The sequence below is a fragment of the Arachis ipaensis genome, chromosome B8, assembly GCF_059453495.1.
Source record: "Arachis ipaensis isolate K30076 ecotype BB chromosome B8, ASM5945349v1, whole genome shotgun sequence".
NCBI classification, from domain to species: domain Eukaryota; kingdom Viridiplantae; phylum Streptophyta; class Magnoliopsida; order Fabales; family Fabaceae; genus Arachis; species Arachis ipaensis.
The window spans coordinates 130679403-130751491 of record NC_142443.1 but is presented as its reverse complement, the minus strand read 5'-3'; the positions used below and the strand labels follow the sequence as shown (position 1 = coordinate 130751491).

Genomic DNA, 72089 nt, shown 5'->3' with positions numbered 1-72089 from the left:
AATAATTCAGTAAACTTCTTAGGCATTCAAAGTTTAAAATATTTAATTTAATAAAATATCCCCTACCTTAGATAGTCGAAAACCACAAAATTAAGTGTGACTTCAACTTCGTTCCAACCCGCAGCAGCAGCAATAGCCTTAAATCAGATCAGCAATAGCAGCGGCATCTTCTTCCGATAGTGGCTCCTCTTCCACTTAGCACACAGTAGCAAGGCTCCCTTCATTGATGGCTTGGATGGTAGAAACAACTCAGGGCGATGACAATGGACCTTCGGTGGTGGCGACAGCCCAGCAACACGGTGACAGATCTACGGCGCGACATGGAAGTTCCTGCTTCGGGTTCCTCTTTGCGGGCTCCCTCTCTCTCTTCGGGTTCTTCTCAGGCGACGATTGTGGCTTCTATCGACGGCACTAGGGCACGTCGGTGATGGCGACACCTCTCACGACGATCCCTAACAACAACGACAAGGCAGTTCGGCAATGATGAAGGCACGGTGGTGACCCAGCAGAGGCTCCCTCTTCCACTGGCTCTCGCGTAATTCTCCCTTCCTCCCTGAATAGCGTCGACGGCGTCCCTCTTCCTTGGCGATAAGGACAGCGGCGGGGGCGAGGCGTGGGTCGACGGCAGGGCACGGTTCCATCCCTCTCTGTTTCGCGAGCTCTCTCTTCTCCCTTTCGATTTCTCTATGTGTGCGTGTAGGAAGCAAGAGTGAGGAACTTGAGTGTGAGTGCGTTAGTGAGGCTGAGAGTGAGTGAAGTGAGTCTGTGTGTGGGTGTATATCTGGAAAGAGGAGGACGGTGGTGAGTGAGTTATGAGGGAGGGTGAATGTGGCTCAGTAGAGAATGAACAGGTGCTAGGGGGAGGGTGTTACATGCGTGTATTTTAGAAATTGGGGTTAGGATTAGTAAATTAGAAATTAGGGTTTAGAATTTGAAATTTGGGGTTTGTGTAGAGTTTTAATTTAAAAATCAAATTCAATCAATATAATTAATTTTAAGAATATTATTTATTTCTCAAATTACAAATTATTTTTTATTAAACATTTCTAATTTAAAATTATAGATAAATAAATAAATTATTCAGATTATTGATATAATTTTTTATTATTTTTTATTACTAAAATTTTAATTTCAATTTATATAAAACAACTAATTATAATAAAAATTATACCTAAACATTAATTAACTTAAAATTAAAGAATTTATAAAAATCAATTTAACCATTCTAAATAAATCTTTTAGAGCTCAATTTAATAAAATAAACTATAATTTATTCATAATAAAAATTATTTAGATTAAATTATATAATACTTTCATTACTAAATTTTAATTTTAAATCATATGAAATAATCAATTATAAAAAAATACACAAAAATCTTAATTACTTAAATTATATTTGTGTATCTTAGTTTTTTTTCTTTTATATTTATAGTTTAATTAAATTTTTTAAACTTTCACAAATTAATTTTTAGTTAACATTAAAATTTTGATTATTAATAAAAATTATATATTAATTTTTTAAAAGAATATAAAATTAATATTTACAATTCTTAAAAATTAATAAATATAAACAATATGTAAAATATTTTAATTTTTGAAACAAAATAAAATTATTCTAAAAAGAATTATATAAACAATTTTTTTACTCTCAAAGTGTTTAACATTTTGAAATAATTTTTTTGTTATAAAATATACTTATATTTTGTGACAAATTAAGTAACTTGTTACAAACAATGTTGAATTTTGTGACAAATTAATTTTTTGTTACAAAATAATTAAAGGTTTTGAAATAAAAAATATTTTGTTACAAAATATTTTAAATTTTTGCAATGACTTTTTTTTGTTACAAAATATTACAATATTTTGTAACAAAACACCATCTCGTTACAAAAACTAACATAATTTGTAACAAAATAAAACAGGTTGTTACAAAATATTATCATGTTTTGTAACAACTTGTAATGTTGTTACAAAACATTATTCTTTTGTAACAATCACAAATTATTATTATAAAATACTATTTTTTGTAACAATTTTAAATTTGATACAAATTTTTTGTTACAAATGTTCCATTTTCTTGTAATGAAAAAGCCTATATACAAATTAGACCAATCCTCACACACATATAACTCATAAAAGTTTTATTAAAATAAGCTTCCATTTGTAGTTATCATCCTCCACGTACACTTTTTACTAGTTTTGAAAAAATAAAGACAAATCCCAACCAAAAAAATAACACCTCACACATCCAAAGAAAATGAGCCACAACACCTATAGTGGAATGGAACCCTCATATGGAAAAGATACTTCAACAAATAAAATAAAAAATTACCCAAGATTCTTAGTTGCTAAAATGGAACGATGATCCTCTCCGCCACTAAAACAAAAAAAATTTTTCAACATTAGAATGTAAACCCACTGCAAATAGGGTAGTCAATATTGTTGTCAAACTCGCGAGATAACTCGTAAACTTGTCTTTAGGTAGTGGAATCGAGTTAACTTGGATACAAACTCGTTTCTGGGTAGACTCGGATAAACTCGATCAAACTCGCGAGTCTATTCATGAGTCAGTAAGTTTGCTTTAATTGGCCTTTTTCGCCAAAACGGCGCCGTTTCGGGATAAAAAAAAGGAAGGCAGCATTGAAACCCAAACCGGCTAAACCCATCACTTTGCTCGCACTCACTCTCTTCTCCAAGCTCTCTTTGGTCTTCGCGTTTCGTCGTCCATCCCTCGCCGCCGTCCGTCCCTCACTGCCATTTGCCATTCGCCGTTCCCTAAATAGCTCGACACTGTCTCCCTCTCCACCATTCTCTCACTCTCACTCTCTCTTTCTACTCTGTGTTAACCCTATTCTGCATCGAAGAACGTGAACTTGTGGAGCCTCTGCCATCCGCCACACTGCCGTCGCTCGTCATATCCTCTGCCAGTCATCGCGCTTCCACCGTTCGTTCTGTCAGGTGTCAGCCCGTCGCTTGTCTGCACAGCACAGCACAGCAATGCATGTGTCAGCTGAGCCTACTTCATTCAGCCATTCAGATTTAGCTTCAGGTATGTTTTAAAAAAATTAGTTACTGAATTGATGCATTTGGTAGTTGTTACTTGTTAGTAAGTTTAGTCTGTTCTAAATTGATGCATTTTGTAATTTGCAGTTGTTACTTCTTACTTGTTAGTGTTAATTAGTTGTTATTGAATCTAAATGTGTGAAACTCTGAAATATGAATTTGTTGTTATTGAATCTGAGTTTCTTCTATAGCTTTCTTTCCCGTATTCAAGAGCAGATCTTGTTTACTTATTTGTATTTCTTTGTTCTTCTATTTGATGCCAAATAATTAAGCTTTACCTTCTCCAGCCATGGGAAAAAATTGTTAGGTGCTAGTATTTACTGCTTTAATTTTTTAGGAATGCATTATGCATTATGGTATTTTGTGGTTTTTAGTCTTGGTGTTTAGGTGTTGTCTCCATTCCGTCCTTTTTTTTGCTCAGCATAATGCTATGCAATTAAAGTTTTTATTTTCTTTATATTGTGTAGTCTGTCAACTTTAACTTATAAGTCCATAACTACAACTCACTTGTAAAGTAGTTTTTATATCCTAAATCTGAATTTGTAGTTGTTATTTCTTACTTGTTAGTGTTAATTAGTTGTTGTTGAATCTGAAACTCTGAAATCTTAATTTATTAACTTTGTTAACAAGGATAAGTGGGTACTTTTGCTTAATTATTTAGTTTGTATTTTGTTGATTTGTTGATTTAGGGACAAAAATACAACATGGGTGAGGGATGTGAGAATGAGTTCATTGGGAATCCACAACAAAATTCAATGGAGGAAGATCATGAACATGTGAATGATGATGATTATGTTGGCTGAGTCGAACCTGAACTTGAAAGAAATGATGTTTCTAATGAAGATGGTGAAGATGATGATGTTGATGCCATGGATGATGAAGATATTGGAGGATTTCAGTTTTAGACTTTTAGTTTATTAGAACAATTAATTGTCGCTTTGTTGTTTTTTTTTTTTCGATTGTGTTATATAAAGTTTTGATTGTGTGACTGTGTTTTATGTTGAACTAGATGCATACTTGTGAAGAATTTGAATATGTGTTCTAGAGTACTTGTTATAATTGTAGTATTATGTTAATTTATTATGTATTTTGATGTTGAAATTATTAAGTTTGAATGCCTATATTTGATTAAATATATATATTATACACGATATATATATTTTATAAAAAAATTTATAACAGGTAAACTCGTACGAGTCTAGGTCAGCTCCACGAGTTTACCTAGACTCGCGAGTTTGACAACCTTGGTAGTCAAGCTTATCATGCCACATTTATAGTAAACAAACATAGGTAAAGATAATGCCAAAACACAATTCTACACTTAAAATAAAAGAAAGACAACGAAAAAGAAAGAGAAAGACTTAAAACACAAATGACATGAAGGCAATGATATCCATCACACCACTATTTGTAAATAACAGAGGATAAAATATGAGCCAATATAGTAACAACACCCCCAAATGATTGCAACAAAAGCAAACAAATTGCAAGAAATATAAAAACTCATAAATGACAAAAATTACTCGAAATTAGAAATGAGCAAAAATGAAGATTGAAGAATACTATGCCTTTTCCTTCAAGACAATTGAAGCTTTCAAAAATGATGAAAATATATGACAACAGAAGAATATTGAAAATGGTCACTTATAACTTCCGCAAAATGTTTCATAAGATGGAGCAAACGAATGAACCTACCACATTAGCAAAACCATTGCACTCAAAAAAACGTTCATGTTCTCCACTAACACTTTATATCCCAAACAAAAGCATAATCATGTCAGCATCACCATTCGCAAAATGCCATGTGGACAAAGTGCATGAGGTGGAAAACCTCCCGTAACGCTTATGTGCAGCCATGAACCTTAGCAAACCACTCTATCGTGGAAAACCATACATAAAATTCTTAACAGTATCAACTTCAAGTGGACACAATTTACGACAAATCTACCATTTTAGGTTTAAGAAAATAGCTAGTCCAAGAATTCCACTTCTAGACCATGCCGACCCATAAATGCTTAATCTGATCCACACAAAAATCCTATTTAGAACAAACCTACTCGGATTTCTCTTTGGATTTTTCTCCAAATGCCATAAATAAAATGCATGATCCACCTAAAAGTATATTATTTAACAATAATCATTATACCTCTTTAACTTTTATTGTCTTAAGTATCGGAATTTTTTATGATATCCCACCATCACTTGATTGGATCATCATTGATTGAAAGTCCGTCATTTTTTTCCGGTTTAATTACTTTGCAGGTCCTTATAATTTCACTGAATTTTCAATTAAGTTCCTATACTTTTTTTCAATTTAGTCCCTGTTAACATTAAACGTAAAAAAACGTTAGTAAATTGTGAAATTACTTGTATACCCCTATTTTTCATCTATAATAAGTTCATATTTCTCTGAGATTTCTCTTTTTTACCTGTTTTCTCTTCTTTCCAATTTTCCTCTTCCAACACACATTCTAACCTACCCAACTTTCCTCACAGCTCGGTTTCTTTTGATTGATGGCACGAAGTTCATTCTCAACCAACCCAACAGTTTTGATAGTTAAATAAAAGAGAGTACTAATAAAAGCAGTTTTTCTACACCTAATGGAGCTTTACCTACAACATAAGGAAAATATATTAAAACATCAGACATAAAGAGAAATCCCCATATACAAAATGGCATGAAAAGAGAAAAACAATAGCAGTGTTATTCAGTATATATCTTCATATACAGCAACTTACAAACTTGCTTACACATTTCCACTTGCGAACTAAGCAAAAATCATAGGAAAAAACATATGGTAATAAATGCATTTTCTTAACATCATAATTTATAAAATTATAGCCTGGGTTAAAAGGAAAACATTTATAAAATAAATGGCAACACAAAATAGCTAACCTCAGCTAAATAAAGTACAAAATTACACGAAAAAACACCACCAAGCGAACACAATTCCTGTTGTAAGGCACAAACAAAATAACCCACGACATCTTGATTCAGCTTGACTCCAGCTTAGCAGAAAATTCAAACTCAAATCTCAGACCTATAAATGTTAAAGTATGGCTTCAATTTAAATAAAAAAGACTACTATGCGCAACAAAAAACTAAGAAGCAAGAACCATAATTGAGAAAGATTCATAAACTCTACATATTAAATAAAATCATAAAAATAAAGCAGCTGAAACCCCTTCAGAACCACTCATAACCCAATCTAAAGCTCAAACCCCATCATCTAAAAAAGTCATACCAAAATGTACTAAATTGTATTGTTGCAGCCAGCTACACAACAAGGCTCCAAACGTTGTAATAAAACATAAAATAGTACCAAATCAATTTTACAAAGAAATTCCTAGCAATCAATAGCCTAAGCCAAGCAGGTTATTTTTTCTAAAACTTTTTACCATGATGTAGATCTATGAAGAAATCCAAATCTCCTATCACTACATAAAAAAAAAGGAAAAAGAACCCTAATAAACCAGCATCATCACAGCAATAATAATCAACAATCAACAAAATTCATAATCAGCAAAACCAATTCAACAATTAACAAAACTCCTACATATATATCCATATTCTAAATCCTAAACCATTATATAAAAAAAATAAAAAATAAATTTAAGAAATAGATATTCAACCAGTACCATATTCTTTTCCAATCAGCTCATAAACTATTATATAAAAAAAATTGACATATGATTAAACCTAAAGAATTAACCTTAAAAAACTGGAAAAAAAAAACATTAACTGTTGTTGCAGAGCCAGTTTAAGTAGCAAGGGCGAGACGGAGGCGCGGCGCGGTGAAGGGAGGCAATGGATCCACTGATGGTGGACGAGCAGAGCATAGCAAAGCACCCGTCGACAACGTAAAGGGACGACGACCACCAAGCGACGAACGACGACCACGCCACAGACGACGGCACCACAACAATGCGACGGAAGAGAAACTTGGCTAGACGGGAACTTCGGAGAAGAACTTAGGGTTGGCTAGGGTTTTCTAACTTTGAGACAAAATGCTAAGGGTTTTTTTGGTATTTTGAAAATATGGAAGTGTTCTCAATTAGGTATTCTAACCTAATTATGAGAATATTTTTTTTAACAAAATATTCTGTTATTTCAAATATTTTTGTCATGATAGAGAATAAATTAAAAAAAATTTAACGTATAAAGACTCAATTAAAAATAATATATAAAGACCTAATTAAAAATTCGATGAAACAATAGAAATATATATAATAATTAAACCTTTTTCTCATTTAGGCTAACCCACGTTGTTGTTCTCTTTATAAAAATAAAACAAAGATAGTAAAGACACGTAAACGGCATTCTAAACGCATGATGTAAATTCAAAGTATTCAAATGAAATGTATGAAATTTAACAACTAAATTCTGTGCTCAACTACAATACTACCTGTTCATACCTTGGCCCACCGCTAAGGTCCAGGTCCAAACGAAAGACCCAATCCAAGGGATTAGGCCTCACCCTACACCGACCTCTGACCTACGAAGTCGGTTCTTGCCACGACTTGCTCTAAAGAAGTCGGAAACGAAGATTAGCTGGCAGATAAGCACTCACTTAAATGAGTAACTGCCCCTAAAATCTCTCCACCCACTTCCAGGAGCCATATCCCAACCTCCCTAAGATAAAGGGACAGTTATTTCCCCTTAAATGGTGGAACTACTCCAACGGTGGTTATGGGTTCATCACTATAAATACACTGACACTCCTCAGGTATCGCTAAGTCCCAATACTCTCTAGACCTGCTTGTTCCCTTGCTAACTTAGGCATCAGAGTGTCTTTGCAGGTACTACCCCCCGCTCATTCATACTCACAAGTCGGACGGAGGCCCAGGAACGTGATTCCCTTCGAAGGCTTCCCCCTTTAGACGATTGGGCCAACCTAACGAGTCCAGCCCATTAATCTCTGGTTACCCATCGTAACATTGGCGCCGTTGCCGGGGACCTGAGAGATCAACCAGTGATGGCGGACAATTCACCCGAAGATGGTCATACAGCGTCTGATTCTGAACAAGAAAACCTAGATACCAGAAACAACGACGCGGACCTAACTCTCCACCAGGGAGCCAGCGACCAACAAAGAGAAGGCACCTCCGAGTTAAAAAATTCGAAGGTAAACTCCTCAGAGGGACGCGAATCAGAGAAGGAAGGACCACCCCATGCAGCCGAGCTAATGGGGTTGGTCCATGGCCACTAAGGTCGTTTGCAACAGCTGGAACAGGAGTTAGAGCGACAACGAGAGGCAGACCGAAATCTCAGGGAAGAAATAGAGCGACGAAAAGAGTTAGAGGAAAAACTCTTGAGGCTAGAATCTTTCCTTAGAAGTCGGAACTCCCGTAGCAACCGAGAGGAATCACCCCTGGGGGAGAAGATCCATTCACTGAGGACATAATGAGGGCAAAATTTCCAAGAAACTTCAAAAGCCCTGATATGAACCTATATGACGGAACCACAGATCCGAAGCATCATCTAAGCAATTTCAAAAGTCGGATGTATCTGGCTGATGCTTCTGATGCAACTCGCTGCAAAGCTTTCCCGACCACCCTATCGAAAGCGGCGATGAAGTGGTTTGATAGCCTCCCTCCAAGGTCGGTCACCATCTTTGAGGACCTCTCGAGAAAGTTCTTGATGAGGTTCTCCATCCAGAAGGATAAAGTAAAGCATGCATCGAGCGTCCTAGGAATAAAGCAGGAGGTCGGAGAACCTCTACGGGACTATATGGAAAGGTTCAACAAAGCATGCCTGGATATTCAAGACCTGCCCACTGAGACAGTCATTATGGGGCTAGTAAATGGGCTTAGAGAAGGCCCCTTTTCGCCGTCCATATCAAAAAGGCACCCCACCTCCTTAAGCGATGTACAAGAGAGAGCTGAAAAATACATCAATATGGAGGAGAATGCCAGATTACGAGAGCTGAGCTGGCGACCTGGGCACCCTTCCCCAATTAAAGAGAGGGAGAGGGAGCCCAAGAAAAAAGAGGAGGTCGGTCTCGACAGACCAAGGAAATATCACTCTTATACTCCTCTAAAGGTTTTCATGGTGGATGTATACAGAGAAATCTGCAACACTGAAAGACTGCCACCTCCCAGGCCCATTAAAAATAAAAAGGGAGGAAGTCGCAGCGAGTACTGTGAGTACCATAAGATCTATGGTCATTCAACAAATGATTGCTACGACCTCAAAAATGTGATAGAAAAGCTGGCCAGAGAAGGTCGGCTTGATAGATATCTCATGGAAAGGTCGGACAATCATGGGAAGAGAAAGCGAGAGGATAGGGACAGAAGAGACCTACCACCTCAAACTCCCGAGAGACACATACATATGATCTCGGGAGGATTTGCGGGAGGAGGACTTACCAAGTCATCTCGCAAGAGACACCTCAAGCGAGTCTACAAGGTCGGGAGCGAATCACCCGACCTCCCCACCATCTCATTTACAAAGGAGGATGGGCAAGGAGTAATCCCTGGACATGATGATCCAGTAATGATAACCATGATCCTAGCAAATGTCCATCTCCACAGAACTCTAGTAGACCAAGGGAGTTCAGCAGATATCCTTTTCAAACCCGCGTTTGACAAACTAGAGTTGGATGAAAAGGAGTTAAGAGCCTACCCCGATACCTTATACGGATTAGGCGATACGCCGATAAAACCACTAGGATTTCTACCCCTCCACACGACCTTCGAAAAGGGGGAAAAATCCAAAACTCTGAGCATAGACTTTATAGTCATCGACGCAGGGTCAGCATATAATGCCTTGATTAGCAGAGTTACCCTAAATCGACTCGGAGCAGTGGTGTCTATCCCTCATCTTTGCATGAAATTTCCGACATTTGCGGGGATAGCAACAATACGGGGAGACCAAAAGTTGGCGAGGAAATGCTACAATGAAAGCCTGAACCTGAGAGAGAAAGGCAAGGAAGTCCACACCATAGAGCTCGGCGGCACAAGAACCAAAGAAGAGCTGCGTCCACAACCAGGAGGAAAAACTGAAGAAGTACAGGTCGGCGAAGAAGAAGGAAAAAATACCAACATAGGAGCTAATTTAGAAGAAAAACTAAAGCAAAGGTTGATAAAGCTCTTAAAAGACAATTCCGACTTCTTTGCCTGGAAAGCTTCCGACATGCCAGGAATAGACCCCGAGCTTATGTCCCACAGGCTCTCAGTATATCCGGGGTCCCGACCTGTACAATAGCAAAGGCGTAAGCTCGGCCCAGAACGAGCCCAAGCGGTGGAGGAACAGGTACAAGTACTCCTGGAAGCCGGCTTCATCATAGAAGTTAAATACCCGACATGGTTAGCAAACGTAGTGCTAGTCAAGAAGCAAAACGGCAAGTGGAGGATGTGCGTCAACTATACCGATCTGAATAAGGCATGTCCTAAGGACCCATATCCACTCCCAAGCATTGATATTCTAGTGGACTCTAGCTTGGGGTATCAATACTTGTCGTTTATGGATGCCTACTCGGGATACAACCAAATCCCGATGTACAAGTCAGACCAGGAAAAGACATCATTCATCACGCCTAGAGCAAATTATTGCTACGTGGTCATGCCATTTGGATTAAAAAACGCAGGTGCCACGTACCAAAGGCTGATGAACAAAGTGTTCGCTCCCCACCTCGGAAACTTAATGGAAGCCTACGTAGACGACATGCTGGTGAAAACCCAGGAAGAAACCGACCTCTTAACAGACCTTTCGCAAGTTTTCAACACTATAAGGTCGCATGGGATGAGGCTAAATCCCGCAAAATGCGCCTTCGCAGTGGAGGCGAAAAAATTTCTAGGATTTATGCTAACCCAAAGAGGGATCGAAGCAAATCCCGACAAGTGCCAAGCCATCCTAGAAATGAAAAGCCCGACTTGCTTAAGAGAGGTTCAACAACTGAATGGTCGACTTGCAGCCCTCTCCAGGTTCTTGGCAGGGTCAGCATTAAAATCCCTTCCATTATTCTCTCTACTAAGAAAGGGACGCCAGTTCAAATGGACTCCAGAATGCGAAGAAGCATTCCAGGAGTTCAAAAGGTTCTTGAGCCAACCGCCAATCCTAACCCGACCTCTAGTTGGGTAAGACCTTGTCCTATATTTGTCTATAGCAGACAAAGCTATCGCATTAGCCCTGATAAGAGAGGACGAGGTCGGACAACATCTAGTATACTTCACCAGCAAAGTTCTACAGGGCCCCGAACTAAGGTACCACAAACTAGAGAAATTTGCTTATTCCTTAGTAATAGCCTCACGGAGGTTACGGCCTTACTTCCAAGCCCACATGGTAAGAGTCCGAACAAACCAACCTATGAAGCAAATCCTCCAAAAGACGGATGTTGCAGGGAGAATGGTTCTGTGGGCGATAGAGCTCTCCGAGTTCGACTTAAAGTATGAAACTCGGACAGCGATCAAGGCCCAATGCCTCACCGACTTCATAGCGGAGTACGCGGGAGACCAAGAGGAAAAGCCAACTATGTGGGAACTATACGTAGATGGATCCTCAAACAAGACAGGAAGCGGTGCAGGCATAATACTAGCCAATGGAGGGGGAACACAGATAGAGGTTTCCCTCAAATTTGAATCTCCATCTTCTAACAATCAGGCAGAATATGAAGCCCTGATTGCAGGATTTAAGCTAGCAGAAGAGGTCGGTGCAACCAAAGTGCTGATATTCAGTGACTCCCAAGTGGTGACCTCCCAAATAAATGGAGAGTATCAGGCCGAAGACCCAAATATGAAAAGATACTTGGAAAAAACTTTGGAACACCTTGGGCGCTTAGCAGAAACCGAGATCAGGCATATAACTCGGGATCTTAATAGCAGAGCAGACGCCCTCTCCAAGTTAGCAAGTACTAAACCAGGGGGGAATAATAGAAGCCTGATCCAGGAAACTCTCCAAGAACCCTCTGTGGTGAAAGCAGAGGACAAACAAGATATCCTTGAAATAATCGATCTAAACCTCGGATGGATGAATCCCTTGGTCGAATACCTAAAATTCGACATCCTCCCCAAAGAGGAAAAAGAGGCCAAGAAAATTCGGAGGGAAGCACAATACTACACTCTGGTGAAAAATATCCTCTATAAAAGAGGAATATCAACGCTATTGCTGAAGTGCGTACCGACCTCAAGGACCACTGAAGTATTAGAGGAGGTTCATAATGGGATCTGTGGAAACCATCTCAGAGCCAGGTCACTGGCCAGAAAAGTAATCCGAGCTGGGTTCTATTGGCCGACCTTGCAGAAAGATGCCACAGAATTTGTGAAAAAGTGCCAACCATGCCAGATGCATGCAAATTTCCACGTGGCTCCCCCCGAGGAGCTCATCAGTATAACTTCTCCATGGCCCTTCGCAAAATGAGGAATGGATCTGTTAGGTCCTTTTTCCCAGGCCCCAGGACAAGTCAAATAATTAATTATGGGAATGGACTACTTCACAAAGTGGATAGAAGCAGAACCATTAGCCACCATCACAGCCCAGAGAAGTCGGAGGTTCCTCTACAAAAATATCATCACAAGGTATGGGATACCCTATTCCATTACTACAGATAATGGAACCCAGTTCACCGACTCTACCTTCAGAAGCCTAGTGGCCAGTATGAATATCAAACACCAGTTCACCTCAGTAGAACATCCACAAGCAAATGGACAAGCCAAGGCAGCTAACAAAGTCATACTAGCAGGACTAAAGAAAAAGACTACAAGATGCAAAAGGAGCTTGGGCTGAGGAGCTCCCACAAGTGTTATGGGCTTTCCGGACGACGCCACAATCTGCCACAGAAGAAATACCCTTCCGACTTGTCTATGGCGTAGAAGCCATGATACCAGTTGAAATCAGCGAACAAAGTCCAAGGGTGATCCTCCATGATGAGGTCGGAAACATATAGGGGCACAAAGAGGAGCTTGAATTGCTCCCCGAAGTCCGAGAGCAAGCCCAGATAAGAAAAGCAGCATTGAAACAAAGGATGACTACCAGGTACAACAAAAAAGTCATTCGAAGGAGTTTCACCCCAAACGATTTGGTCTTGATCAGAAACGACATTGGAGTCAACAAATCGGGGGAAGGAAAGCTCGCTGCCAATTGGAAGGGACCATACAAAATTAGTGAGGTCTTAAGAAAAGGTTATTATAAGGTGACCGACCTAAACGGCACCGAGTTACCAAGGTTGTGGCATGCTTGTAACATGAAAAGGTACTATAGTTAAAAGCGAACTCTACTCCCTGATGTACTCTTTTCCCGACTTCATGATTTTTTCCCAAAAGAAAAGGGTTTTTTCTGAAGGGGGTTTTTAACAAGGCATCACAGTAGAGACTAAGGGATCATAGATAGCAAAAAACCCTTAGTAGCAGTAAAAGTACCTTCGCAAATAAATAAAGATCTTTTATCTCTTATAAATTCCTTCTCGTTTTTCTTTCTTTCTACGAAACGCCCCGACTTAAGCTCGACAAAGTGTGAAAATCCCATGAACCGACCTAGATGGTCGTCAGGATGAAACGATGAGGTACAAGTCGGTGTAAAGAGGTTATAAAAGTTGATCGTGAGAAACTCGGATAATCCGACTCATAAGTCGGAAAAACCGAGAAACAAAAAAAATGCATCACAAGAATAACCTAAGTCATAAGAGCTCAATAAATAAAAAAGTTGAGTATAAGAAATACCAAAAAAAAAAAGAGATCAGGAAACCTAGTAAAAGCACTAAGGCAAAAGGTTGTCCCGAGTTACTAAGGAAAACTTAAAGAAAGGGACAGTCAGCCAAGAAAAAGGTTTTTCAAAACAAAGACCCCAAAAGGTTTCTCTTCGAAAACCCAAACAGAAAAGCATGTGCACAACAAACAGAGAAAGGTAACTTAAACCCTTATCCAAAAAAAGGTATTTTTTGTTAACGGCCATAAAAGGCCAAAGAGAATGTCAGCAAAGTACCACCACAAATATAAAAATAAATAGTTTAAAAAAGAGGGGACCCACAGGCCGGGCCCCCATATAGCCACAATCAATTTTTTCAAAGAACATCACCACCAGAGCCGAGAGGAGTAGTCGGAGCACCACTAGAGTCAGGAAGAGTAGTCAGAGTGCCATCAGGACCAGGGAGAAAAGTGTCCATAGGAGAAGGAGTGGAGGTTCCCGGAGCCTTCGAGAAACTCGGAGCATCCTTTGGTCGGGGAGGAGACTCCATTATCCTCTGCCCCCGAGTCTTTAAATCTGACTCGGTGACATATTGGGGAGAGGGAGGAGAGACTATAGCCCCGTCAATGACGACCTTGTCCGGATCCAAGGGAGAGAGATCCAGGTCGGGAGCGAGAACTCCGACCTGTTCCTTAAAGATCCTCCATGCTTCCTCGGCCCCGTCAGCAATGGAGTCTTCCAACTCGGTATAGGCATTACGAGCATTCAACATATCCTTCTTCACCACCACGAGGTCCTCGAATAACTCTCTTGTGCCTTCTCCCTCAGACCCTCCGCCATGGAACACTGGGCCTGTAGCTTCCTCTCCCTCTCCTGGAGACCATCCCTCTCTTCCTTCAACTTGGCGACCTCCTCCCTCAGCGACTTCTCCTGCCCTTGATATAAGAGAAGCCTCCTCTCTAGTTCTTTAACCCTCGAGGATGAACCTAGAGAGCTAAGAGGAGTCTTCTCAAAAAGATCAAGGAACTTTGTGCACATCCCTGCCGCCTTGATACTCTCCTGAGCCAGAATGGTAAGGTGGTTTCGTACAGAAGCATCATCCATACCGATACGGGTATGAGGATATATATACTTCCGAACGAATTGAGGTGCATCCACCTTGACCTCACCTACAAAAGAAGAGCTAGACTCCAAGGTCTTGCGCTTCTTCTTTTCTGGCTCAGGGGAAGATCGGGGAGGAGGAGACGGTAGAGAAGAAGCTGAGGAAGAAATGACAATGGGCTGAGCAGGGGTCCAAAAATTGCGAGAAGAGGGGGGAGGGGAAGGAAGGGAAGAACCAGCCGCCCTAGCGCTGCCGACCCTGGCGCGGGACCTCGCCTTGGCCTCCTAAACTCGCTGGTAAGACTCCCGGGAATTTTTCTTCGCCATCTCTGTAAAAAAAATAATGAGGTAGTTAAAATCAGAAAAACAAGTCAGTAAAGAACAAGTCGGAGACAAGGATAAATAAAAGGCTACCTAGTTGTGTCTGGACAAAGGTCGGCGACCCCTGAAGAAATTTTTTGGTATCCAGATAGGGGGCCCTCCCCTATACTTCTCGGAGGAACCCCACAATGGCCGCTTCCACCTCATCCAAATCTTCCAAACTATATTTCTTACAGGGGGAGGCCTCTAACCAATACAGAGGGAAGCAAGGAGAAAGATTCTCATCCAGGAAAAAGGGGTGGTGACCCTCTACGGCTTGAACTTTGAAAAAGTAATTTTTGAAGTCATGGAAGGATTCATCGAAAAGGGTGAAGACTCTCCGACCTTGTATAGCTCGGAAAGACACCCACTGTTGCTTGTTATTTTGCCCACTAAAGGGCTTGGTCATGTGAAAAAGGAAAAAGAAAACCATCAAAGAAGTCGGAAAATATAAAGCGTGGCTGACAAACTGGTAAATTTTCAGAAAACCCCAGGAATTAGGGTGAAGTTGGGTAGGAGCAACACGGAAATGACATAAAACAGCAATCTCAAAATCAGAAAAAGGCAGAAAAATGCTTAGGCGAGTGATCATACTCTCATACATATAGAAAAAATGAGGGACCGCCTCAGAAGCCCTCCCGAAACAAATCCGGTCTTCCGGACCCGGGGCAAGCAGTTCATACTTTGGCTCATCCTCATCAGAGGTACAGAGCCTATGATGAGTGCAAAGGTTGATGATAAAATCGGTATCAACAAAAGGTTCTTCCCCCAGAACCGTGACATCCACCCACTAAGCCAGAATTTCTATGGAAGACATTTTTTCCTAAAAAGGATTAGTGAAACCTACAAAGGAAAAAAGGAAAAGAATAAAAAACATGGTCTCTAAGGGGCCTGGAATCAAACAGAAGCCTACAAACCAACCCTCCTCTCTAAAATAAAAGACATGCAAGCGAAAGCATTTCGTAAAAAGAGAGTAGAGGAAAACTAACCTTTACTTGAAGAAGGATAGGGGCAGAGAAAGGAGAATTCCTTTGAGCAAAAGCTTCTTCCGAACAGAGGAGAGGAAGTGTGAAAGTTTTCAGAAACGAAACAAGGAAAGAGAGGAAAAAGTATTTATAAAAACGTTGGGGGCATAATGGTAAAAACGGAAGCCGTCATTTAAAGATAGGCACCGTTTCCAATGTAACTGATTCCCGCGTATGAATACACAAATCCCTAACGGACGCGATGTTTGATTAGACGCGACTGTTGAGAATTTTTAAAACACGTCGGTTCTGAAACATCACGTCGGTTCCTTATCAGGTCGGCTATGGCCCTGAGTTAAATACTCGACCCCAATTCTTAAAAGAAATTGGGCTCGAGTAGGGGCATTGTTCATACCCTGGCCCAACGCTAAGGCCCAGGTCCAAACGAAAGACCCAATCCAAGGGATTGGGCCTCACCCTACACCGACCTCTGACCTACGAAGTCGGTTCTTGCCACGACTTGCTCTAAAGAAGTCGGGAACGAAGATTAGCTGGCAGATAAGCACTCACTTAAATGAGTAACTGCCCCTAAAATCTCTCCACCCACTTCCAGGAGCCATATCCCAACTTCCCTAAGATAAAGGGATGGTTATTTCCCCTTAAATGGTGGAACTACTCCAACGGTGGTTATGAGTTCATCACTATAAATACAATGACACTCCTCAGGTATCGCTAAGTCCCAATACTCTCTAGACCTGCTTGTTCCCTTGCTAACTTAGGCATCGGAGTGTCTTTGCAGGTACCACTCCCCGCTCATTCATACTCACAAATCGGACGGAGGCCCAGGAACGTGATTCCCTTCGAAGGCTTCCCTCTTTAGACGATTGGGTCAACCTAACGAGTCCAGCCCATTAATCTCCGGTTACCCATCGTAACACTACCCATGTTTTGTTCATATTAAACTTGAAAAAAAGTTATTTTTTATTTTTATCAAGTTTGCTAACAAGGATTGAAAATTAGAAATTTTATATAAAAGGTAAGTTTTTAAGTTTTTAATATGAATGCTGCATGTATTTTTGTAAATTTTTACTTTTGAATTATCAACTAATGTCCTTAGCAAAACGTAATATTAACCAAACTTCTCAATCGTTAAGACATCTTTTCTGTTGTTGCTTTTATTAGTACTACATAATTTTTCGATTAAAATTTTTACATATAGATAATTTCATAATGCAATATAAGAATATTCGATTATTTTAGTATTTTATACTATTATAATGATTTGTAAAAAAATATTTTTTAATTATCAAAAGATAAAATATTATTGATATTTTATTAAAAAAATATCATTTTAGTTATTAAAAGACAAAATGTCACTTATGTTTTATAAAAAAATATTATTTTAATTATAAAAAATCAAAATATTTTGTAAGAAAATATTATTTTACTTATAAAAAGATAAAATATCACTCACATTTTATAAAAAACCACAACAACGTATAACACATAATTTAAGTCACCTTTAAAGAATTCATTACTTATAATCTAATTAAAAAAAAATTCTAACTTTTTATCATTTTTATTTTTTTTGTGTAGTCTTTTTGTTTTTGGTTCGCATATTTTGTTGTTATTTTTTTTTTGTACATATATTTTGTTATTTTTATTATTACTATATCATAATATTGTCTTTTTGGGCTTTTGGTCTTCATCATAATGTTTTTTTCTTCAGTTATCAGTTATTCGTATAATTGTGCTGGAGGACTCCTTTTATTTATTTATTTATTGGTAAGAACTTCTTTTATTTTTTGCCATTGCTAGAGGTCCCTTGAACGTTGATATTTGTGTTTTTATTGTTGATGGATTATTCCCATTTGTTTAGCCCATTATAGTAGGTTACATTTTACTATTTTAGTTTTCTGGTCTGGATGAAGACTTAAAAATAAAATAGGGATCGTGTGAAGAGAATCTAGGACAGTAAAAAAATGAGTAAAAAATTACCAAAAAAAAAAAAAAGTAACAAATTGAAAAGCGAAAGTTGAGGCTGAAAAAGTAAAACAGACGACTCCACTGGGGATCGAACCCAGAATCTCTGGTTCCGTAGACCAGCGCCTTATCCGTTGGGCCATGGAGTCCTCTTATGAAGACGACAAAATACATCAGTTAATTGTAAAAGTTTGAAGTAATTAACAAAACCTTAAAGAAATTACACCACCCTAGTGCGAAACCAACATCACCTTTGCAAAACAATTTTACATTCATTTTGTAATAGGTTGCAACAAAATGTTCCCTTGTACATGCATGTTAAGTATTTCACTAATGAATCATACAGAAACTTATTAGCTTACATTTTTCAGGTTTTTTAAATTAAATTCTGAGATACTTAGTTTTGGAATAACTATTTTCTGAGAGATAAATAGATTAGATAATTTTAAAAAAGCTTTCTGAAATGTTTTAGATAAAATTAGATATATGAAAAGCAAATTTCTAAATGTAATAAAATAATAAACTTCAAACTGGTGACTAATTTTTGTAGTTATCGGTTTAAACAGTTTAAAATATTATATTTAGTATATTTAGTTAGTAAATTAGAATGTTCTTCAACACAGTCTCAATTAACACTAAATTCGTGTAAAATGGTCGGCGATCTAGAGTAATAATTGTATTGTTTGGATGAGTTTTTAAGAAAATATTTTTTTTGAGTTATTTTTTTTAAAAAAATTTTATAAAAAAATAAAAATAATTTTATATTTAGATATTTTATGTAGAAAAATCTTTTTATTTGTCAATTGTATTTAGGTATAACAATATAAAAGTACTTTTTTATTTATTTATTACATAAAAAATATTTTTTTAAGAAAGAAAATCTTTTAAAAAAATATAAATTACAACTTATAAAAAAAGATGATTTTTTTTATTTTTTAGTACTTTTATTTTTACTACTAAAAATTTATTAAATACACTAAAAAATAAAAAAAACTCTTTTTTATTAAAAAAATATTTTTTTTATCAAAATAATAGCGCCCAAACAAGTACAATATCTTGTGTCTTGTTTTTATTCTTACGTCCCTCCAAAACTTTTTTTTCCCCAAAGAACACAACTATAAAACTTGATTTACAATTATAAAACTCAAAAACCAATTTGAAATACGTTTAAAACTTGGGAATAAAACTGATTATGGTCAACATTCATGGAACAATTAAATTAAATTATCTCAATAACATTATTCTGTATTCATGGAGCAATTAAATTTAATATAACTTAAATTCATAAAATATTTCATTTTATATTTTATATTGTCATGGTAGTAAGTTTCATTTAATCTATTATATTTATTATACATTACTAATTTTATAACTAATGCCATATGTTATCTTTTTATTATAATTGAAATCAAATCTTTTCTTTTAAAATTAAAAAATTCTTCTCTCCTTCTCACTAATTTTATAACAAAAATGTATCACATGTCACTCCCTTATTACAATTGAAATCAAATCTTTCCTTCTAAAATTAAAGAGTTTTTCCTTATTCCTTTTTCTATCCCTCTCATTCCTTCAATCACTCTATTATATATCATTATCATTATCAATGACTAATTACGAATTTGACAATTAAAAAGTGCAACATAGTATTCTTTAATTGTATTAAAATTAAAATTAAAATATTAAAATTAAAATTGAAATTAAAATTTACCTATATTATGTATCATATATTACTATCTAATTTAATAATTAAATGTGTCACATGACACTCTCTTATTAAAATTGAGAGAAAATATTTTCCTCTAAAATTAATAAACTCACTTCCTAAAATCTCTCATCTACCTCTCTTTTTGTTTCTATTTCTCTCTACCATTTTTACTCTATATATAATTTATAATTTATATTAGTAATTTGACAAATCAAAATATATCATCTGATATTTTTTTTTATTAGAATTAAAATAAAACTTTTTCTTTTAAAATTAACAAACTCTCACTCTCATTCTACATCTTTATCTTTCTCTCTCTTTTCTCTCATTCTCTATTGTTTCTACTTTTCTGTTCTATAGAAAATAAAATTAACAAAATAATATAATTCAAATAAAAATTATTATTATTATTATTATTATTATTATTATTATTATTATTATTATTATTATATACATATTTTTTTAGTTTTTTATTTAATTTTAAATTTTTACCACTTATCTTTTTAATCTATATTTTTATTTCTCTTCTTTCAAATATTTATTATATATAATTTGGAGAAAATAATAATGTTATAATTAAAAGTTAGAATCAATATTCAATTGTTTAAAATAAAATTAATTTTGAGTTAATTTTATAACTATTAATATAATTTTTTTAATGCTAATATCTAATTATATTTTTATATACATAGAGAGAAAAATATTATTTTTAAATAACAAGTATAAAAATTAATTATTTTTATTTGTGTAAAAGACTTAATACCTAATTAAATGTAAAAATATACACGTTAAATTGTTTCAAATTTTAGATAATGAATGTTAGAATTAATTACTAATAAAAAATTAATTTTTTCATATAAAAATAATAACTAAAAATCTTATTATTTGACTTTTTATCTACAGATATCTTGGTCTTTTTAGCCGAAGACTTTTGTCAATCTATAACTTTTTTTGTAATGATATTAATAGTTATAAAAAATCATATTTTTGTAATATTATTACGGATAAAAATACTAATTGTCTACTATTATTAAAAATCTAATTAACAAGTAACTAAACATTAAACTAAAATTAAAAATAATATTTGCGGTTTCAAAAATGACTTTCTTAATGGTAAGAAAACTTGCATGAAAAGTAACCTTCAAACACAATGCATCACAAAAGCATGTATTGATAATTAAGATATAATATACGTGTATTTAATTTTAGGGTCATACTAATTAATGAATGTTTTAAGAATACTAGTTAAAAACACGCCAAAAAAAGGGGGGGGGGTTACTAAAAATTATTAAAAAGATAATGTTTTTAATATCAAAAGCTTAAAATATTCTATTATTATTATTCTAAAATGTGTTTGCTAAATCTTCATTTTGATACTCAAATAGTCAAACATATTGCCTACCATATGACCGATCTATTTTATTTTATAAAATGATAGGCTCGTGGTGTGGACGTGTGGTGTTTCTTGTCCTGTCCTTTTAATTTCTTTCATGATGCTTACATATATGTTACCAAGAAAAAAAAAAACCAAGAAAAAAAAAAGTGCGTTATAAACTTTTGTAAAGAATCAATTGAGCTGGTGTATAGCGTCTTTAAGCCCATCAGATTTGATTCGCCTAATGTATTTTATAATTCTTTAAAAAACACTAAATAGACATGTTTGATTCCATTTTATTTTTTAAAAAATGCTTTATTTCATGTTAAATAATTGGGTTAACCACAAAAAATGTTCTCGAATTATTTAAATGCCAACAAAAATACACTCGAATTTTACTGTCGACAAAAATGCCTTCAAATAATTTAAAAACACAATAAAAATACCTAACAGTAAATATATATTTTCAAAAAATGTCTTAGAGATTTAATTTTGATATAATTTTTTTTTGTTAATAACCAATAATACTTTTAAAAAATCACAAAACAATATATACTTAACAAAAAACCACCAAATTTTAAGAATAATAATATCTCATTTTCTAATCATTCTTGCAAAAAATCGCATCAAATTCAATCTTTAATGTATTTTTTGAGAAATACATATTTAATGTTGGTTCTTTTGCAAGATTATCTAACATTAAATATATATTTCTCAAAAAATACATTAGAGATTGAATTTTGATACAAGTTTTTTTCATGCATGATAAAAAAAATGAGATATTATTATCCTTAAAATTTGGTGATTTTTTATTAAGTATATATTTTTTTTGTAATTTTTTATTAACAATTAATAATACTTTCAAAAAATCACAAAAAATATATACTTAAAAAAAATTACCAAATTTTAAGAATAATAATATCTTATTTTTTTAATTATGCTTGCAAAAAATCACAGTAAAAATTTAGTCTCTAAGATATTTTTTAAAAATATATATTTACTATTGGACATTTTTATCGTATTTTAAAATTATTTAAAGACATTTTTATCGATATTAAAATTCGAATGCATTTTTGTCAGTGTTTGAATAGTTAACCATAAATAATTTTTAAAAGTTATTTTAATATCTACAAATATAATTAATTTGTGCGAAAAAAAATTACTAAGGTAATAACTAATTAACTACATCTCAGGGGGATAAAACGGAGCAGCATTGGCTGATGATCTTAAAAAATTGATTAGAGAAAAAACTAACATTATTTATATAATTTTTTCTTTCATTATATATAATTGCAAAAATAGTATTTGGATACTAAAATTAGCTATTAAAATTAATTATTATATATTTGTAAATAAATATATATATATTTTAATTTATTTTTAATATATATTTTGTATTTTAAAATTTATTTTACTTTGATAATTGATTTTAGTATACATCTAGTATAATTGATTAATTGTCATGTTATCACTTTTTTTAAAAATTAAATTAATAAAAGGATGTATATAAATTGTTATATCCTTAATAATAACCGATAAAAAAGCTATTATTTATATTTATTTAAGGTTTAGAGAAGAGAGTGAATGGTTGAGCGTAGGGGGTGGGAATACACAGGGTGGGATAGAGTTATGCAACTTTTTCACGTAAAAGATCTACGAATTTGGAATCGGGAATAGTACCGATGTTTGGAGAGTGAATCCTTCACTATTTTTGTGGATAATTTATCAAAAGATGTCTCGAAGAAAGAATTGTTTAATCTATTTAAGTGGACAGGGCGAATAAACGACATATATCTGTCTCTCGCAAGGAGAGATATGAGAAGATTCATTTGTTTGCTTTCATACCGTATACTACGAAAGGAAGTGCATTGAAAGCAATAAATGAAATGAACCGAATGCGGCTGCGGGCTAAAGAGATTTTTGTGGGAAAGGCTAAGTATAGGAGGAATGTCGATCTCAAGGTGAAGCAGGATAATAAGGATGCTGATAACAATAGTTCTTTTGCGGAAGGGCTCTTTGATCCTGGGAAAAATCATGTACCCAGGTAGGATTGCTTGAAAAGCGTGCAGACAATAGGACCAATAACAAAAGGGATCTCTATTGTTGAACGTGACTACACCAAGGAAGTTGAAGCACGTAATAAACCGATGAAGCTGCTTTAGGACATGGTGGAGGAGATGATGACCCAGGGTTCACGGTAGGAGGATCAAGATGAGGGCAGAATGGTCATCACCGTTGCGAATTTAGATGAATGGCAGCACTGGTTTGTGCAGATTCTATGGGATCTCATTCAGGTAGCTTTGAAGGAGTAAGCTTACCTAGACGACACTAAGAGGATCTTAACACGGGTAAGGGAGGATCACCGGTTTTTGTGAAAGAGGGGCATGATTTTAGATGCAATGACAATGCTATTGCAGTGACGGCAAGTACTTAGTCATGTGTCTCCATAAGGCTGTGTTGGTAGTTGGGGGCTTGTGACAGAGATACTGCTCCATCGAGGGGAAGGAGGGTCGAAGGGTCTGGCCTTTGTGTAGGGGATGTGGAGTGCGCGACTCAATGTAGGGCCAATGGGACTGGTGAGGGAGAGGTAGTGAAGGGGGTGAGAAGACCGACAGGCAGTGACGGTGACTGTATAGAGTGCTAGACAGAGTACGCTGGTGTGGTAGTAGTGAAGAGCGAGAACCTCATGGAGTCACCGCTGAACCAATCTTCACCAGGTTGGGGTCTGTTGGAGGTGCGAAGAACAATATAGCAACAAAAGAAACTGCGTTAGGGATGCGGACACATTCTAATGAGAAAATGACCATGACTCCCATTGAGGCTAGTACAGATGCTCACACAAATAGTGACTTGGAGGACTTTGGAGGTTCTGAAAAGGATGTAGGCAGTTTGCCGAATCTAGAAAAGCAAGGAGAAAGTTGGGAAGATGATTTGGTTGAAAATAGAGTGGCTTGGGATTTGGCAGTGGAATCAGGAGCTATTTTTTTTTTACGAGGAATAAGACATTATAGCTATTTTTCAAGCTCAGAGTGAAGCAAATGCATAGAAAAGGAGGCAATCAAAACAAAAGGAGAAAGTAAGAAGAAGTCGTCCTAAAACTCGAAATAAGTTGTGTAATACAATGCTTAAATGATTTACATTTGTTGGAATGTGAGGAGTTTAGGGGGTGTCGAAAAGTTGGGAATGGTGAAAAATTTTAAGAGAAAAAATAAGGTAAACATGTTATGATTGATAGAAACAAAGAAACATGTGGTGACTAAGTTTGATGTAGTGCAAATTTGGAGGAATGATGCGGTAGATTGGGAATTTGTGGGATCGGATGGTGCTTCTGGGGGTTTATTATTGATGTGGGACGACATGATGTTTAAACGAGTAATTGTTATAAAGAGGTGAGATGGTTGTGTGTGGAAGGGGTATTGACAAATAATAGATTCACTTGTGCATTTTACTTGGTGTACAGTGCGTATGCCAGAGAGGATAAACTAACTGTGTGGGAATAGTTGAGTTTTATCTCTGGGTTATGTCAAGTCCCAATTTGCTACATGGGTGACTTTAATGAGGTTGTGACAGTGGATGAGAGGAAAGGAGCCGGTACATTAACAGTAGCAGCGGAAGATTTTAGAAGTTGGATACAAGATATGGAGTTGATGGATTTAGAGCTGAATGACTGTTTACCTGGTTCAGGAGTCAATCGTGCAGTCACATTGATTAGGTGTTGGTTAGCGTAGAATGGGTTGAAGAGTTTCTTGAGACACAGCTTAAAGGTGGGTAGATAGGTTTATCGGATTATTGTCTGTTGATAGTGAAGGATAGTAGAGTGCAATGGGGCTAAGGTTGTTCCGAAGTTTAGATTCTTGGTTCACGCATGATGGTTTTCTCATAATGGTAAAGGAGGAATGGAGAGGGCTAGAAAAGGTTCATTTTACTGAAAAGTTGAAGGCTTTAACGATACCTTTAAGGATATGGTATAAGGAGAAGTTTGGTGATATTAAGCTGAGGATAAACAAGCTGAAGGATGAAATCCAGAAGGTAGATGAGTTGGCCAGTGATGGATGATATGATGCAACTATGGAGGCAAGAAGGAAGGCCCTTGTTAGCGTTTGTAAGAAATGGTATGTCAGGAATGAGATTCATTGGAAGCAGATGTCAAGGTCTCGACATGCTAAGCACATGGATAAGAACTCTAGATATTTTCATAATTTAGCCTTAGCCAGAAGACGGAGCAATCGAATCGATGCCTTAGTGATAAATGGAAGGCTGAGGAATCAAGCCAGGATCAAGCTTGCCATAAGAGATTTCTACAAGAACTTGTATCATCAGGAAGCGTCACCTTGATAGACTTCCGTGATGGGCTAGTTAATAAGATACAGAAAAAGGAGTCTGCAGAGTAAGAGAGGATGCCTTCGGTTGAAGAAATAAAACATGCAGTGTAGGATTGTGAGTCGTCTAAGGCGCCTAGGTGTGATGGCTACAATATGAACTTCATTAAGAAGTGTTGGGGAGAAATTGGGTCTGACTTCACTAAGGTTGTCATGGATTTCTTTCAGTCAACAGAACTACTAAGAGATTCTAATGTTATTTGGGTGGCGCTAGCTCCAAAGTTTGTTGGAGCTAGGGAGATCAAAGATCTTTGGCCGATTAGCATGATAGGATGTGTGTATAAGGTCATATCGAAGGTGCTAGTTTGGAGAATGCGAAGGGTAATGCTAGGATTAGTAGGAGAGACTCAGAGTACTTTTGTGATGGGTAGGAAGATACATAATGGGGATTTGATTACGTGTGAGACGGTGTAGTGGTTGAAGATGAATAAGAAAAGGTCGGCGATAATCAAGCTAGATTTTCAAAAAGCTTATGATAGAGTGAAGTGGGATTTTGTGGATATTGTACTTTAGAAGATGGGGTTTGGGCAAAGATGGAGAGGGTGGATTAAGGAATGTGTTTGCACGGCGTCAATGTCGGTTCTGATAAGTGAGTTGCCTTCTAAATCCTTTAAGATGGAACGGGGCTTAAGACAAGGTAATCTTCTTTCTCCATTCCTGTTTGTTCTTGTTGTTGATGTCCTTCATAGGATGGTAAGAGAACGAGTAAGAAATGGACTGATTACTCATCTGTTGGTTGGTAAGAACAATATTGAGTAGCCCCACCTGCAATTTGCGGACGACACCATACAGTTTTGCCCACAGGAAGAGGAGACTGTCAGGAACTACAAGTGGCTTCTGCGGTGTTTTGAGATGATGACTAATCTGAGTATTAATTTTGATAAATCTAGCTTGATTCCAGTTAATTGTGAGCAGGAGTGGGTACAAAGAACGTGTAGAGTACTGGTAAGCTAATAATTGACAAAGTGGAAGAGAAAAAATAAATATACACAAAATATATAATTGTTTGGTAATTATAATGGCTAAGATATAGAGACAAAAACATAAATATACATAAAAATATAATAAAAAATAATTATTTGGTAATTATAATGGATATAAGATAATTTTTAAAAAAATTAAATCTATTTTATTCTCAATAGCATAAAAGATAGTGTCATCATTTTTATTAATAACTTTTTTTTCGAAAAAATTAAAATTAATTAAAGAACTAGAACAAATTAACAATTTCATTTACATTATCCCATAACAAATTTAGATAACAAGATTTAGTATATAGTGAAAAAATATAAAAAGTTAAAAATACGATTAAAGTAGAAATGAACTTAAAAAAAAAAAAGCAAATATGCATATAAGATGAATCAAAGGTAAGTATTATCGCATCAAAACTTTCTTCAAGTGATAGTAGACAGCAAACAATCATCTTCATGGGTATTATTTCTCATCAACTTGGGTGTCTTATCTTCAGTCACCATCGCTTTAGTTCTCATCATTGGAGACAAAAATAAAAACAAAGACAACACATAGACAAAAAGAACGAAAATAAGAACTCCCAAAAAAAGAGAGTTGTCTTTCTTGGAGATCTGAGAAGGCTAGTAGTAAAGAAGAGTTTCACGTCAATAGAAAGCGATTATGCATCAAACTTGGGGCAGGAAGAGGCTGGGGTAATGAGGCAGAAAAATAAGAGAATGAAAAGACAAAAGGATTTAAGAGGTTTAAAATTTGCAAAAAATTATTTTAAAAAATTGTCTAAAAAATAGTTCAATGTAAGTTTGTGTCTCATCATTATGGCATTATGCATATTTTATATGTCTTTGTGTAGCCATGTCTTTCTCTTCATTTTTGTCTCAAAAAGCAAACACTAAATATATGTTAGGGTCCATGTTTCTAATTGGTATGTCTACATATTTTTTCGTCAATTAATACTTAAATTGGCCTCTAAAATATTGCATCGAGTTTTAAATTGGCTCTAAAATTTACAATTGTTTCAATTTGGACCCTGAATATTCACTTCTTAACTCATATTAGTTCCTTAAATGATTTTTGTTAATGTCGTGCTAATGTAGATAGTTAGTACTGGTACCGCATATAAAACATCATTTGACTATGTGGAAGGAATAATGAAGTGCCTATTATTATCACATAGCTTGCTGACGTAAACGGTAATGCCATATGTCAAGGACTAATTTGATTTATGTTTTTTAATTTTCAGGGACTAAAATAAATTATGAGTAAATATTTGGAGGTTAATTTGAATAACTTACAGTCACCAAAAAAAAAAAATTGAATAACTTACAATGATAATATACTAGTGGTATGGACAAATTGTGTTATGACACGTGATATTATTGTCTTATCAGCAAGACACGTGTCACTAACAGACACTTTATTATTCTATTATTCCACCTGGTTAAATATTATTTAAACATATGACACTACTTATCTATGTCAGCGTAAGACATCAGTACAACGTTAATAGAAATCATTTGAGAAGCTAATGTAAACTATGAATCGAAAAATTTGGATTCAAATAGAGACAATTAAATATTAAAAAACTAATTTAAGACTCAATACAATTTTCAGGGGCTAATTTGAATATTAACTCTATAATACCTTATCACACAAAATTTTACACTATCGTCGTAAATCAATGGTGGTGAGACACTACGACACTTAAAAGAGATATACTTACATAAATACAGAAGAAAAATATCATAACTAAGAATCCGTGAAGAAAATAAACAACGAAAAATCGTAAACCCACACGAACTTGTTGAAGTGATAAACGTCGTATACAAAAAATGGAATATACATATTTATAAGTTCAAATGAAAATAGAGAATAGCGTATATACATAATGGTTACTAGTCTCGACCCACAAAAAAAGACCGACTAGAATATTACAATACTAGAGAATATACAAAATAGAAAGTCTACCGAATAAAATCCTCTAAGAGTAATAATAACAGGTGAGAACCCAAAGATTCCTATTAGGATAACAGTTCTAAATAAAAATTACATAAGGAAATATGAATTCTCTAGGCAATCTTGATTTTCAACTTCATAGAAATCCAAGTCCAGGGTCTTAACTAATCGATACAGGGTTAAATTTGCTAAGGTAAAGATACTTTAATCTACTATTAGTCTCATCCATTCCCAACAGTCATCTTCAATATTCTCAGTCTCTACACTTTCAATGGAATGCTAACACAAACAAGCAGTCATACCAAATAATCACAAATAAGAATATTTAGAACAAGTAATACAATTAGCAGTTAAACAAGATTATCAAAATAGGCAAATCAAAGTAATTATGCACACCCAAATAATGGCAAATAAATGCACATGATGTATGCTTATCCTACTAGCTATGAGCTCACGTGTCGGTTAAACTGCCAGACCCGACACATTCGGTAGCTAACCTAGATATCGTCTGTCTGTCGTGCATCTCCAGGAGGAACATCCCAAGCTTATCACAAGCTGGTATCAGAGAAAGAGTACCATGTCACCTTCTCACTAGAGGCAGTGCTATCCGGGATATAATGTTCGGCCACCCTTAACGACCAGAGAGAATGTGGACGGGACAAAACTACCATCCCCACATCCACACCGCAGCACTGAATAAGCAAGATGAACCACCATCCTTGTCAGGCGCAAGTGCCTCATCAATAATGTAAGCAGGACAAAACCAACATCCTTGCCAATTCAGTTATCATATCACATTTATAATCGTTTTCAATTCACGAGCGGGACTATGCCACCATTCTCGCCGTGGGCAGGATGAACTACCATCTCCACAATATTTAAAAGATTTTATTTTGCAAGTTTTATAAGTAAGTACCCAATTTAAATTCATTAATTCTCATTAATTTCATTCTCAATAGAATCAAGGTCCAAATATAATTTTCAGAGTTCATACGGAGGTTACAGGCAGTTTAAAAACAACATGTTTAAAAATCAGCACAATCGTACGCACACGGGAATCTATCTCGGTCCCTTAAGGGTGCGTCAATGGTGCATACGCAAGGAACCTGATTCGGCCACTAACTCTACAAAATCTGCATAATTCAGTTTTAACCACCAATTTTCAAACGCCTATAACTTTTTCTACAAAAATTGTTTTTCCTCAGTTCTTCGACGATCTTAAAGTAGACATTCTCAATTTTAATTCAAGATGAATTTCATCTATTTTCAAGTTTCGAGAGCCAATTTATGACCCTCAAAAGTTTACCAAAATTACAAAATTATACATTTTCTACAACATTCAAAATTCATACTACTCAAAATCCTTTTCTTTTTAAAAACATTACCCAGTAGCCTCATCCAAGTTCAAGCCTAACAAATCCATCTTTCACCTTCAACAACTCATCCATTCAATTTTCACCTAAATTATCATTTTACCTTTCATTAAACAAATTTACACACAATTTTTTCAAAATCAACAATTAATCATCCCAAATCTAATTTCACATACTATCTACAAGAATTTCAACATCAACAAATACACAACACATCAATACATATCAATATATAACTCAATCAATCATGGCCTCCAGCCCAAAATTCATTCAACATTCAAACCGTCATTTAATTTCACACATTCATGCTAAACCATTAACATCAACGACATCAATCCAACAATATCTTAAAGTCAACTAGCCTAGGATTTCACATGGCATTACATAGTGATTACTTGAAACCAAAATCCGTACCTTAATTAACAGTAGTTTCAATCATCTTGAACCACCTTCTCCGACCAATTCAAACCAAGCACTCAATTTAAGCCTTAATCCACACCAACCAAGCCAAGCATTCAAGTAACTCTATTCAATCTAATAACATCCAAAATTTATATAGTTCATACTAGGTTTTTCACGCAAATTAAATAAAGTGAAGGAAAAGAGTTTTCTTGCCTTATTCCATATAAATAATGGTCAAAACCCCACTAGAAATTGAGTTTGAGCTTTTCCTAAAGCATCAAAATCATCAATTTCAATAACCACATACCCCAAAATGCGAAATTAGTAAGAAATAGAGAAATAGGGTAACACTCTCGTGATTACTCACCGCAAAAGTAGTATAAAAACATAGAGGGAATTGAGAGCGATGCGTGGGTACAAACAGGTCGTCGATCAGAGTTCCAGTTTGTGAAAAAACGGATTTGAATGAGAAGGTAAATAGTATTTTAGCGTTGGGTTCTTTCTCTTCTCCTTTCAATCTCGTGCTCACTCTTTTTTTTTGGCCAAGTGTGTGTGAAAGTAGGGGAAGAAGTCAGGTTTTGACTCTTTTAAGCGAAAGGCATTTTTGTTCTTTTGTCCATTGGTGCTACTTTGGGCAAAATTTTTAAAGATAAATGTTCTGGTTTGTATTCTAAATGTTTTTCTAGTTATTTATAGGGGTGCACATGACCCGGCCCGGCCCGAAGGCACGGCCCGGTCCCGAACACTTTAGAGGCTAATTTGGTGTGATTTCATCGGGTTTAGGGCCGGGTAAGGGTCTCAAAAATAGACCCGGTCATTATTTCGAGTCGGGTCTGGGCCATAGCTCGGGTCACTCGAAGTCGGTCCGGTGGCCCGGTCATCATACACAATTAATATTTTGTGTTATTAATGATGGATCATGACTATTCTTATGTGGAATTTAAGTATTGTAAACCTTAATATTTTGTGTTATTAGTCATTATAAGACTATAAGTTAATGTTTTATGTTTAGAATGCATAAGACTTTAGACTAATGCATAATATTATATTATTTGTATTGATTTAAATATTTGGTATTATTAGACAATATTAGTATTGATTGTGATTATGCTTTAGTATTGATTGTGGTTGGTTCTTGTTATATTTTTCTAAGTGAATTTTTACCATATTAAATAATGGTTGGAGTCTTGGAAATTTGGATATTTTTACATGCTAACTTACAAGAAGGTATCAACGTAATGTAATGTTAACGACTCGATTTTCACCCGGTTTTCACCCGGTATAATTGTGGCCCGAAAGTGTATTGTTTCATCCGATTTAGGGCCGGGTTCGGGTCTAATAAATAGACCCGGTGTATATTTCGGGCCGAGTCTGTGTCACATCAAACCCGACTTCACCCAACCCATGTGCACCCCTAGTTATTTCTACATTTTTATTTTTCTCATACGCAGTGGCGAACAATTCTAAGCGTGTACTGTTAATTATCACGCCGATACGCGTTTTTCCATAAATAATTATATTTTTGCGCTCCAAATAATTTTCTGAGTTCAAATTTTATCTGTAAATTTTCAAATTATGAAATTTAAATTTATAATGCAGATCAGACAATTTAAACCCTCTTAACTCAATTTTAATTATATAATTAACTTGTTAATATTTTTTCGGATCTTACAAACTCTATTTTCCTAATACATGTCTACATGTCTCTTTTACACATGGATACTTAGTGTATGTTTGGCATTCAGAAACATGAATGTACGTTCAAAAGTCTTGAACACTGGACCAAACTTATTTGAATGATTTTTTTAATATAATTTTTATTCTCAAAAGTATGTTTACTTAAAGCAATATTTTGTAATTTTTGCTTTCAATTCTTACAATTGAAAATTAATTACAAAATTTATTCTCTCAATTACTTTTTTTTATCTCCTTCTTTTTTTTTTTGAACTACTCATTTTTATTTTATTTTATTTATCAAAGGGTGAGAGATCATATTTTACATTCTAAAATAAAAATTTAAAATTTAAAAGATCCAAATTTTATATTTATATTTATATGTTGTAATGTACTTTTGTATTTTATGTACCTTATTATTATTTTTGTTTAATTTTATAAACTTATTTGTCTTTTATTATTATAATTTATAATTATTAAATATTATCAAATATATATATATATATATATATATATATATATATCTCTAATATTATATGTAATTTATTATAATATGTATATAATATTTAAGATAATATTTTATATAATAATATACTATAATTTAAAATTCTATAATATAAAAATTTTTAAAATAATAATATTAAAAAGTTAATTTAATTTTTATTCCTTTTAGTAATTTTATAATCATTATTATTCAAACAATATTTTATTAATTATAATTATTTTTGAATCAAAATATTCAAACAAAAATAACGTAAAAACAAATTTAATTTTAATAAAAAATTAATTCTAATATGATCAAATTTAACTCATCATGCAAATCAAACACACTTACAAATGGCATTAAATCCACTTCTCAATTGTGATGCTACTTTAGTGCTATTTCATCTGTCACCGTCGATCACCAATTTTCTTCCTCATATGTGCTCTCCATCTACTGGGTTGTTCCACAACTTGGTAACCGCACTGTAGCTTTAACAAAACCCCTCTTAGTTAGTGAGGCATCTCTTCCTTTCGTTAGAATTGAAAAATGAATCTGAGAGAGTAGCCTCCGGATCTGAAATGGGTTTCATAGATTACATCTTGTTGACGATGGCCACAATCTTTCTCTTCAAAGCTTTCGATTTCACCTTCTGGCTCTCCTTCTTATGCTTCGTTTGATCTCCAATTTCGAAACCCTAATTCTCTGCACCCCGTAAAAAACATAAAACTTGTTACCATGAGGAAGAAGCTCGATACCCGATTCCCTGCGGTGAGTAGTGATCTCTGCCTTCTGTATTTAAAGTTTTGATCTTTCCAAAGGTTTGTGCTGTTTGGATTTCTGGAAGCCCCTGAAAAAGTGGTTTTTTTTTTTTTTTTTTTTTTCCAGCTGATTTTGATTGAACACTTAAATTTCAGTTTTTTATTTTTTTTAAAAATTATTTTTTGTGTTAATTACAGGTGGCTATATGTTAGTTCTAAGTTAGATGGGTTTCAGTGATCTTTGGCTACTGTGAATTTTTCTTTTTTCTTTTTATGTTTGGGTTTTTGGGTGGTGTAAATTTTGTTTGGTATTAAAAGTATTTGACTTTGGAGTGGACGCTGGACCAGCATAATAAATTCTCCACCCCATTTATATCTTCTTTGTAATCCATTTCTTCTCTCTGTGCTGCTTGAATTTAAATGAAATGTAACTATAGAGATGAGTAATTTGGTTTAGGATTTAGGGTTACTGAATGTTTTAAGTTTTTTCTTTTAATAAATGCAAAACAAATGCATTGAAATAATCTCAACATGTGTCGATACTCGTAAGGACACAAGATAGCTAAATCTTTTAGTTTAATATCTTTTTTAATAGTTTTATCCTTACCGTGCATATAAATTAGGCTCTAAATAGTTGCTCTTTTCTACTATTTTATTCTTATTTTGTTCCCTTCCTAATTTATAAAAAGCCAAAAGTACAAGATATCCTTGGAAAAGAGACATTCAAAGGTGTAATAATTCAAACACTTATAGTAATTCTGTTTATAAAATAATGTTCTTGTCTTATATCAAGATGTTGATAGGAACAGAGTCTGCTCGTATGAAATTTTTACTCAGTTTTAAGTTTTGATTGTGTAATTTTTAGGCTTTGTTGGATGTTCTACTTGTTTGTTAAGTATTTTGAGGAATCAAGAACATTGTAAAAACACATGGTATTTGATAGAAACATTAAATTGCAGGCTCGGATAAAGAAGATAATGCAAGCAGATGAAGATGTTGGAAAGATAGCACTTGCAGTTCCTGTTTTAGTCTGTGAGTTCCTTTCACTCACTGTCTTGTTAACTTTTTAAGCTATTGGTTTTTCTCACTCTATGTTGATGACATGAATGCATTGCAGCTAAAGCTTTGGAGCTATTTTTGCAAGATCTATGTGACCGCACGTATGAAATAACTCTTCAGAGAGGAGCAAAGACCATGAACTCGTTGCATTTGTAAGTCAATGACTATTAAGCTATCTCCCCTTCTGTTGAGCTAGAGCTATCTCTGAATTGATGATTTTTTTTCTCAATGTTTTGACTGACTTTTATTTCGGTTCATATCTCCCTATTGATAGGCTCCACTAATGTGACTTAAAAGTGAACCAAAAAAAATTCAGTCAAGAGAAAAAACTCCCATGATACTTGGCTATGGATTAGATTGTTAATTCGGTATGCCTTATTGATCTGTCTCTAACTTAAAAATGCTAAAACTAAGACCAAATAGACATATCTTCGTTGAAATCCAATATAAAAATTGTTTTGTGAAGCTACATTTTAGCAAATGGTTCTTTTATTGAATAAACAAGTGCATGCTCAATTCTGAAATAATAATATTGAAATGATGAGTTTTAGAAAAGGCAATAAAACAAACTCAGGTGCGTTTGGATTCTGTCTTTGAGACAGACATATAGAGATTGAGAGATGGAGATGGATATTTTGTGCCTGGCTTTCTCCTACTTTTTGGGAATACACAGAATATACATTTTGTCTCTGAAATAGAAAAATTGTGTCTCTGTCTCCACAATCCAACGAGTTTCTGCCTTGGAGAAAGTATCCAAATATAGCCTTAGAATAATGTCACTTTATATGCATTAAAGTGCTGATAATGTCATACAAAACTACCTTATTGAAGCAATGACAAATTGACAATGACCAAATGTGCTCAGCTTGTGTTTTTGGTGCTATGATTTAGAGGGTTCATTTTTTTTAACCAAAAACTCTTAAGGAATTGATGGCAATAGAAAATACCTAGCATTTGTAATTTGTGTTATCTGTTTCAGATATCTTCTCTAATTTGATTGATTTATTCATGTATTGTTAATTTTTTTTTTCATTATGCTATTCTACTGTTTGCTTGCTTCCTTCCGAATCGAAGTCTAACAAACGGTAAATGTAAATTGCAGAAAACATTGCGTACAAAGCTACAATGTCTTTGATTTTCTGAGGGATGTTGTCAGTAGGGTTCCTGACTACGGCCATGGCCATGGCCATGGCCATACAGAAGCTGGATCCGATGATCGGGTCATTTACAAAAGAAGGTTTGAAGACCAGTGTCTTTGTTCTGTTTAGTTTTCTTTTCCCTTCTGATTGATGCATACAAATAGTTACCGATTTATTTATATAAATGATCTGTACAGGAAGGCTGCTACTGATGATTGTAACGACAGTGATGAAGAGGCTAAGAGGAGCAAAATGGTAATTGCACTTCTGCTAACATTTGTATCTCTGTTTTGTTTTCCATCCTGCTCAAGATTTCCTGAGATCTAGTTTCTTAAAAAATTAAAGCGCTGTTATATATTTTAGTTCTCAAGTGGGAAACCAAGATTATGTTAATGCTTCATTTTGAATAACATAGATACACACTAGTATTTAGTTCTTCTATGGGAAAATGAACTCCCTAATATAATTCTCTCTTTTTTACAACTTTAGTTTTCAGTAAAGCTTGTGCTGCTGAAACTAAAGAAAAATTGAAATCTCTCAGATTACCAGAATGATATTACGACGCTATTTGAAGCCTTCTTAATCTATCTATTTTGGTGAATAATGTTTCTTTTTTCTCTTTTATTCTAGCATGAGTTAGGCCACACTGGTAGTACTGGAAGGGGAAGGGGCCGAGGTAGAGGAAGAGGCCGTGGCCGAGGAGCTAGAACTGCAGAAAGAGAGGCATATCGTCCGGAACCTGAAATTGAGCCTCGTGCTTCTATTCCGGAGAGCAGTCAACATAATAGTAGCACACCTGCGGCAATATTTGATGGTTCACAGTCTGAGGACTTACCAAAGGAGAATATCGCTGCCGTCGCTACTGAAAGCTTCGAGGCACTCCCAAATGCTGTTCCCAGTTCTGACACAAACCAAAACCTGGACAAAAACGATAGCACAGCAGCAGCAATTGGTGCCTCATTACCTGAACCTGAAAAAGAGAGCAAGCACGAGGAAATTCCGGGCTGGTCCCTTTCTGACGTGGACAAGATGGCCATCGACTCAATGCAGCTTGCGCAGCTCGGTGGTCAACTAGAAGTTGATGAAGAAGATTATGACGAGGAAGGGTAAATAAATAGTAACTACTATTTAGCATTCGGTTGTTTAGATTAGCGGAAAAACTCATGATAGCTGTAGAATAAGCACACTAGCCATCAAGAACATGCATCATGTTAGTGATGGCTGAGAAAAAATTATAAATGTCGCTTATTATATGGTTTGTTTATGCTATCACATGTTCTTATGTATCTCAATGTATCATTTGTGTACCAGTAGTCAAGCTTTGTTGTGCACTTTTAGGCATATACAATGTGTATCATAAAATCCATTTGGAGTGAATTCTACTCATCCAAATGTTAATGTTTGTTTTCTTATTACAGTCCCAGCTAGCAATTTTGGCAAGATTGTTAGTAATCAACTAATCATTATATGAGAGTGAGGAGCAGATGATTTTATACCAACAATAGAAGTTTTAGCAAGTAAAATGCACCATTTCAACCTTGAAATACTGGTTTATTAGATTTTATTAGGTTGATGCCAATATGTTGATTATTTGTTTGATAGAGCGCTTAAGTTAGACATGAACAGAGCTTATCGTGTTGAATGAAATATAGGATTAATGTTCATCGTGTTGAATGAAATATAGGATTAATGATCAAATTAGATTTTGGAAAATAAGTCAGCCAAATTTTCAGTAACTTGTCACACTGGACACATAGTTAAACGATGTCGTTTTGTTTTTGCGCGAAGAGTTTATATATGTGCAAACCATTTTATCTCATTTTGTTTTCTAAAACGATTTTGTTTTTGCCTTGTTTAAGCACCAAAATAGGACGTCATTTAACTCTATGTTTAGCGTGACAAGTCAGCGCTAGCTTATATGGTGCCTGGAGCTGGATCTCGAGAACCAATATAGTGAATTTTGAATATGAAATACTAAAATGATGAATGTCGTGAATCTCAAAGACCACTATGAAAATTTAATTAAATAAGTCTATATCCAAATTCGTTTCTAAAAGATTTTAATTTTATCAATTGAATGAGTCTTTGAATGATTACAAATTAATCACATTTGTCTTTTCGTTACTACATTAACAATTTTCGTTACTACATTAACAATTTTCGTTAACAATTGATGATATGAAATATTAACTGACAATATACGTGATATCTGACATGTCTAATTGGACGCTAATTAGATATGTTTGTGAAAATCTATCAATTTAGTATTGTCAACAGAAATTGTTAATTATAATAGAAAGATAACTATGATTAATTTATAATTCTTGAAGGATCAATTTAATTGATAAAATTTTTTAGAGACAAATTTAAAGAATGACTATCTTTTAAAAACTAAATTAACAATTAACCAATAAAATTTAATATACTTTATGCTTAAAAAATTAAGGTTCGTCCGCATATGGATAAATTGGATTAGGGAATGTATATCTACGGTGCACTTCTCCCTTGGACACAACCAACAATTCGAGATCTTCTCTCTACCAATGTAAAAGAGTTATAGAGGTTCTAATCAAATCTGTTATTATGGGTATGAGTATGTTTTGTTTAGCGTTGAAATTTGAAAGTTTTAAATCGCACGTTTAATTTTTTTTCTAAGTTTTACTTTTTCGTTTGGCTATTTAACTATCTTTTTTCATTCTAAATGCAAATGTGATCTGTAGTCTCATTCATGTTTATAAAGCTAATAATTCTAGCCTCTGTATTTATTTGTTGTCGTTAGATCATTAGTTAAAGAAATTTATTTCTTATATATCAATTCTGTCCTTCATTGTTTATATAATGAATTTTATTGTTTTTTCTTTCTATAATATTTTTTTTTCTAATGTTCTCTCATGTATATAATTTTTTATGGAGTTTTTATTATTTCTTATATGAGTTTTTTCTGTTTTTGTTATTTCTTTTTGTATAGAACTCTTTTGTGTTTTGTATTATAATTCGATTAATCCAAATAGAAAAATTAAATTAAATAAAAAATTATCACAAAAATAATATTAAAATCACAAATAGTAAAAAATTATAACTAAAAGAATACTAAAAAGTATTGAGAATATGAGAGTATTATAAAAAAAATTAGAGTTTATTTAAATATATAAAATAAAATAATAAGATAATATATAATAATTATTTAAATTTATATTTTTTCAGTAATTTTTTATTTAAAATAATTTTAAATAATATAATTTAAATAACATTTAATTTATTATAATTTATTTTAAATTTTTAATATAAAAATTGTCAAACATAAATTATGTTAATATTAACTTATTTACAAATTCTTATTTACAAATTTTAATCTAAACACATACTATTTTTTTTTTTTTTTTTTTACCATATTCTCAACAGACCGCACAATAATATAAGTACATTTTAGAGGATGAAAATAAAGTAGAAGAAAGATCCACTGGATGAGTTGGGATGCTTTATTCCAATCAAAGCCTATTAGGGTGTCTAGGAATAAGAGATTTGGAAGCCTTTAGCTTGGCTATGCTATGAAAAGAGCAATGGAGACTCTTTATCAAAAGAACACTCTTTTTACTAAATGTTAGTGATAAAAGTGTTCTAATACTTATTTTAAATGTATGTGATATGAAAAATTTAAGTAATATTTGATAATTATTAATTTATATTTTTAAGTCTTAGAATTTTAAATTTGATTTTATGTATTTTTTATTTATGTTTGTAAATTTAGGATTTTTTTTTTATTTTAACTTAATAAGAAGTTATAAATATCTTATAAACTATTATAAACTATTATAGTGATTGTAGAATAATTAAAAATATAAAAAAAAAAAAATTCTTTTTTAGTTTCGTGATAAAATCTTGCGTGGAAGAGTGAGGCTCAGTAAATCTCTTTCTTTTTGTATTGATGAATTATATAGAAGATTGAGTGATTTTTTTCTATTTAATTTTTAATATATAGTGTGGACAAGTTAAGTTGAATGAGACTTTAGTTTGAGTGAGTCTCGTTTTTGTTGTATCAAAAAATTGGATAAAAAGTAGAGCAATTTTTTTTATTCAGTTTCAATTTATCCTTTTATATTCTATTTCAATTTTAACTTATCTTTTTTGTTCAATGTCAATCATTATTTTTTTGTTTATCTCTTACTTTCATATTATCTAATATCAGATTTTAAGTATTAGATTAATTTTTATTAATCTATATTTATTCTTCTTATGCCTATAAAAAAAAATTACTGCATATTCACTGTTGTTGTTTCATATCTTTTTGTTCTTATGTTCTTTGCTTACCTCTTATAATTTTTATATTTGAATTTGAACCAAAAAAAGATATGTGTTAAAGCAATGGTTTTCTTGTCATTTTGTGCAAGTATGGTGTTCTTTTGCTTTTTTATCATTATCGGCTAGTCTTAGTCTTCTTTTGAATTTAAAACACAAAAAAAAAAAAAAAAACACGCACACACATAAAACAAATAAAGAAATTGTATTTTTTATATTTGTCTTTTTTGTATACTATTCTTTCAACTATAAAATTTAAGAACGAATTTTTTTTGAAGAGATGGAAAAATTCAGAGGCAAAATTTTGCTTGGATAATGGGGATCGCCCAAAGATTAAAAAAAAAAAAAAAAGCTTAGTAGTTCTATTTTAAAAAGAAAAAAAATAGTTGAGTTGGTTAAGGTTTTACACTCTCATTTCCTTTTAACCATATTTGACACATCACTTTTGTCATTCACTATTTTTTTTTCCTTTTTTTGGTTTTTGGCCAAAGTTGAGAAATTATAAAATTTACCTCCCTCACCTAAACTAATAACTCTACGTCAATCATCAAAAAAAAAAAAAAAAAAATAACTCTATCACACAATTACTTCATTTTTTTTACTTTGAACACACTTAAGTCCAATATCATTGTAATAATTAAAAGACAGTATCATTGTAATAATTTGTGCTCACACAACCTAAACAAAACCAATTAGAAAACATTATACAGAAAGCAATTGAAATCCCTGGAAAAAAAAAAAAGGAATCACTACAGATTCAGAAGAAGAATTAGGTATATTCATTTATTTAATTTAGTAATATCTTATATTTTATTGGTTTTTAATTTAATTTTTTGTATTAAAAAATTAAAATATTCAATAAATATTAGTATTATTGTACTCGTGTAAACTGATAAATAATTTGTAAGTTACAATTTTTGAAATTTTAATCTTTCAAGCGAAATTTTAAATAATTATGAGCTTATTTGGGTGAGTTTAAAAATTTTTTTTGAATTATTTTTTTTAAAAGATCTTATAAAAATGTAAAAGTAATTTTATGTTAGGATATCTCATGTAAAATAATTTTTTTATTTATCAATTATATTTGGACATAATAATGTAAAAGTATTTTTTTTATTTATTATATAAAATATCTTTTTTAAGAAAAAAAGATCTTAAAAAAAAATATAAATTGTAGTTTTTTAAAAAAGATGTTTTTTCTAGTATTTATATTTTTACTACTAGAAATTTATCAAACACGCTAAAAAATAAAAAAGATATTTTTTTAATAAAAAATATTTTTTTATCAATTTAATAGCGCCCAAACAACCACTATATCATTCCAATATCATTTTTGAGAAATTAAATATGTTATCATTTTTATTTGTATAATTATTTATTTATTATCATATTAGTAATAAACTTAAAAATATTCATATTTATAAATTTATTTAATATAAATATTATTATATAATTTTTATATTAAAATTTTTGGCTCCTGAAAAATTTCTTTCAAATTCTGCCAGTAAAGAGAATGATATGTACTTCAATTGACATGTACTTCAATATTTGTGATACGAATAGTTCATGTATTATTTAATAGGTATTAGTTTATATTTTTAAGTATTAGAATGTTAAATTTAATTTTATGTATTTTTCATGTTGTTTGTTTAGTTATTAGATTGGACTATATATTCGCGGATTAAATTTTTTTTTTTATTTTAACCTAATAAAAAGTTATAAATATCTTATAGGCTATTGTAATTGTTATAGAGTTATTAGGGATGTGAAAACTCCTGTTTGATTTCGTAATGATATTATGGTATGGACATGTGAGATTGAATGAAACTTTCTTGTTATATTGAAAAATTGGGTAAAAGGTTAAGTGATTCCTTTCAATTAAATTTTCAAATTATAGGTAGACAAATTAGATTTAATGTGTCCCTTTTTTGTTGCATCAAACAATTAGATAAAAAGTTAAATAATTCATTTTGTATTCAATTTTAATCTATCTCTTTCGTTTTTTTTTCAATTTCAATTTTTATCTTTTTGTTTATCTATTACTTTCATATCAGATTTTAAATATTAGATTAATTTTTATTAGTCTATGTTTATTCTTATTATGCCTACCTAAAAAAAATTACTGCATTTTTACTATTTTTGTGTCATATCCTTCCGTTTTTGTGTTATTCGCTTACATCTTTCAAATTTTATATTTTAATTTGAACAAAAAAAAAAAAAAGAAGTCTAAGTGTTACGAGTGAGCACGGGTCGATTTAGTTTGGGTTCAAGGTGAAATTAGAACTGAACCGATCAAAATGTAATTGGTTCGGTTTGGTTCGAATTTCTATTTTTTTGTGCATGTATTCGAACCAAACCAAACCGATTAAGAACGGATTGGTTTGGTTCGGATAATTGGGTACCCGATAACTTTAAAATTCATAAAAAAACCAAATTTTTATCTTAAAAATTCAACAAGTACAATAAACATGTAACATTAATATAAATAATCTAAACATGTTAAACACCAAATACATTAAAAACTAAACTCATTAAAATCCAAACATATTAATAGTGAATAATCTCACTAAAAGTCATATATATATTTTTATTTTTTTATTTAATTAATATATGATTGGATTCACCGATATCCGAACCAATTATTAACAAAGGCTATTGGTTTGATTCGGATTGGACCCGATTACCCGTTGGTTCCAGAACCAATTTAATTGGTTCAGTTCGGGTTCGGACAGGTAATCGAGTACTCGCTACCTGTGCTCACCCCTACTAAGTGTCAAAATATTGGTTTTGTTATTATCATTTTATGCAAGTCTAGTGTTCGCTTTCTTGTCATTACCTGTAAATTTTAGTGTTCTTTTGAATTAAAAAAAAATTATGATTTTTGTAATTATTTTTTTATATATTATTTTTTTAACTACAAAATTTGAGAATAAATCTTTTTTCAAAGAAGAGAAGAATGATAAGTACTGTAAATGTTCATGACATAAAGAGTCCAAATATTATTTAGTAGTTATTAGTTATATTTTTAATATTAGAATGTTAAATTTAATTTTATATATTTTAATTTTGTTTATTTAGTTATTAGATTGGACTTTATGTTTGTGGGTTTAGGATTTTCTTTATTTTATGACTTGTTTTAGTGAACTTCTAAGAGTATTTTTTTTCGAGTTATTGACGAGCGAATTTTCTGTTGGTAAAGAATTTTACAAATAAATTTCCGTTGCTAGTATAGTTTCTAAACCAACAAAAAATCCTTTTGTACAAAAATTTGGTTATCACAAGTAACAAACCCCTAATAATATTGATAACCGAAGTATTTAAACCTCGGGTCGTCTCTCAAGAAATTGCAGGGAGGTGTATTTATTATTGGTTATGGAAGATTATCTTTTTGGGGTTTTTGAATAATGAACAGGAAAAGTAAATTGCAAAAATTAAAGTAATAACTAATAAAGCTCTTAACAAGGTGTGAGAACTGGAAATCCTATCCTAGTTATCCTTATTAATTGTGATGAGAATTGTTCATTACTCCCACTTAGTTAACCCTTACTAAATAAAGGAAAGTCAAGTGGACTAATTAATTTGATTCCTCAAGTCCTAGTCAACTCCCAAGGAAAGACTAGCTTTAGAGGAATCCAAATCAATCAGCAAATTCCAATTTTCAATCAACAGCTGAGTTTGATAACTCAAGTGTCACCAATTACTCAACCAAAGTAAAAGGAGAAAAGTCTAAATTAAATTGGAAGCATCAATAACATGAATTTGAAGAAAGCAATCTTAAATCTGAAATACTTCAATGTGTATTAAATAAGAAAATCAAATTAAACATAGGAATCCATAAACCAATTTGGCAACATAAGTAATTAACAAGAGAAATAGATAAACCAAAGTACTAGAATAAATAAAATTAGAAGAGAACATAAATTAAAGGAACATTAAACCTGGAATTGAGAAGAAACAATCGTAAAACTAAGAGAAATCCTAAATCCTAAAACCTAAGAGAGAGGAGAGAGCCTCTCTCTCTACAAAACTACATCTCAAACCTAAAATTGTGATTATAAATGTTGTCTTAATGAATTGATTGATTGCCCCACTTTATAGCCTCTAATATGTGTTGAAAACTGGGTCAAAAATAGCCCAGAAATCTCCCCCAGCAATTTCTGATACGTCCAGCACGCAGCAAAGTCACGCATAAGCGTCGTCCACGGGTGAGCGTGGATTGGATTTTTGCTAGGTCACGCGTGCGCGTGATCCATGCGTGTGCGTCACCTATCTTCGAAGTAACTATTGCAAATTATATATCGTTGTGAAGCCCCGAATGTTAGATTTCCAACGCAACTAAAACCGCCTCATTTGGACCTCTGTAGCTCAAGTTATGGTCGAATTAGTATGAAGAGGTCAGGCTAGACAGCTTTAGCAATTCCTTCAATTTCTTGTATTCCTTCCACTTTTGCATGCTTCCTTTCCATCCTCTAAGCCATTCCTACCCTATAAACCCTGAAAACACTTAACACATATATCAAGGCATCGAATGGTAATAAGAGAGGATTAATAATTAGCAATTTTTAAGGCCAAAGAAGCATGTTTTCAATCATAGCACAAAATTAGGAAGGAAAATATAAAACCATGCAATTAGTATGAATAAGTGTGCAAAGACTTGATAAAAACCACTCAATTGAGAACAAGATAAACCATAAAATAGTGGTTTATCAACCTCCCCACACTTAAACATTAGCATGTCCTCATGCTAAGTTCAAGAGAAGCTATAAAGGAGTGAAGAGGAATGGTAAAATTTATGAAATGCAACCTATCTATATGAATGCAACTAAATGCAAAAATGCTTCTACTTACTTGGTTAAAAGTAAACAAATCTTTTAAGAACAAATATGAATTGGCTTTCACTAATTCAAATTATAAAAATGAAGTACAAATACACTTACAAGAAGAAAATAGCCCATGAAAGCCGGGAACAAGGAATCGAGCATCGAACCCTTACTGGAAGTGTATACACTCTAATCGCTCAGGTGTTTGAGGTTCGATTCTCTCAATTCTTTACTAATATTGCTTTCTAAGGCTTGCTCTTCTTCTACCAATCAACAAAAATTTAATGCACAAATACACAAATCAAGAGGTCTTTTAAGGGTTGTAATGGGGTTAGGGTCAAGGTAGGATTGTATTTGGTCAAGTGGACCAAAATCTGAATACTTAATTAACCTAAACTTCTCACCTAACTTAAGACAATTCATGTAATTACAATGCAAAATCTAACTGGCCATTAACTATGTTTACCACATATTCATGCATCCCAACTTTAGTACAACTCATATGCATTGCTACCAACATTTACTTTGGGGCATTTTGTCCCCTTTTTGTTATTTGCTCTTTTTCTTTTCTTTTCTTTTCTCTCTTTTTTTTTTTTATATTTTTTCTTTCTTTTACTTTTCTCAAGGCATATGATTAAGGTATTGAATGCACGCATGAACATATTCTCAACATTCTTTCACATTTTCAGAAAATTCTAACATACTCAATTCTCAAACCAAATGTTTCCAAACCCAATTTCTCCACACTTAAATCATAAGCACTCTCACTAGTCTAAGCTAACCAAGGATTCAAATAAAGGACATTATTATTTTTCGTTTAGAGTTAATGATGTGCTAAAGTAAAGAATAAAAGGGGTAAAATAGGCTCAAATTGGTTTGCAAAGGATAATGAAAGGTTAGGGCCATATGGGTATGTAAGCTTAGTGAAACAAGGCCTCAATCACATAAGTACATGCATACATTAAACAATGGAAATATAGAATCAAGCAAGATATAGATCACAATTTTATAGAGAATAACACACACCAAAAATAAAATATTGGTTGGTGAAATGCAACCAATCAAATAGGCTCAAAATCTCACTGGTTTTGTGTGTTCGAGCTCTAAACCATGTTCCAAAATAAAATTTCTTCAAACAAGTTTAAGGAAAAATTTTATTCAAATTAGTGTAATACTCTAAAAAGTTTCTTGAAAAAGTAAATATTACTTCAATCAAGTAGTTGGTAAAATATGCACAAAATGTAACAAACATGCAATCAAACATGCAAATGCAACAATGAACAAACAAAGAAAATGAAACATTGGTGTTGAGAAGGAAATAACTAATCCACGGAAGTCGGTATCGACCTCCCCACACTTAAAGATTGCACCGTCCTCGATGCATGCTAAGATATGCAAGTGGACGGTTGCTCCAACTGACGCTTGTAGATGGAGGCGCCTTAGTTGGAGGTCTCTTGGTTCCTCTCCTTGCTAGTGTCTTGTCAGAGGCTCTTTCTGCACCCTTCCTGGTGGCCATCCTAAAAAGGGAGAAGAAAAAGGGACATGGATTCAAAGGGATAGAGCAAGGAAGAGGGCAGTACGAGTGATAATCATGCCAAGGTAAAGAAGAATGTCGTTAACACATGGTCGCGACTCCATGCAATTAGGACATCAATGGAAATATAGCATGATAAATTGAGGTAATTAAATGCAAGATGTTTATTGGCATGCTGGCAAAGGCATGAGTAGCATAGATCAAGCATTAAAAGCCAAAATATATTATCACTCGTAACAAACTAGTAATAATGTTTGTATTGACAATTATATTTAATTAATAAAATATTAGAATGGTTTTGTGAAAAACAGGCAGTAGTGTAGAAGAATAGAACAGTTAAGAATTTGCAGTGCCATACGGGCTTTTCACAAACACTTGGTATGCATGTAAAATATGTTAGGAAAAGTATTAAAGTTGAACATGCAAATAACCCAAAAATAATTATTGATAATTGTCAAACAACTCCTTAATAATCCACAAGCAATTATAGAAGAAAATAATCACCCAATTAGATTTCTAACACCAAGTAAAATAATACAAAAAATAAATAAATAAAAAGAAGAGAAGAAAAGAAAATAGAAAGAACGAACCTTGAGAAGAAGGTGATAAGGAGATATAATGGAGAATGTGAGGTGAAGAAAATATGATGAAATGGGAAAGAAGAAGAAAAGAATAAAGAAGAAAGAAGAAGGAGAAAAAAATGTAGAATAAAGAAGAAGGAAGAGAAAAAAGGAAGAAAGAAGAAAGAAATTAGGATTGGAAAAGAAAAGATAAGAAAAGTGGCGGCGCAGGGATCTGGTGGTGTTGCGCGAATGACGCGTACGCGTGCTCCACGCGGACGCGTTGATCGCGCAAATGGGAGGCGACGCGTAAGCGTCGGTCACGCGTACGCGTGACCGTGCTTGTGCTACTTGCGCGAAGGCAGCCTTGCGCACGCACAACTCTCTGTTTGTTTCGGGATGTGTGCCAAAATAACATACGACGCGTGCGCGTCATTGATGCGTACGCGTGAGTGGTCAGAATCTGAAAATGACGCGCACGCGTCAGGGACGCGTACGCATGAATAACTTTGTGCCATGGGCACAGTTCCCGCGCCAGGCCAGCACAACTTTCTGCCTGACAACTCTTTACGTCGATTTTTCTAGGTCACGCGTGCGCGTCATTGACGCGTACGCGTGAAGTGCCAAATGTTCAAAATGACGCAAACGCGTCAGGGACGCGTGCGCGTGGTGATGCTTGTGCGATTGGCACACTTTCTGCATTGCTCCCACGCAACTCTCTGCCACTTGTTTTTTTTTTTTATGCAGAATGCAGATGCAAATGCAGACTATATGCATGAACACTAAGAAAAATAGAATAAAATAAAACTAAGAATAAAATAAAGTAAAATAAAACTGAGACTGAAAAAGAACGATCATACCATGGTGGGTTGTCTCGCACCTAGCACTTTTAGTTATTGTCCTTAAGTTGGATATTGGATGAGCTCCTTGTTATGGTGGCTTGTGCTTGAACTCATCCAGGAATTCTCACCAATATTTGCAATTCTAATATCCTCCGAGATCCCATACTAGTTGCATAAATCCTCAAGCAAGTTAAAGCAAGTGACAAGGCCCCAAGAGTGTTGATTGCCAGAATGAATTCCGGGGTCCCAAACCTTGCTTTTGCACCCGTCTTCTTGTTGATCATCATTTTTCCAATTGGGTGGTGAACAGTCAGAATTCTCACGGAGACATCCAAACAATTTTCTAGACCCATTCAATTGAGAATTATACCAACCCTTATACTTCAATTTGGAGCATGCAACCATATTGAACCTTGCATGACAACTCTTACCATTAACTATCTCCCTCTTACTCTTATAGCCACAAAGAGCTCTAAGTTGCCCATCCGTCTCAAGCAAAGCATATTCAAGTGGGCTAATTAAGCTTAGAGATGAAAGATTTACCCACTTGAATGAAGGAATGGACGGTGATGGCTTTGGGGGAGAGATCTCCAACAACCTTGGCAAGGTGATTTCCAGCTCCATTCTCTTGAGCTCTTCCTTGACAACTTCCACCTCCTTGTAAGCTTCTTCAATTTCAACCTCTTCCTCTTGGTAGCTTTCTTCCAATTCGATCTCTTCTTCATTGTTCACCAAGGGCATGGGAGGTTGTGCTTCTTCTTCTTTAATCTCCATGTCAAGTCCAATGGGAAAGGATTCAAATGTAGATAAGAATTCATCAATGATTGAATCCATCTCTTGATCATTCCCTTCAAAGTCTTCAATCATAATATGCCTTGGAGGTTGTACACCCTCCTCAACATCAAATTCAAATTCCTTAGAAGGGGGTTCTATGACTTGGCTTTCCCATAGACGTTCCGCATCTCCTAAGTCTTCAACCAATTCTTCTTCTTCGATAATTCCGATTTCCTCCACTTGTTCCAATACAAAGTCATGCTCTTTACTGTCCACCGGAGTTTCTAGTGTCTCCTTCATGCTACGTTCTTCATTAGATTCTCCACATAAAGCCATGGGGGTTCCTTGAGTGTCCGAACGTCGGGAAGCTAATTGATTTATCGCTTGTTCCAGTTGATAAAGGGTTGCATGAAATTGATCTACTGTTTCCTTGAGGCGAGCCTGTGATTCTTGGGTTGATGGATATGGACATGGTGCATATGGAAGTGTTGGTTCTTGGGGGTAATTGGATTGGAATTGGGGTGGATAAGGGTTAGGGTCATATGGAGGTGAATGGTTGTAGGTGGCTTGTGAGTATGACGGTTCAAAGCTATGTTGAGGAGGTGGTTCATTGGCATATGATGGGGTTTGTTGGTAACTACAAGGGGGTCCACCATATTCATCATCTTGGTACACTCCCTGGAATGGCTCTTGACCATAGTAGTTTGGTGGAGGTTGGTTGTCACGAAAGAGTCCACCATAACTATTGTCTTGGTATGCATCACAGAATGGTTGTTGGTTATCGCGCATTGGAGGGGGTTGTTGCCAAGAGGGTTGATCAAATCCTTGTGACTCCTCCCATATTTGATTCTTTCAACCTTGATGCCTGTTCTCATTATAGCTTCCATTCCTTACAACAACATTGGAACCAAACTTGAAACCAGAGGGGTGAGAATTCATAGTAGCTAAAGAAAATAAAAACTAATAAAAATTAATGAAAATAAACTCCTAAAACTAGAAACACTAACAAAGAAACGAAAAAGCAAATATTTACAATAACCAATAATAAGGCACACGTTTGCAATTCCCCAGCAACGGCGCCATTTTGACGAGCGGATTTTCTGTCGGTAAAGAATTTCACAAATAAATTCCCGTTGCTAGTATAGTTTCTAAACCAACAAAAAATCCTTTCGTACAAAAATTTGGTTATCACAAGTAACAAACCCCTAATAATATTGATAACCGAAGTATTTAAACCTCGGGTCGTCTCTCAAGAAATTGCAGGGAGGTGTATTTATTATTGGTTATGGAAGATGGGGTTTTTGAATAATGAACAGGAAAAGTAAATTGCAAAAATTAAAGTAATAACTAATAAAGCTCTTAGCAAGGTGTGAAAACTGGAAATCCTATCCTAGTTATCCTTATTAATTGTGATGAGAATTGTTCATTACTCCCACTTAGTTAACCCTTACTAAATAAAGGAAAGTCAAGTGGACTAATTAATTTGATTCCTCAAGTCCTAGTCAACTCCCAAGGAAAGACTAGCTTTAGAGGAATCCAAATCAATCAGCAAATTCCAATTTTCAATCAACAGCTGAGTTTGATGACTCAAGTGTCACCAATTACTCAACCAAAGTAAAAGGAGAAAAGTCTAAATTAAATTGGAAGCATCAATAACATGAATTTGAAGAAAGCAATCTTAAATCTGAAATACTTCAATGTGTATTAAATAAGAAAATCAAATTAAACATAGGAATCCATAAACCAATTTGGCAACATAAGTAATTAACAAGAGAAATAGATAAACCAAAGTACTAGAATAAATAAAAGTAGAAGAGAACATAAATTAAAGGAACATTAAATCTGGATTTGAGAAGGAAGAATCCTAAAACTAAGAGAAATCCTAAATCCTAAAACCTAAGAGAGAGGAGAGAGCCTCTCTCTCTACAAAACTACATCTCAAACCTAAAATTGTGAATTATGAATGTTGTCTTAATGAATTGATTGATTTCCCCACTTTATAGCCTCTAATCTGTGTTTTCTGGGACGAAAACTGGGTCAAAAATAGCTCAGAAATTGCCCCCAACAATTTCTGATACGTTCAGCACGCGGCAAAGTCACGCGTGAGCGTGGATTGGATTTTTGCCAGGTCACGCGTGCGCGTGATCCACATGTACGCGTCGCCTATCTTTGGGGAAGCTATGTCAAATTATATATCGTTGCGAAGCCCCGAATGTTAACTTTTCAACGCAACTGAAACTGCCTCATTTGGACCTCTGTAGCTCAGGTTATGGTCGAATTAGTACGAAGAGGTCAGGCTGGACAGCTTTAGCAATTCTTTCAATTTCTTGTATTCATTCCACTTTTGCATGCTTCCTTTCCATTCTCTAAGCCATTCCTGCCCTATAAACCCTGAAAACACTTAACACACATATCAAAGCATCGAATGGTAATAAGAGAGGATTAATAATTAGCAATTTTTAAGGCCAAAGAAGCATGTTTTCAATCATAGCACAAAATTAGGAAGAAAATGTAAAACCATGCAATTAGTATGAATAAGTGTGCAAAGAGTTGATAAAAACTACTTAATTGAGCACAAGATAAACCATAAAATAGTGGTTTATCAGCCTCCCCACACTTAAACATTAGCATGTTCTCATGCTAAGCTCAAGAGAAGCTATAAAGGAGTGAAGAGGAATGGTAAAACTTATGAAATGTAACCTATCTATATGAATGCAACTAAATGAAAAAATGCTTCTACTTACTTGGTTAAAAGTAAACAAATCTTTTAAGAAATATGAACTGGCTTTCACTAATTCAAATTATAAAAATGAAGTACAAATACACTTGGAAGAAGAAAATAGCCCATGAAAGCCAGGAACAAGGAATCGAGTATCGAACCCTTACTGGAAGTGTATACACTCTAATCGCTCAGGTGTTTGAGGTTCGATTCTCTCAATTCTCTACTAATCTTGCTTTCTAAGGCTTGCTCTTTATTTATTTATTATGTGAAATAAAAAAATATTTTTAAAAAATTATGTAAATTTTAATTTTTTAAAAAGTATATTTTTTTAGTACTTTTACTTTTACTATTAAAAATTTACCAAATACGCTAAAAAATAAAAAATAATTGTTTTTATTGAAAAAATATATTTTTTGATTAACTTAGTGTTAGTTTGGATTGGCTTTTTGAGAGAAAAAAATATTTTTTTAAATGAAATACTTTTATTCAATTTGAAACCTATTTGGATATGTCTTTTAAAAAAAATAATTTTATTAAAAAATATTTATTTTTTCTAAAAACTAACAATACCTTACTTTTAAAAAAAATAAAAACAAAAGATATTTTTAATACTTAAAAAATATTTTTTAAAAATTTGTCCGAATATAAAATAACTTTTGTCTGTTAAAAAATTATCTTTTTTAAAAAGATGAAAAAAAGTACTTTTTTAAAAGACAATTTAAATTTGTCCTTAATGATATCCAAATAAACACTTAACCTAATAAGAAGTTATAAAGACCTCATAAATTATTATAACTGTGAAAATTTTCTTTTTAATTTTGTGATAAAATCATAGTATGAAAAATTTGGTGTTACATTTTCATTAAAAAGAAAAATTTGGAATCGCATCTTTTATGGCCTATACTATTTTCATTTTCAATCAATAAAAATTATATTCAGATAAGAAAAATAAAATCTTTGAAATAAAATCTTCCTATAAAAAAATAATATTACCTTTTCATTAAAAAAAAAAAGCCTTTTTCCTTTTCTTGTTTTATGTCTTGATTTTAAAAGAAAGCTAAAAAGAAAAAATTGAGAGCATGTTTGTGTTAAAAGATGTAGTGTTTTGGTGTCACTAAATGGTTAAAAAATAAATTTTTTAATAAGAAAAAGATATTTTTTTAAAATTTTTTTAGTGAATTTAGTAAAATTTTAATAGTAAAAATAAAAATATTTTAAAAATTTAAAAAATATTTTTTTAATAGTTACAATAAAAGTTTTTTATTTTAAAAAATATTTTTACATAATAAATAAATAATTATTTTTATATTATTATATTCAAATATGATTACTAAATAAAAAATATTTTTGTCACCGAAAAAAAATATTTTTATATAAAATATTTAAATATAAAATTATTTTTATTTTTAAAAAATAAAAAAATTTTTGTAAAAACTTGCCCAAATAAGTTCGTAGAAATTTTTAACGCGAGAGATAAACATCACCAATATATATATATATATATATATATATATGACATAGTGGCCAAAGCAAAGCCAAAATGGCTAAAGATTAATGTTCTGAAAATTGGTTCGGATCGACCGATCGAACCGGTTGAACCGTAAACCGGACACAAGAACGATTCGGGCATACAACAAAATCGCAAAATCTAAAAATCGAAATTGAACCGGTGAACCGATCGGTCGAACCGAATCGTGATCTGGCCAGTTTTTTGGTTGAGCAGCAAAACGTTGCCGTTTCAGTCTCTGGAACCCTAAATTAATAACCAATTCCCTAATTGCCTTCTCCTCGAGCTTCAGAACTCAGAAGCGATGTGAACTGAGAATTGAGAACGCCTCCGGCCTCTCTGACTCTCACACGGGTTCTCATCGTCATCGAGCTCGTCGTCCGGTCGTCCATCACATTCGTCGAGCCACTGCGTCGAGCCACCGCCGTCAATCCTTCGAACAACCACCTAATCGCGCAGCAGCCGTTGTGGTAGTTGACCAGTCACCTCCGTCGCACAGCAGCCGTCGCTGTCTCCCACTCTCCCTATTGCATGTTCTGTTGAAGCCTTGAAGGTGCCTTCGAGCTTCTAGAGTTTCAGGTAATTTTTTTTAGTTATGATTGTTTGATTGAATAACTGTTGCTTGTCTCTGTCTCCTGATGAGTTTGATTAAGTAGTTCTTTGATTTTGTGAAGCTCTATGAACTGAACTCACTGAAGTGTGACATGATGAACTCTGAAACTGTGAACTCTGTCTCCCTATTTTATTTTTCTTTGAACTGTGTAGTGTGAAACTGTGAAGTGTGAACTGATTCAACTGATCCTGCTAAACTGAACTGTGAACTTTGGTTAATAATTGTTGTTTACTGATTACTGAACTGGTTTTGCTTTGTTTTCTGAACTGGATTTTCTTGTTTGTTGAGTAATTGTGAATAATTTTTAATAATTTTGGATGTTGTTTGTTGTGAACTTGAGAGTTGAGATTATTGGGTTGGATTGCTGGTAGTGTTTAGATATGGATGAGAGAGACAACGGTGATCCAACCAAGCAGAAGTGAGGAGAACATGTGTCTGAGGAACTGGAAAGCAGCCAGAATGCAGAGTCCGTTGTAGGACAGCAAGTGCAATTGGGAGCGGATGAGAACTTTGGAGGGTATACGTTAGCAAGAAGGAAAGGGCTATCTTAGGCTTAGAGCAAGGTCTGAGAGGTATAAAAGATTGCAACATTTTATCAATAACTTGCATTTGCATGTTCTGGGAAAATGAAGAAAAGAAAGAAAAAGGATTATTCTTTGAACTATGGCAGGACTCCAAGGGAATGAGAAGGTTAAGGATTTTAACATGGTTTTTGGCTTCCACTTCAGCTCTAATATCCTTCTCAAGCTTTTGCAGTGATAACACCAAACGTACCAAATGGCACTGGTTCAAAAGAGGGTGGAAAGGTAAAAGAAACCTATGCATTGTAGCTGCAAACACCATTCTTGGTGAATTAATATACTCCAAAGGCACCTTGTGACTCAAGAAACATGAATCATATTCGAAGTTAGTCAAAAAAGGAGATAATTTGAGTCAAATAGATGGAAGTTAATAATAAAGCACCTTTGTTTTAAAGTTTACATTAGGCTATAATTATATTTTCATGTGTTTATTTATATTTTATTTAACTCCGCCTATGTTACACTTGCGGTACATAGCCGGTCCCAAGCCCGGATAAAGGAGGAGGGTTGTGTTAGGTCTTCGGCAACCAACATAAAAATATAGCCGAACCCCCATGATATGAATCAAAGGCATTATTGCGCTAAAGCTAGGTCGTTTCCCTGAAGCAACGCGCCGTATGGCTCGAATACGGTGTCAAAGCAAGAGCCGCTGCATCGGTGCCCGGATGTAGTGTTAAATGAGCAAGGGTTCTCGCGTTTTCATGAACGGACGAGGGTAAATAAGCTAGTTCACAAAGTAAAAGGTAAAAGTCAAAGCGACAGAAGGTTGAGATTTGGGAAATGGAACATAGGCACTCTAACAGGAAAGTCCATGGAGGTGGTGGACACCATGACAAGGAGGAAGATTAACATTATGTGCCTACAAGAAACGAAATGGATTGGTGCAAAGGCTAGGGAGTTGGATACTTCTGGTTTCAAACTTTGGTATACAGGAAATGTGAAGAATAGGAATGTGGTTGGAATAATTGTGGATAAGCAGTGGAAGAAGGACGTAGTGGATGTCAAGAGGGTGGGAGATCGGATCATCTCTATCAAACTTGTGGTGGAGGGAGGTGCTTTCCATGTGATTAGCGCCTATGCACCGCAAGTGGGTTCGGACGAACAACACAAGATAAGGTTTTGGGAGGATCTAGAGAGTTTGGTTCAAGGCATACCTTTGGGAGATAAGATTTTCTTAGGAGGAGATTTAAATGGCCATGTTGGGAGAGAAGTGACTGGATATGGGAGTATTCACGGAGGCCATGGTTTCGGGGTGATCAATGCCGAGGGTAAAACTATTTTGAACTTTTCCTCAACCTTTGATCTTCTCATCGCAAATACATGTTTTAAAAAGAGAGACGAACATCTTATAACCTATAAGAGTGGCATGACAAGCTCTCAAATTGACTTCTTGTTGAGGAGAGTCGACCGGAAATTTTGCATTAACTGTAAAATTATCCCGGGAGAGAGTTTGACAACACAACATAGGGTGCTCGTCATGAATTTTCGTGTTGAGCAAAAGTTGAGAAAAAGACATCATACGAAGAACCCAAGGACGAGGTGGTGGCGGATGAAAGGTGAGGAACAAAGAAGCTTCCTAAGACGGGTAGGAGAAGAGGCAAAGTGGGATGGGAATGGAAGCGCGGAAGAGATGTGGAGGGAGATGGCAGAAGTTATTAGAAGAACAGGAAAAGAAAGTTTTGGTGAATCTAAAGGAATAGGACCAAGAGACAAGGAGTCCTAGTGGTGGAATGCGAGTATAGAAGAAAAGATAAAGATAAAAAGGAAATGCTTTAAAGAGTGGTCTTTATGCCGCAATGCAGATAATTGGGAAAAATATAAGGCGGCTAAGAAAGAGACAAAAGTGGCTGTAAGTGAAGCAAGAACAAGAGCATATGAGGGTCTCTACCAGTCTTTGGGCACGAAAGAAGGAGAAAAAGGTATATATAGAATCGCAAAGAGCCGGGAAAGAAGAACGAGAGATTTGGATCAGGTTAAGTGCATAAAGGATAATGATGGAGAGGTATTGGCTCAAGAGGAGAAGATTAATGAAAGGTGGAAGAGCTACTTCTACGAGTTATTTAATGAGGGACAGAAGATTCTTCCGAGCCTTGGTCGATTATGCACAAGAGAAGAAGATCAAAACTTTGACTACTATCGAAGGATTCGAGACTTCGAGGTAAAAGAGGCTCTAAAGCAGATGAAAAATGGCAGAGCAGTAGGACCTGATAATATCCCGATTGAGGTTTGTAAGGGTCTTGGAGAAAAAGGCATCAACTGGTTAACCATGCTTTTTAATGAGATTTTAAGGTCAAAGAAGATGCCTGATGAGTGGAGAAAGAGCACCTTGGTACCTATCTACAAGAATAAGAGGGATATACAAAGTTGTGAAAACTATAGAGGGATTAAGCTTATGAGTCATACTATGAAGTTATGGGAAAGGGTGATAGAACGGAGGTTGAGAAAAGAGACACAAGTGACAGAGAACCAATTTGGATTTATGCCAGGCAGATCTACCACTGAAGTGATATACCTATTAAGAAGGATGATGGAGAGGTATCGTAGTAATAAAAGGGATCTACATATGGTGTTTATTGATTTGGAAAACACGTATGATAGGGTACCAAGGGAGGTCTTATGGAAGGTTTTAGATAAGAGGAAAGTAAGTATCGCATATATTCGGGTAACTAAAGACATGTATGATGGGGCCACAACTAGTGTGAAGACTCAAGGTGGTGTGACAGAGGAATTCCCTATTGGTATAGGATTACACCAGGGATCATCCTTAAGTCCATACCTTTTCACATTAGTCTTGGAAGTACTCACAGAGCACATCCAAGAGCCTGTGCCATGGTGCATGCTTTTTGCCGATGATATCGTCCTTATGGGAGAGTCAAGAGAAGACCTAAATAAGAAGTTGGAGTTATGGAGAGAAGCTCTAGAAGTGTATGGTCTGCGTATAAGCCGTAGCAAGACGAAATATATGGAATGTAAGTTCCGTTTGAGAAGGAAAAATCCCAATATAGAGGTGAGGATTGGAGAAAACATCCTATGAAAAGTTAAAAGTTTTAAGTATCCTGGGTGCATCATACAGGATAATGGATAGATTGAACAGGATGTAAATCATAGGATCCAAGCAGGTTGGTCAAAATGACGGAGTGCATATGGTTTTATATGTGACAAAAAAGTGCCCTTAAAACTTAAAGGTAAATTCTATCGCACCGCTATAAGACCGGCTATGCTGTATGGTACGGAGTGTTGGGCGGCTAAAGGGGAGGACGAACATAAGCTGAGTGTGGCAGAGATGAAGATGTTGAGATGGATGAGTGGTCATACGTGATTGGATAAAATAAGGAATGAAGATATAAGGGAGAGAGTTGAAGTAGCACCCATTGTGGAAAAGATGGTTGAATCGCGTCTCAGGTGGTTTGAACATGTGAGAAGAAGACCGATAGAACATCCAATCAGGAGAGTGGATGAGATGGAAGATGGACAAAGGGCGAAAGGCAGAGGAAGACCTAAGAAGACCATCCATGAGGTGGTCAAACGAGATCTACATGTAAACGGTCTCTCTGTAGACATGATACATGACAGAGCACAATGACGTCGTTTGATTCATGTAGCCGACTCCACTTAGTGGGACAAGGCTTTGTTGTTGTTGTTGTTTATTTATATTTTATTTATTATTTTGTTATAAAACGGTTTTTCAGTTCAACCACAGTCGAACCGATTGAACCTATAAACCAGTAAATTAGTAGCTAGAGCAGTTCGATGGCCGGTTCGATTTTCAGAACCTTGCTAAAGATAACTCTCCAATAAAATTTTAACTCGTGAGTCGTGACAACTTTGGAGAGCAAAAATCAGCAACTTTGACTGTGTAAAGAATGGGGAATCAAACATTGACCACACTTAACTATCATAAATTATGCTACTATATATATATAACTATGACTATAGTATTTCAAAAAACATTACCAAAATAAATAAAATATAACTTCAATTTTAACCTCATATATAAATTATATTATAGTATTTCAAAAAATATTACCAAAATAAATAAAATATAACTTTAATTTTAACCACTTATATAATTATTATATCTACGGTAACATAGTCAAATCCACCATATATATATATATATATATATATATGAACACCAAATTAATTACTAACATATAAAATATCTCACCGTTAGAGTATGTTTTTCAGTTTTTGTAATCTTATCGTCCATTGAGGGCCCACACAAACACGTTATCATTTATCAAGGACCATCCATCTCGAAACACAAATAACATAGGCTAATGCAAAATCTTTATCATTAATTTCCACATGAATTTTTCTCATACTCTAAAAGCATTATAGGAGATTTTGACTATAAAAATAAAATTTAAAACCTGTAATTAGTTCAATGCATTTAAATTCATTAACTGTCAGTATTACATAAAAGCACTCATATCCTTAACCTTAAGGCAATGATTCGAAAAAATCATTTTAGACTAACAGCGTAAGAAACATCCATATGCAACAATTTATACTATAAATCATGTGATATTTTCTCATCTCTCGAAGCCAACATACAAAGAGATAAAACATAAAACGGATACATAATATAGGTAAGACATCACAATAGCAAATATCCGCTGAAGTATCAAAGTGTATCGAGTCATACAGAGATCCTATATAGCATGAGAAGGCGCAAAGTTAAGGGATCATGGCCCCTATAGTTTTTTCATTAGAATTAGGAATGATCTTGTTCCATCTGATTCAGATTGAATCGACCTTCATTATTTTTATGCACTTCCACTTTAAACTTCTCTTCCTTTTCTCCCCGCTTCACTTTCAGCAGCAAATTAAACTTTGCCAAATCATCAATGACCTGTACAAGAGACACAAACCTCAAACCTAATTGAACACAAATACAAATACAAATACATAACATAACATCTGTCTTGGGACAAATTTGTCCAATGTGCTAACCACCCAAAAGCTTGGGACTTGGGAGTAGGGACAGTGGAGAAGAAGACACACATTACTTCTCTATTTTTTGTCACTGTTCTGTCTATATTTTCAATTTCGAAACACTTACCAAACAATCTTTGAATATCTTGAGAGACTTGCATGGTTTGAGCCTTAAGACATCATTTTATTACATGGTTATACATGGTTTGTATAACCTGCACATTCTTGAGAAGTCCGTTGATGTTGAAGCATTCAAAAGGAACATTTCTTTTTTTACATATCCAAATACAGAGTAATTTATGCATGCAAATGCTTAAAAAAGTTCTTAACCTATTGCAATAGCATCAACCAAGTGTTCAAACTTAGATTCTATTTTGCCTCTTATCACAACCATTCACAAGTTAAATTGCAAGAGAACCACAAAGAAACATGCAAGAAGATTGCGAGAAATCAATGGTCGAGTGTTAGCTTTAAAGAAAGAGAACAACAAGGCAGTGAGGTACAGACCTCAGCTTTTGCATCAACCACCTCATGAAGCTGATAAGGCACTAATGAATTGGACCTCTGCTGGATGGTCTTTATAGCATGGTTTGCAGCATCTTGAACTTGAGGATCATTTGTTGGCACAGTTTGTAATCCTGGTTTGTGACCATCTGATAACAAAACTGGTCAGCAACAAACTCATGTACAAATACTTCATTTTTACTCATATGCGTACCATGTGTATTTGCATAAAATAAAGTGTGATCTCAAACCTCTTAAATCTGTTCCCCCCCAAAAAAAGAAAAAAACAAAATAAAAATGCTGTATTTATATTTGTACCATATCAAATTCAATACTACTTTTCATATTTGTGCATCATAGGCGACACGTGATAATTAGCAAACACTAGGGGGTTCATCTGTTGCACAAATTAAGGGGTTAATATACATAACTTCCTACTATAATAAGCAAGACCATCCTATTCACTCAAAAAGTCAAAATCATTGTCAAACTTTTTACTCCTTGTTAAATATAGGATAAGGACTTCTCAAATTCATATCTCTAACATCAATTGCATACCTTTATAACACTCTTTTTTTTTCAAGAATAACAAAATCAATGGCGTCATGTTCATTCTCAATACAAGAGGGTCCAAATCCTTTAAAATACAGAAATAATTATTCATTTATAATCCATGTTTCTCAAGACAAAGCCGGTTTGATAACTATGGCTGGGAGTGCCATCTAATCCAGGGCATAAAAATCAGAGACCAAATTTGAACAATGCAAAACATTCAGGAAAATGTGAGGTTAGCACTAATCATGACATTGAAAGCAATCAGTTCAGGAAAATGTCATACCTTTCTTGACACCAAGATCTGCGGCAGTAATTGATGGCGATGCACCAGCATGCTTGAACTCTTGGAGTTCTTTAAAGTTCATCCAGGGCTTCACCCATACCTTGGCTTCGTAGATCTTTTTCTCGCCGGCTTCAATAGCCTCAATAGTAAGATGATGCATAGTGCCAGCAACAACCTGCTCCTGTGCCTTCAACACCCTCCCAAACTCCAGAAGTGCATTCTTCAAAACAAAAAGCACTCAACACAAGGCAATACTTCTCATCCACATAATCAACACAACATTGTGTACAATTCAGACCATTCCTTAATCATGTAGTGAATTTCTAATTAAACACCATATATAATGCAAGCTGATTCTTGTCTTTCACAGCCCCTACTAAAAAAATTAACTATTGCTTACTATACTATAGGGGCTGAAATTTAGTAGCTACAAATACACAGACATAGATGTGGTGTTCAAAATTGGAGACAGATGCACAAAACAGTGTCCCAAGACACAATTTCTGTGTTTTCTAAAATAGATTATGCATAGCAATTAACCGGGTTATGCCACTCATTCTGGTCCACATAGGTTAAATGAGTCTAAATAGTCCCTCTAAACACATGAATCAAGTTACTCATTTTATCTCGAGTGAATCTAGTCTCTCAGGAAACTAAGTTGGTTTCGCATTTTGTATCTATAGAACTATTTTGATTCATTAAAAATTACGGGAACCAAAATGATTCTCGCTTGTCATGAATATTTACAAACATAAAAAATCATTTCTTTTGCGTAATCTCTTAAAAATAGAAACGCAAATAAAAGCAAAGGATATGAACTTAAAATAATAATACTAAAAAATAAATAAATAAACCTAACGAAGCATGGACTGCACTTAGATTCCAACACAAACTCCGGTAAAATTTTCATTACAATTAACTCATTCTCGCATTAAGAAAATATTACAACAGAAAAAGAGAGAAAATCAGAAAATGAAGGAAGAAGGAACCTGTTTCTTGTTGTGCTCGTCAACAGCGAAACGAGCAAGGGCTTCGGTGTCTAGGCTGTTCTCAGATCCTTGGGAATCGCGCAAGCCTCCGAGCGTAGCCATTGGTGCGTGATCGTACTCTGAACAGTCTCCAAAGGAAGATCGAAACGAGAAGAGAAAGAAGGAGAAGAAGACGAAGATGGTGCGAAGTGATAGGATTGAAGAAGATGAAGTTGTTCTCATTCGGCTTCTTTCCTTAATTACTACGCCAACTTTGGAATTGGAATAATAAAGAGGAACGGTTTTTTGTTTGCTTTGGAGAGTAGACTACACTAAACACTCTCTGTCTTCTTTATGGGAAGGTGGCTTTGGATTTGAGTGAATCACAAGGTCGGTGGCGTGTAAGCTTCCCGTATAGGCCACGTGGCATTCACGTTCCATACGCGTCAAGTTTCAAGAATTTTTTTTTAAAGAAAAATGCAAAAAAACATCCAAATTTATTATTAATATTTAAATATAAGATAAAGTATATTATTGTATTTTTAGATTAAAATAATTAAACTAAAATAATTAAATTAATAATTAAATAATAATTAAAAAATAAATAATAAATTATGATGACCATAGTATTTGAATTTGAATTTTTTAAATTTTGAATTTTCACTTTAGAGGGTAAAGTGTAATTTCGTACCCTTGAATGATTTCTCTCTCATATTTTTTCTTGGTCCCACCTATAAAATAAATGGTGAGAGATCTCACTTTACCCTCTAAAGTAAAATTCAAAATTTAGAGAATTCAAATCCTAATATTTCTCTTTTTTCCCATCTAAAAACATCCCCAAAAAAGGCCAAAATCCACCAAATGTGAGTAATTTTTTATATAATTAAATATCTAAAAAACATTAATTTCCGGAATACGCACAAAATGAAATCGTTTCTAAAATACGCAGGGCCAACTCTAGGCCATCGTCCGCGAAATGGAGTTGCTCATCAACTCAGCCCTGGCGTCTGCGAAATGGAGTCGACAGCAACAGGGTCCATGTCAGGTGCGGCACAGACGAAATGGTGGAGAAGCCATTTAGTGGCTGACATCCGCGAATTGGGAAAATTTGTGGCGGCGGGCACGAATTGGGTCCATGTCAGTGTCAGTACACGCGAGATAGTGCACTTCATGTGTACTGGCCACGAATTGGGATCTTAATGTGTCTATATAAACGCTGCTGGATCATCCACGGAAGAAGCCATTATCTCCACTCTCCTCCTACTCTCCAAAATTTCTCTCAACCTCACAACCTTCTTCCTCTCTAAAAATTTTTCGGGTGTTAAGATTGGATTGCTTTGTGTATGGCTTCGGCGAACATTTATGTGATTATATACCCTAATGGAGAAATTTCTCATACAGCAGAAGGTATTACATTCGTATGCGACGATCCACTATGGATAATGATTTCGCCATAGACATCGTTGCAAGATCTGAAGAATATGATTCTGATGCATACCGGAATGGTTGGAAAAAAAGAAATCACGAAGCTGACTTATAGGATGCCTGTTGCAGTGGCCAACTCGTTTGCGTATCAAAAAATGCAGATAAAATCTGATCAGCATGTGTCGATGATGTTTTCTTATCATCGCAGCATAGGAAGCATCTATTCGTTGGAGCTTTGTCTGAATCTTCAAGATATTGGTGGAAGCTCGTCTAGTTCCAATAATGTGGAGGGTGTGAGAAATCTGGGAGCAGCTGATTTTGTTCCAGGTCGGGATACCAGAAGGGCCTGTAGTCCAAGCTTCAATGCGTTTGTTACGCGGGAACAGAATGTAGATATTCATGAAGCACGCCCCTCCCCTTCTGCACTTGTTGGGTTGGATAGGTATCCTGATGCTGGCATTGCAGAAACCTCTGATGAGGATGAGATTGAAGATTTCAGCGGTGATGAGGCAGAAGCCATTCCGGAAATGTAGCTTCTGCATGGCGATTCTGTTCCTCCAACACGTGTCGAACCGGGAGGTGGTGGTGTATCCTCCAGCACACCAGCACCACTACCTGTCCTTAAATCTTGGAGCAATGCATTCGAGTAATGCAGAGGACAGACCGAGCAGCTACGCTTTGTCAGGCGAGATGGAGCTCGAGATTGGGTTGAAGTTTCTCAACCGGGAAACAGTGATGCTGGCAGTCAAAAACTACAACATCCGTTGGAGTGCAGAATATAAGGTGGTAGAGTCAGACCAAAGTAGGTATGTTTGTCGATGCAAACAGTTCGGGGATCAATGTCGTTGGATGGACGGGTTGCAAAGACAAGGTCTTCTAGATTTTGGGAAATTCGAAAATACAAAGGGCCTCATAGTTGCTTGGCAAGTTCAATGTCTCAAGACCACGCTCAACTTGATAGCAATGTGATCTGCCAGCACATATTCCCCATGGTGCATGCTGATGCGACAATTTACGTAAAGGTGTTGCAAGGATCGGTGGAGTCAGTGTACGGGTACAAGGTGTCTTACAAGAAGGTTTGGCACGCGAAACAGAAGGCAATCGCAAGGATCTATGGTGATTAGGATGATTTGTATGACCAGTTGCGTCGATACTTCAATGCTCTGCACGCTTTCGTCCCAGGTATTACTTGCATTTTACTATCGTAGGGTATTTGCTATTGATTGTCCATTTGCTCCTTTACATGTTTGACTAAGTAAGCATTTTCGTACCAGGGACAATTGTTGACCTCCAAACACGGCCGTACTATGTCGGGAACACTCTAGATCGTGATAGTGTCATGTTTCACCAGGTTTTCTGGTCGTTCCCTTTATGTGTTCAAGCTTTTAGGAACTGTAAGCCGTTGGTGTCAGTGGACGGTACACACCTGTTTGGTAAGTACGTAGGCACCCTTCTCATGGGCATAGCACATGACAGAAATAACAACATTCTACCCGTCGCTTTCGCACTTGTGGAAAGAGAGAACACAGATTCATGGTACTTCTTCCTCACCAATTTGAGGAGACATGTAGCTACTCGGCCAGGAGTTCTGCTTATCTCGGATAGGCATGCGGCAGTAAAGGCCGCATTGGAGTGTGAAGGATATGGCTGGGATCACAATGCTTACTGTGTATGACATATTGCCTCAAACTTCGCAACAAGTTTCAAGAGTAAGGAAGCCAAAAGACACTTGGTTAATGTCGCGTATTCAAAGACGCAAGAGCAGGCGCAGTACTACCTTGAGTTAATCAGTAGCGAGGATCCCGTAACATCTCCGCAGATGATGGGTTGGATCCGAGGGTCAGAGCCACTTAAATGGCTGCAGCACCTTGATGACGGGCGACGATAGGGTCACATGACGACTAATCTTTCTGAGTGTATCAACTTCGTCATCAAGGGCACCAGAAATCTACCAGTCTGTGCAATTGTCAAGTCTACCTACCATCGCCTGAATGAGTTGTTCGTCGTCAAGGGTCGGCAAGCACAAGCGCAGATTGCATGCGGTCAGGTGTTCTCACAATTCTTGTAGAAAGCCATATTAGCGAACCGTGAGGGAATTTCCCAGATGCTAATGACGTCGTACGATAGAGCAACTACCATATTCACAGTTGATGAGATGGCTGCTGTAGGGGTGCAGTCTCGGTTTAGGGTTAACCTTCAGAATCACAGATGTGACTGTGGTTACTTCCAGGCGTTACACTACCCATGTGCTCATGCTCTGGCCGTTTGCGCATACGCAAGATTGGATTGGGAACAGTATGTTGATTTGGTTTACTGGGTTGAGAGCGTGTTTCGGGTCTACGAAATGGATTTTCAGCTAATGCCGGATGAGGAGATGTAGCCCCGTATGAAGGACAGCGTGTCCTTCCCAACTCCCTCTTACGACATACAATGGAAAGACGTCCGGTGTCTACAAGGATTCGCAATGAGATGGACGAGGTTGAGCCGGGACCAGGTAAGTGGTGCGGCCTTTGCAGGCAACCAGGACATACAAGGCGACATTGTCCGCATGCTTCTGCAACCTAGATTGCCACCAATTTGGTGTATTGTAGTTTATTTTGGCAGTATTTTAGTTTCGCTGTAGTGAAATCGGGTCAAATTTTTCTTCCTGTTTTATTTAATGATGTTTGTATGTGTTAGATATGTGTTGTTGTTATTGTATAATCTTAATAAATTGTCAGGCGATCATTACTAAAAATACAAACGCACGTCAAAGGATGATAACAAACTAAAACCATACTTAATAGACACAAGTAGAACAATACATAATGGAAACAGTACATCAACTTCGAACAAGTAACAAAACAGGGAATGGAAGCAACATGGAATAAGTCACAACAATGCTGAACGGTAAAACATATAACAGAGAACAACTAAAATAAAACTAATGGTGCTCGTGACCCAATCTGCCGCCCGTACCACACGTAGGGGCTCGAGTGTCTCGGCCGGGACGACTAGCATGTCTCTCATCCTCGTCCACGGTAGAATCAGCCCCGGTGTAACTTAGACGTCGGCCCTGCATCTGCATAGCATCGTATGGTCACAATGCAGAGCCGGCTGTGTCATCGATAGAAGCGGATCTCCTCCCCGGAACAGCAGGCTGCGTGTAAATGTTAGAGTGGGGCAGGCCGAGTGCAAGATCTGTGGGTGCATGCGGGGATGATTTTTGAGGGATGAAATGGTCCAACCCGTCGAATAATGAAGAGAAATTTGTCCATCCAACCCTGTCCATTAAATCAATTAAGTCCTGTGTACCTCCTTGGGATGAACCGCTAACCTCGTAGCTACTCTGATATGGTATAAAATGCTGAATGAAAGATGGCTGGGTGGGGTCTGCTGCTACAAAAGGTTGCGGGTAGTAGTAGTACCCGGGAACTTGAGGAGCCTGCGGTGGAGCATGGTAACCCATGTCTGGCTCAGAACCGGGTCGGTCTTCTTCTAGTAAATCTGGCTCATCCTCCCCAGGGTTAGCATGACCTTGAACTCTACCTCTACGAGGACGGCGACGCCGATGGTCTCGGGAGACCGGCGGCAAATTAACCACGGGGCCTCTTCCATACTCTACCGGTGCGTCTGCGGGGACAACGTCAACCCGCGGATCATGCAATGCATCAGGGGCAGACAAAAACGTTCTTGTTCTCTCACAGTACCACCTATAGTAATCTTGACTGGGACGCAATGTATCTGCATGATCAATCCGCAGCTGGTATGCATCAGTGCGCCGGTTTGCCCATACCTCAAACCACTCGAATAGTCAAACTGGCCACCATCCATCATCATTGCGGGCCGATTATCGATGGAAGGTATCAATATTAAGCGGAGGGTTTAGAGGCTCTTGCTTTCCGCCAATTGACACAACACCCGATCAACATTTAGGATCTCAATCCATCTGAAAAATATTAGAGGCACAACGGCGGTATAAAAATCTCCATGTGGGTGGCCGAGGAATTCAGTCGGAACTCTAGACAGAATTCGGGGGTCCATGTACGTTTGCCAAACAAACTACACAAAAAACAAACCCCATCACTACAGGCATATACATAGTTATTGGAAAGATATTAATAACAACCAGCACGAACCTCATCCACCTGTAGATTGTCCAACCTCAGACGGTGCTTCAGTAGGCGCTGCTCAGCATAGTCATTTTGTCCTTTTTTCCTTGCCCACCTGGTGGACAACGACAAACTTAAAAAAAATCTATATCCAACCTCACAGGATAACTGAAAAAAGTCATAAAGTGGGAAGACTGATAACATACCTCGTGGCTAAAGGAAAACTGTATGGTGTCGTGACATTCGGTGCCCAAAAAGGTGATCTGTAGTATATCCACGACATGAGCAATGTATGACACCCGGCCATACCCTCAACACTGTAATCTGTTGCTAGGCACATAGCACGATATAACCAACAGAGGACGGTGCTATCCCAACTGTAGGTACCGATGGCATCATAGTCAGCCAATAACGACAGATATCGAACATGCACTGTATTGTTGGCCTTGTCTGGAAGAAGCATGCCTCTCAACAAGTAAAGTATGTAACAACATGCATACTGCCTGAGGCCATTATCTTCTAAGTCAAGCAGCATCTGCTGAAGACGATTTATGAGCCACTTCAACTTGATGTTGAATTTCGTTGTCCCTACATGGCCGGTGGGAACCTCACCTAGAAGTTCATGACACCATTCCCAAATATCTCTTTGGTGAAACTTGTTCCATGACCTCAAAGTACCACTCACAGGCTGACTATCAACAGGTAGACCTAACTGCATTGCAACATCCTCTAGGGTTATCGTACACTCACCCCAAGGGAGGTGAAATGTGTGTGTCTCCGGTCGCCATCGTTCAACAAAGGCACTAATAAGTGAATTTTCGTACTCGAATCGCTTGATCAAAGAGGCATGGTAAAATCCGGTGCGTCTAAGATAAGGCTCAAGCCTCTGCTGCCTAATTTCCATGCTTGGATCTGCAGGATCTAACATGAAACCATCGATGAGCGTCCCATGAGGAGTAAGAACACATGTGGGCTGCAACATAAGGTAGCAAGAAAGACAATAGTTAAAAATACTATAACAAATTTTTTATATCGAAAAAATTAATTCTAACAATCGCTAACAACATCAATGAGCTTAACGACGTTAACTAACCTTATGGAATAAATGTGCCGCTATATGAAGTTTGTCCAACCGGTTCAAGTTCTCCTCCACATTAACCCCATCCCTGCTCATATTAAGTTAATTTTTTTTCCAAACTCAGCACCACAAACCTACCCCCTCCCAGCTTTCTTTTACCACTCTAACAATTTTTTTAACCCCTATTCCTTTAAACCATGCATGAGGTCCCCTCCCCACAACCCTTTTATAATTGTCTTGACTCCCTTCCCAAGTGTCTCCTGCCACCCAACACATCCAATGTATGAGGTACGGCTCCTGCTGCTGCCGCTTTGACCAGCCATTTCGTGGGCACCACACACGAGGCTCTCCAATTCATGTTCGTTGCCAGCAGATTGGCCCATTTCGCGTCCGGTGGCCTTAACATGCTCCACTTCGTGTGCGCCGGGCATGGAATGACGCATTTTGTTGATGGCAGCCATGAAATGGCTACTCTGCCCATGTCAGCACCAATTCGCAGACGCCGGGGCTGACTTGATGAGGATTTCTATTTTGTGGACGACGGCCTAGAGTTGGCCCTGTGTATTTCAGAAACGATTTCGTTTGGTGTGTATTCCGAGAATTAATATTTTTAAGATATTTAATTATATAAAAAAGCCTGAGTAATGCTGCCAAAATTAGGATTCTCATAATCCTTGTACTTTTTCAAAAGTTTTTTCTTTTTTAATTTTAAGGATGGGTTTCTGAGTTTGAAAGTTTCATTTTTACTTCTCGGTTTGATCCTAGTAAACCCAGGTCTTTGAAATACAGAAGGCCCATAATCACCAAAAGCTCATAAGTCATAACTATATTTTGTTATCGTCGCTGAAGCCTGGTTTCTTTTTGTACAACAGGGATGGATGCTTTAACTTTGGCTAATGGGTAAGTGTGGAAAGTTATTTGGCTCACCAGTGAGCTCTTTAAATATAGAACATTTGATATATGTTAGCTAGATTATTTTTTTATTAATAGTAGATGTAGGGCTGCATACGGATCAAATCAAATACTATATCCGCATTTTTTGAGCTCAGATTCAATCTGATCCGATCCGCAATTATGTGAATAGGATTGGATCGAATATCGATTATATCCGTGCATCAGAAATTATTTAAAAGCCCTTGTTTCTATAAAAAAATGTCAATAAACCAATTTTTTTGCCATTTTAAATGAAGTTACTCCTAATTCCTAAACTATTATTAATAAAAACATACATACTAATAACTAAAACTTTAAACTACTGATATCAATTTTTTTTTTCGGAAAAACCTTCAACCATAATAGCAGCATCTCAATTTTTAAAATTCACAACAAGTAAAAATAGCTAATTTTTGTAAAATTGTTAAAGTAAAATTACATTATGAAGATGATAGAGACGATGAAGAAGTTGATGGAGGAGACGAACACGCCGATAGAGGAGACGACAAACACGCCAATGGAGGACACGACGACACGATGATGGAGACAACAAAGACGTGGTCCCACTTTGAGGAGACGACGAACGTGCCGAATCTGTCGATGGAGGACACGGCGACGCGACGATGTAGGAGAGGCCAAGAGGAAGTAGCATGGTCTGAGGAGACGATGAAGGAGACACGATGTCGAACAAGATGCCGATAATGGAGACGAACGTGGTGTCATAGTAATGGATGAGGTCAGAAGTGCGCTTGAGAGAAGATGAGAGGGCTGAGGGGTAGGGGAGTCTGGGATTGAGTGTGAGAGATGAGAGCAGCGCCGTCTCTCTAGAGTTACTGGGTTGGGAAATAGGGATTGCATTTTTTAACTTCAGTATTTATATTATTTAAATATTTATTTATTTATTAAATGTGCGGATCTGAAGATATAAATGCAATATCCGCTATCCGATCCTATTAAAGTGCGGATCAGATAATATCCACAAAATGCAGATCGGATGCGGATAAATACTGCGGATTTGCGGATATTATCCGATCCATGTGCAGTCCTAAGTAGATGTAGGCTTATTTGTTATAATTTTTTTAGTGGGAGTACATAAAGAGTTCATAGTATATAAAGTGTAATAACTTAACAGGTAATTTTTCATTCTCTTCAACAATGAGAATAACTTATTTTTCTCCTTTTCTTAATCCCTTCTGGTTCATCAAACCATCAACATCATAGCTTGAACAGTTTAGGGCATGAGATTTTCTTCACGATGCGGTGAGCGTAGAGAGCAACAAAGCTGTGAATCAAATTGAAAAAGTTATGAATTGAGATCCAATTGTTGCCAATTTCGCCATTTTCTTTCTTTCCCTAATTTTTCTTTCGATATTTCCTTTCCCCCTTTCTTAGCTCTTCCTCCAAACTCATTCAATAGAGTTTGATGAGAGGCTATTTCGCAAGGTTCTTTTTTGGTGAACATAGCTGTTCCGATCAATGAGTTGGAAGGAAGAAGATCTGAATCCTTATTACTCTGTGATTCATTGATTTCTCAAAATGGCGAACATGGTAAAAAGATCCTCGAGTAGTGAATTTGACAACCAGAGCAATGCCAGTCTCCTTCATCAACTCACAAATCTTTAATCTCAAATTTTGAAGAACACCACAAGTCCGATTAAATATCAATCAAACCCATATTTTCTTCTTCCTAGAGAAAATCTAGGCAGTAGAGGTCGTGGAGCTATATTGGTATGCTCTCATTGTAACAAGCAATGCAACACAGAAGTTATGTGCTATAAGAAGCATGATGATATAAGAAGTGACAAACAATTTAAGCTTAATTGTCTTCAAGAGAACACTGGAATATCAAGATCTGGGTTTGCTCCAGAGCAAAGATTTGCCTTGTTAGAGTTGATCAAAGACAAAAGTGTGCACCAACAACCTCATAATGCAAATCAAATTTTGACTAATTCCATTCAGACCTCCACTCAAGGTAAAACCATTGCATTACATTTTAATACGAGAATTATGAGTATTATCACTCTAAAATCTGCACTATGGGTCATTGACTCTGGTGCAACAGATCATGTGACTTTTGACTTAAAAGATTTTGCAAGCTTTCAAAATATTGCTCCAATCAATGTGATATTGCCAAATGGGACCAAAACTGTTAGCACCATCATTGGCACAATCAAATTCTCTAAATTTTTTTTCCTCAAAAATGTTTTATACATTCTTTCTTTTGATTTTAAACTGATCTTTGTGTCAAAATTAACCTCAAACTTACATTGTCTACTGTTAACCAATGATAAATGTTGTGAGATACAAGATCGATCCACATCAAAGATGATTGGCATTGCTAAGTGTATAGAAGGGTTATATACAATGAGTAGAGAACCAAAATTCTCTCACTTTTCCGCTCTTCCAACAAAGCAAGCTTCATTGGCGGCAACTACGACTACTACTCATCCCACAACACTTTCACACAGGAGCACAACAATATTTGGCATCTTAGATTAGGACACATACCCATGCATAAATTAATTTTACTGAAGAAATATTATCCTTTTATAGATTGTATTGCTTCAAAACTTCCTTGTGACTAATGTCATTTTGAAAAACAAAAGAAGTTATCTTTTGATCTTAGTACCACTAAAATAAAAGACTGTTTTGACTTAGTTTATATGGATATCTGGGGTCCTATTTCTATTCCTTCCAATGAAGGATATAGGTATTTTTTTTACTGTGGTGGATGGCAAGAGCAGATTCACTTGGATTTTTTTATGAAAACCAAATATGAGGTATCACAATTGGTTATTAATTTTGTGAATTATGTCAGAGTACAATTTGAAAAGCAAATTAAGTGTATAAGGACTGACAATGGGCCAAAATTCATTCTAAAATCCTTTTTTGCATCAATTGGCATTTTATACCAAACCTCATGTGTAAAAACACCAGAGCAAAACGGGATTCTAGAGCGAAAATACCAGCACATTTTAGGTGTTGCTAGAGCACTATTTTTTCAATTAGGAATTTCACATTGTTTTTGGCAATACGCAATTGCTCACGCTATTCACCTAATTAATAGGCTACCCATCACTAAATTGGATAATGCTAGTCCTTATAAGTTTTTATATGGTAATTTACCTGACCTTTCATATTTAAGAGTATTTGGTTCTCTTGCATATGCCTCCACATTAACAAAATCAAGAGCAAAATTAGACCCAAGAGCCATGAAAACAGCTTTTCTCGGTTTTAAATTAGGAACATAGGGTTTTCGACTTATTGATTTAAAATCAAAAGAAATTTTCATATCTAGAAATGTAACTTTCTATGAAACTCATTTTCCATTTTCACATTCTACTAGCACTAACATTCATGCGGTATCCACTCGTACTCCATAATGCATTGATCTTTTTCAATATGATACACCATCTACATATCATTTGCAATCACCCACACCTACCACACTCACAGATTTAAATGAACATTTCTCAAGTTCAATGCACTCACCAATTTCCTCATACACCATTGCACCCATTACTACACTACACACCAATAATGTACTTGCATCACAAAACTACGCCATCACACATGACTGCATCACTAGAAAATCTGAAAGAGTCAAGAAACCGCCTGCTTATTTGAAGGACTATCATTGTATGATAACCCGTGCAACTCACTCTAGCAACTTTGCCAACTCTAACTCTTTATATTCTA

At 35.2% G+C, this 72089-nt stretch overlaps 3 protein-coding genes, 1 long non-coding RNA gene and 1 other non-coding gene across 5 annotated transcripts; 3 read left to right on the top strand and 2 right to left on the bottom strand.

The window, feature by feature from the left end:
• Positions 1-18169: 18169 nt before the first annotated feature.
• On the bottom strand, positions 18170-18242 carry TRNAR-ACG (transfer RNA arginine (anticodon ACG)). The gene has a single exon. It is a non-coding gene; the product is annotated as a tRNA-Arg (tRNA).
• Positions 18243-25648: 7406 nt separating this feature from the next.
• Positions 25649-27771, top strand: LOC107611547 (uncharacterized). The gene is made up of 5 exons (XM_016313460.1): positions 25649-25873; positions 26066-26245; positions 26357-26497; positions 27619-27677; positions 27765-27771. The coding sequence occupies exons 1-5, from the start codon at positions 25649-25651 to the stop codon at positions 27769-27771; spliced, it is 612 nt and encodes a 203-aa protein (XP_016168946.1).
• A 4980-nt stretch (positions 27772-32751) lies between these two features.
• NF-YC11 (nuclear factor Y, subunit C11) lies at positions 32752-36783 on the top strand. Its single transcript, XM_016315349.2, has 6 exons — positions 32752-33178; positions 34128-34200; positions 34286-34379; positions 35330-35464; positions 35564-35621; positions 35997-36783. Exons 1-6 carry the CDS (start codon positions 33146-33148, stop codon positions 36474-36476), a joined length of 873 nt encoding a protein of 290 aa, XP_016170835.1. The 5' UTR covers positions 32752-33145; the 3' UTR covers positions 36477-36783.
• Positions 36784-57994: 21211 nt separating this feature from the next.
• Positions 57995-61116, top strand: LOC148549865 (uncharacterized). The gene is made up of 2 exons (XR_015896435.1): positions 57995-59296; positions 59472-61116. It is a non-coding gene; the product is annotated as an uncharacterized LOC148549865 (long non-coding RNA).
• On the bottom strand, positions 58123-61009 carry CYSB (cystatin B). Its single transcript, XM_016315417.3, has 4 exons — positions 60885-61009; positions 59896-60115; positions 59061-59206; positions 58123-58470 (listed from the first exon to the last, which is right to left on the bottom strand). Exons 1-4 carry the CDS (start codon positions 60984-60986, stop codon positions 58333-58335), a joined length of 606 nt encoding a protein of 201 aa, XP_016170903.2. The 5' UTR covers positions 60987-61009; the 3' UTR covers positions 58123-58332.
• Positions 61117-72089: the final 10973 nt, after the last annotated feature.

Coding starts and splice junctions, on each gene's coding strand:
- LOC107611547 (XM_016313460.1), top strand. CDS start 25,649: ATGAACTTCATTAAGAAGTGTTGGGGAGAAATTGGGTCTGACTTCACT. Junction 25,874..26,065: donor TAGTTTGGAGAATGCGAAGG/GTAATGCTAGGA, acceptor ATTGTACTTTAG/AAGATGGGGTTTGGGCAAAG. Junction 26,246..26,356: donor TTGATGTCCTTCATAGGATG/GTAAGAGAACGA, acceptor TTTTGCCCACAG/GAAGAGGAGACTGTCAGGAA.
- NF-YC11 (XM_016315349.2), top strand. CDS start 33,146: ATGAGGAAGAAGCTCGATACCCGATTCCCTGCG. Junction 34,380..35,329: donor ACCATGAACTCGTTGCATTT/GTAAGTCAATGA, acceptor TGTAAATTGCAG/AAAACATTGCGTACAAAGCT. Junction 35,622..35,996: donor AGGCTAAGAGGAGCAAAATG/GTAATTGCACTT, acceptor CTTTTATTCTAG/CATGAGTTAGGCCACACTGG.
- CYSB (XM_016315417.3), bottom strand. CDS start 60,986: ATGGCTACGCTCGGAGGCTTGCGCGATTCCCAAGGATCTGAGAACAGC. Junction 60,116..60,884: donor ACGAGCACAACAAGAAACAG/GTTCCTTCTTCC, acceptor TTTGTTTTGAAG/AATGCACTTCTGGAGTTTGG. Junction 58,471..59,060: donor TGGTTGATGCAAAAGCTGAG/GTCTGTACCTCA, acceptor TCTCTTGTACAG/GTCATTGATGATTTGGCAAA.